This window comes from Nesoenas mayeri (assembly GCF_963082525.1).
Source record: "Nesoenas mayeri genome assembly, chromosome: 8".
NCBI lineage: Eukaryota > Metazoa > Chordata > Aves > Columbiformes > Columbidae > Nesoenas > Nesoenas mayeri.
Genome location: NC_137554.1, coordinates 13,638,439 through 13,700,921, shown reverse-complemented (window position 1 = coordinate 13,700,921; position 62,483 = coordinate 13,638,439). Strand labels below are relative to the sequence as shown.

Genomic DNA, 62,483 nt, shown 5'->3' with positions numbered 1-62,483 from the left:
TCTTCTTAGTTCAATTGAATTTCCTGTTCTGGAAAGATGAAAGATCTTTTCATTAATGAAGGAAACAATTACTGCAGTTTACCTAATGTCAATTCATGTTTTTTACCACAAAGCAGCATTACTGTGGAAGCTGCTGCCACTGAGTACCATTATATAGTGAAATCCATGTAGGAGTGCATTTAAATGGAACACCTTATTTTAGTCTCACAGAAGAGAGCAAAAGTGGATAATTTTCAAACATATAATTTTTTCCCATTTAAGTGGTATCATCAGAATTCTAGCAGGGACTGGTAGCACTCAGTAAAGATTAATACAGTTATACAAGATTGTAACAACTACCAAGTGTCATTTTTGTGCCCTAAATATAATACTCGTAAGAGATACTACATCTCTCTGTAAGTTATTTTGCTACTAATTTGTTTTATGTAGTCAAATCCTTTTAAGGAAGTGAGAATCAGTGGGCTTAGAATTCAGTGTATCAGCTCTATATCAATGCTGAACTTTCCATGGACAATTTAATGATGCATGGTGCCATAATTTTAAAGCAGAAATACATTTGCACTTCACTATAGAATTATGAATAATGAGATACTGACTACATAGAACTAAGATTTCAGCCTTAAACTGTTGTCATTATAACTTTTTCTGAAAGTAAACTTTAAAATCCAGTTTCTGTAGTGATTTAGACAGTGGCTTATTTTTATTTGTTCAAAGAGTTTATTGATTTCACATAAAGCCGTTGCACTTAAGGTGAAACAGGCTGATAAGTCTTTACAAGATTGGCTGTAATAGAAGATGAGATGTGCAGTGTTGTTTATGGTCCTGGCAGTTGGATTCCTACTGTACAAGAAAGTACTATGAACTGGAATAGAGGAGATGGTCTTCCATTAGAAATACGGAATCTGAACTTCATTCTATGGGAAACAGGTATGAAAACTGCACATGTAAAGAACCCTGTAACTGCTGTAGGGCTATTGTCTGGATAAGAAATGAAGGATCAGGCACTATATATAGATTTCTTTTTTCACTTTTGTGATGATGCAAAGCACTCTGGACATCAAATTAAAACTTCTAAATTATTTTTAATCCTTAAATTTTCAGAAGTTTTTAATTCCCAGCTTTCCACTTGTCATTAAGTCCTGTTAGTAAGTATGTCAAGTCTGTGCAACCATGTTGTATTGTACATAATAACTGATGAGCATGTAACTGTTCCAGATTTTAAACTCTTATTGAACAAAGCAAGTTAGATGCAGTTGGTGGTATACTGCTGAGCCGTGGTCTGTCCTTAGTAAGCAATGATGCAGTGTATCTAGCAGCTACATTTGTTTTGATGCCAGCAGATCTCTTGCCACATTTCTCAACAGGTTTTTCTTCATAACAATGGACCATTTATATAGTCTAATGCTGCTTAGTGGTACACTACTGCTACTGCCCAACTCACCATTCCTGCTAAAGATCCATTCTGTGAGCTTGACCCATCAATATGCTGCTCTCACGACTTCTGAAGTATTTCAGTTGTGTTAGTTCCATATCTAGTGTTTGATTAGCTACTCTTCTTCCTTGTTGTAATTTTCCAAATTTTCAGTCTTGAATCTCATTAAGTATTCATGCAGCTTTTGTATCACTTCACAGATTAAAAGAGCTCTCCTCATCAGTTCATTTAGTTCCTGACCCTTCCCAAAGAGCTTGGAAAGCTTTATAAACCAGGCACATTTTGTATCTTAACTATGGAGGAAATTAATTGTTTTACAGTGACCCAGCCTTTAATTATTTGATGAATATTTGAAGAAGGATGAAGAAAGCAGTGATTGTACTAATTATCTGCCTACTCTGCTTGATAAACTTAATGTACAAATTTCTAAATTATGATTTTGCACTTTAAGTGCAGTTTAATCTTCCCTTTTGGGAAGCACCTTAAACTTTCTCCTAACTTATTGTTAGAACTTTCTCGTGACTCATTTTCTTTTTTGGGGTAAGTTATAAGAGGTTTTTTTTTGCTAACTTGTATTTGAATTCTTCTGCTTGCATCATAAAAAAGGTCAGTGAAAGGAGGACTCTTACAAATCTCATTAAAAATAAAAGCATTTGAAGAAACCTCTTCCAATGTTCTTCCTTGGTTTAGCAGATTAGACAAGTCTGCAATCTGTTAGGCATACAGAGCTCACAACACTTTTGTTTTGTATTACCAAACAGAATGTGATAGATGAAGTCTTAGCTGTCCTGTTCATTTAAACCACATGCTTCTCTTCCATTCTCTGGTAGGAAAACAAGGCATTACTTTGGCATCAGACCCATGGTAGATCTCAGGAAGCTCAAGCCTAAAAGTGGCCAAAGCCTACAACTCTTCCCCTGCCAGATGGGCACACTCTTGATATTGGGAGATACAGGTTGCTGGAACCACTTCTGTGAAAACTCTCCTCTCTCATAAGAGTGAGGGTAGTTGTCTCAGGCTGTATGGAAAGACAAGAAATACTATAGCAGACTACAACTGACACCATGCAGAAGTTTCACCTAACATTTCCTTTGGGTCTGGGAACAGATCATGCTCTGATAAAAAGAATAAAAAAAGTATGCTTGGCACTCTGCTAAGTATCCACATCTCTTCTGGTCTAAAGCAAACAAGTACCAGGGTGACCGGCCCTTAGGGAGAATTACATAGCTCAGGGAATGAGTATCATGTGAATATGTCTCTGAAAGAACACAAGAACACATACTGAAGACTTCAATTAACAGGCTGTACTAATTAAAAAAAAAAAAAAAAAAAGCTAGTTTTAGGGAAAATTCAAAGGCAGCTATTGTTTGCAAAGCATTGATTATATTCTCATATACTTTACAGATGAATATGAGCAAAGCTATTGCTCCCTATTGTGTGATGTTATTCTCTTAGCAGAGGTTGCTGCCCTAGTTTTCTGGCCCCAGTACAGTATAGGAACAGACATTGTAATCAACAAGCTCAGTTTGAAGCAGGAACAGAATGAAATTCTGTTGATTACATTGCACAGAGATATGCTCCAGTCTCCTCTGACTGATTTGGTGGGAGAGCAGAGCTTTCCCTTATGCATCATTTAGTAGCTGCAGAGACTTGACAGATCCACAAATCCCTGTGATTCTCATCTCTCTCTCTGAGCATCACTGGAAAAGTAACACAGTTGGAAAAAGCTGAGTGACAGCTGGCCTTTGGAGGAAGGGAGATGGGGTGGGGGGGAAGGGGAGAACAAAAAAGGAAAGAAAAAAGAAAAAAAAAAAAGATGTGTGTGTTGCATGGGGGTGTTTTTTTTTCCTTTGTGTTTGTTTTTTATATGTGTGTGGGTTTTTTTGTTTTCTTTCTTTGTTGGTTTTAATTATTTTTCTCAAGCATAGGAAGTGCTTTCTAGGTCTGAGCAGACTTGCTTGAGTTAATGGAGGACTTACCGCCTTAGCTCTTTATTTCAGCAGGGCTATGCTGGTAAAGCCGTGGAATGGGCAAGTTTTCTATTACCCTTTATGTCAAACCACTGGAGGAACAGATTTCTTCTATGGGAGGTATAACCAAAAGATGTCTTAATGTATACTTGGAGTGCCTGAAGAGATTACTGCAGGCAAAGCAGAAAAATTTTAGAGACAGTTTTTGCAGCCTTGCCACAATTTGTTCCTTGATTTAAATTATCTGTTTAGCTTTCTCTTTTTAAAGCCTGTCTTGAACACATTAACTCTGTGATAAGTGTGTTTGTGTATGCAGATGTATGCAGCTGAAGTTCCCTTACTTTCATTTTCAATGTGCAATGTGGAAACACTTGTTAGTTTTTTTCCAGTGCTTGATGCACTTTGTGCTATAAGATTTGTGAAGAAATTTTATTCACAATTTTATGAACCAAGGTTGTAATGCCTTTAAAGTATTCCTGCCAAATCAGCTGTGCACTGCTCTGTCATATAAAAGGTCTTCATAAATCTATACCAAACTGATTATAGTACATTCTTGTCTTATGTGGCTTCTTATATCAAGACCTCTGAAGCTCTTTTAAAATCCAGCACAAAATAGATTTAAGTTTTGGTTTAATCATTCATACCTTTGAAAACTCCTTTGCATAATTAGATAGATTCATCAATCTGGATCACAGATCTCTTAATTTAGTGACAGTTGCTGTAACCAGAATGGTCTAAGAATAAGACAAGGTTTGCCAGTAGAGGTAATTTCTCACCTTAGATAAGTTTTATAACCTCTACATCACCTGATGACTCCTGCATCCTAACTTCTTCCCCTGGGGAGAGCCCTTCCTCTCAGGTTTGCTCCTGACAACTGCTCTGTTCTCATTCACAGATCCAAGGTGAGCCTTGCTGTGCCTGGCAGCTCTACCCAACACTGGAAAGGTGGTTTAGAGGCATTAGGGGCTTAGCAATGCAGCTGGTCCTGCAGAATGATCTAGCAGGCGTGTCCTCACATGGCCTAAAGTTCCCAATTCGCTTGTCTTTTTTTGTTTTTTTTTTGTACAATGTTTTTTAGATAGAGCTTGTTTGGACACTGCTCATACCTTACAGCTACACATGGTTTTGAGGTTTCCCACTGATGGCTGCTTTTATGTGTTATCAGATACCTAATACTGAAAAATAACTGGCACGGGAGGGCCGAGACTTTGCTTCACCACAGAGAGGAATGAACATCAATGAGGAATTTCATCTTTATTTTCATGATGTTAGCACAATAAACTCACACAATAGCATTGATCTGTACTTATTTAACAAAATACATTTATAGCAATTTACAAATTCTTTTCCATTTGAAAACATTGCATAACATTTTATTAAACACAATACTTTATATAGAGAATTCTCATTTAAAAACATATTTTATTTTTGAGTATTTTCTCAGTAAAGCACAGCCTAACAAAGAAATTCGTGCCTGTTAGCAAGTAAGAAAATCAGAACACTAAGAAGATGTCACCTGTCAATTTATTTGATTAATTTTAAATTAAGGTATCAGTGGAATGTAAACAAAGAGTAATTTTACAAAAGGCTCCTTATCAAATATACATGCAGAGGTCTGAGTTCCAATGTATATATTACATTTCTGCTCTCTTAACGTAATATAATTTGATAAGCCATTATTAAAAACAGTAGCCTTTGGCACTTGGAGTAAAAAAGAATATATCAATATTTATGTAAAGAACATAATTTCAATGATTACACAAGAGCTTTAAAATCTTTTGTTAAGAAATAGGAAACCTTAGGAAAAATATCACACTGCACTTGAAAGAGTGCAGCAAGTTTTAGAGTAATAAAAGCAACACATATGCCAATATACATCTGACTAAAACCAAGGAATAAAGAACAAACACTCCCACCAGGAATCCTGCTGTTTCCAAAACAGCTAAATTGCCAGAGGGAACATTTTCTAATCTTTGCTTTATTGCCATTATTCTCCATTTCAATTTTCCATTATTTCCAGGTTCATCTACTTATGTTCTTTTCCCCTGCACTTACAAACTAACAAATGATTGCATCTTATTTCCCTGCATTGATAAGCCAACAGTGATTGTGTCTTACTCATTCCTTTAAAGCTAATCCTACCTGCTTTATCTTGTACTTAGACTAAACTAAATCCAAAGGGTTTTGTTTATGACAATCCAAGTGTTTGTAATTCCTTGGAACCTTGTACAAAATTTGATATTAAATAGCAAGGACTGAAGATTTATTCTTTTAAAAAGAAAAAATAAATCCTGACTTGTAAATATTATAGTCTGAGAACATATTTCTAAAAAATTACTCTTTTCCCCCCACCCCCCAGCATCTATGATTATTTTTCCCAGCTAATGTGCCTTGAAGTGTGTCTTCAACATGCTGTGCCTTTCACATACACAGTATGATGCAACACTACTGATTGGCTCCTTACGTGTAACCTGCAGAATACTTCCCCCAGTCATCAAATGCACAATGTGGTCTTTTTCCATTACTAGCTGGGAAGCATGGTCATTTCCTTAAGGACCAACACTCTTCCACAGCGCTGGGTGATGGGCAGGTGAGGGAAGCATTGCTTGACAGGGTTGGCTGACAGCACTCAGCTGAGCCTGGAGCACCTGTGTAACTGGGAAGGTATATAAAGCTTTCCATTGACTCTGAATCCCTTCTATATTAACTAGCAAACACCATCCTCATACTTCTGAAATTACTTAGGATTGCGTTTAGGTTTGGGATTTATTTTGGTTTTGAGGTTTTTTTTTGGTCTGTGTGTGTTGTGCTATATATCTTCTTGGGTTGGGATGATTCTTCCTTTGTACCTCATTCTTGGCTTTTCCTCAGAGCTCTGTGGTGTAGGTTTTGTAGACAGGTTCTGACTATGTAGGATGTATCAGGTTCTCTGATACACTAAATCAGAAGAGAACTTAGAGCGAAACACTCCTCAAAAGAAGCCAGAGAACAGACCTGATCTGCTACTACTTAGTCAGGGAGGGGACTGCTAAACCATTCCCTCCTGCTCCTAGCCAGGGAGCTGGTGTGTGTGTGATAGTAGCTTTTTTTCAGGTGGAAATAATCTAGGAGAGTATGAGAAGCAGCACGAGGCTAGCACTTCATGGTTTAAATTTCATGGTTTAAAAGTTATTTAAGTAAGAGCCAGATGTAATGAGGCATTTCTGCTGGCATGCCCAGGACGTGTTATACTCATTCCTTTCAGAGCTTATCTTTTCAACGGTTGTTGGCAATGGAGATTTTTAGCAGGCAAGTTCTTTCATTATATTTGAAACTCAATTTACTAAAATAATCTGTGTTCTCTCAGGTGCAGAGACCCTCCATATTCTGAAGTGGCAGTGGTGGGAAAAAATATAATGCTTATGAAGGCTCTGGAGGGTGTCTCATGGGATGTGAATGGTAACAGTGGCACAATGCAACACTCATTCAGTGCTTCTGCAATATCAAGGCATTCCATTTTTAAAGCGAAGCATAAAGCCCCGGAAAGATGGTGACTGGGGTGAAAGTTGTGATTGTTCTTGTTGCATGCTAAGCAAGTGAGGTGAATGACTGCTTCTAATTGTGAGCTATGATATTAATTACTGTCTCCTTTGAAGCGTCTCAGGAAAGTGGCCATTTATTTACTCATGGCTCACCTTTCACATTTGCACATCTTGCAGTTATTGGTGTCCCACATTATATGGTTAAAAACTAACAGAGAAATATAAGGACAGAATAAGAGGTTTAAAAATGTAAAATCTGAATTACTTCTAGTACTTTAAAAGACCCCTTAAAAACATAATTTAAAACAGTTCTACAAGTTAGCTCACTAAGAAGCAGCCTCTTCATTAGTAGCACCTGTTCTTAAACAAAAGTTGAGCAGTAGCAGCAAAACTATTCAAAATAGTTATTCCATTCTAATGGAATGTCACCCACACATTTTTGTTGCAGTAGACATCTTAAAGAACTACACAAAACCTTTGCAATCTTTGAATGTGACAGATCCACTATAACAAAGCTGTAAATATTTCCTACACTAAATGAATGCAGCCAGCGTCATCATAGTATTAGCAATATTACTTTTAAAGTAACTGCACATCAATATGTCATGTGTTTTGCAGTCTAATAAGTATGCAATTTTTCAAAATATGTAAAGTTATCATCAGCACCATCCTGTATTAAAGATTTGGTGCAAATTCTGCAAAGGTGAATATATATCACTGATACAGCCTTTGCTGTGAAAAATTCAGTTGATTCTGGACACAAATATAAATAAAATAAAAAGTTGGCACATTCAGGAAATAAAGTGTCTTTGTTCAAGACCATTGTTTTGATTGACATCATCACCCTCATAAATGTTTTGAGTCTGAAGAAACAAGTTGCATTTCACATTAGTTAGGTTCTGGCGTTGTGCTTTTCCCCCCACCACATGCTTTCCACAGGCTCATGCACGTTGCACATCAGCACTGTTCAACAACAGTTGGGCTGCTGGTCAATAATTTGGCACATCAAAGATAAATATCAGCTCGAAAGAAAGGAGCAGAACCTGTGTCAAGACCTGTTTACTTTGTGGTGGTACGGACCAGCTGATATGTCTCCTGTCATTCCTTGTATGCTCGTGTGGGGGATGTGCCTTTATAGAAGATGTTTCTGGTGTTCTCTGGACTGCTCCCTCTCTCAGGGATTAAAATGATGTTACCTTTTCTTCGAAGTGTTGAGTCCCGGCTGGAAGAAATGGACAGAGTCTCTGAGCCAATCTCACTTCCCTCCACTGGTGTGACTCTTATTGTAGTGATTCCATGATGGTGATGCTCACTGTTATCTATGTTGCTCCTTTTCCTGTCACCTGACCCATAAGTGTCTTTTAAGGAGTCACAGCTTTCAGAGTCTCTGTTGAGATCATTTAGCTCATATGTCTGACGTAGGGTGACTTTTTCAGGACCTTTCCATTTCCATGACCCACTTCCTTCACCTTCCGATGGCATCTGAATTACAGGTCTGTTATTTTCTGGATGGGCCTCAACTCTGACAATGCTGCTTGGCTCATGATCTGTCAAGGTTTTATATCTGATGGCTCCTGTGCAGGTGACTGTGCTTCCCTCTGAACCTTTTGGACTGCCCTGAAGCACTCCTTGCTGCTTAGACATAGCTATTACTTGCATGATTCTTGGCTGGCTGTTGCTTCTACATGCAACGCTCTTCTCAGCAGCTTTCAGCCATTTAGCTCTAGCTGAACTACTTTTAGGTGATGTGTTCACGTTCTCTTGAGTCTCTTCAGGAATATGCACCAGTTGGGATGAGCCAGGACGTGACTGAATAGAGACCCTTGGCCCACCAGAAAGGCCTGAGTTGTTACAGCCTGGTACACTGCCAGGTTGAATTTTCAGGTATTGGCCTGTTGGGCCATGATGATCTCCGTTTACACCCACTCTGGAGGGTTCTGAGCTTGACCTCATTTCAATAGCCCTTGGTGGTGACTGGCCAGATTCAGTCTCTATTACTTGCAGTGACAACTTTCGACTTTCATTCTTGTTCTTCCACTGAGAAAGCAGCTGTTTGGAACGGGCAGAATCCATTGATGCGTGTATTGTTGCATTTCGTCTTGCTGGATCTTCTAAGGATGGTGTGTTGACTCTTGGCAAAGTGTTGCTGAAAGTAACCATATTTTCCTTTCCCATGGGGCTTCGTGGCGTTATTATTTCTACATCAGCATTTGCCCTCTTGATATTAGTCAGAGACCCCGTATCTCTGTGATTTCTATTCAGGATACTGTCTGCACGATGAGAGACAATGCCATCGCTGCTGCTACCATTTTTACCTGGCAGGATTCTGTTGGCATCTTGACTGAGATCTGTCAAAGACCTTAGAGGTTCTCTGTGAAAATTTGGGTGAAACACGTTCTCGTCACTTGGTAAGAAGTTTCCCACAGCATACAGGCCCTGATATTTGAACAGAAGCATCAACAATCAGTTATGAAAAAAAGCGACATAAAATGTCTGTATTTTAATTATATTATTCTGCTTTTAAATACATATTGAGAGATACAATTAGTCCAGTTTAACTGACATGGGTATGCTCACTTTCCTTACCAGCATATCCTTATTCCAAATTCTGTCCTAAATCTGGTGCATTTAGGCATGTATGAAATAGTCTCAGTAGGATAACTGTAGGAGACTATGAAATAGTCTCAGTAGGATAACTATTGCCATGTAGCTCATGGCAATAAATAGTTGAGGAAAAGATTTAGCTTCCTTCAGGTTTGTTTTGGGTTTTTGTTGTTTTTTGTTTGTTTGTTTGTTCTTGTTTTTGTTTTTTCCCATTTTATAAAGCAACAGATACAGCTGAAGAGCGTTGCGTTACGAAAATAGCAAAATTCATGTTTGCAGTCTTCTGGGCAGAGCTATGTTACAGCTACACTACTGTCTGCTCTGATTTACTGGATCTTGTTACAGCTTCAGTTTTCTCTGCTCTCTGATTCTGCCTTTTCTACTGCATAATAACTGTGTAATACAACATCTACATGGCAGAACAATTTATCAGCTTTAAATCAATTGCTTTCCAAGCTTCACAGAACTATAACAAGATTCAGTTACACAACACTTTCTTGTTCAGCAGACTCTGTAAAATGCTGTCATTTTAAAAAGACTCCACTGACTGATAATATTCCTTGGAAGGGTCAAATGCCTGACTCAGTCACTTGGGTTACTTGTTCTTTACTCTCCTTTCAGAGTTATCTGTAGTTTTACATTATTTCCCCTGCCCTTCCTCTTATTGGTGTGTAGTTTTCAGGGCAGATTTACCAATTACTGGGTATTCAGGACAATGTGCTCTCTGATGTAGGTTGTCATGCAATAGTATATGGAGAAGACCTAACAAAGAGCATACTTATTTGTGGCTTTCAAACACGGGAACACCAGCTCCATTTATGAGAGCCTGCAACAGCTTAATCATTTGAAATAATATTCTTAACAGAGTGCCTTTCAGCTCACAGTGCAATCACAGAAACTGACTTCAGTAGGTCATGGGGTTTCTATTATCCACCCTGGTTGCTGTTTCTTCTGCCACTGTGAAAGCTATTTTTTCCCCGGTCACCTTTGCAGACCATCTGCATGTACCTTAGATTATCTTACCACAGAAAATAGGGGATAGGATATGTACTTATTTTAGTAAGAGACTAAAATTCATCATTGATTTCTTGGGGGTCAAAACACATCCCACTGCTGTTAAGATTCTTCTGTTCACCTGATCTCACTAGAGCAAAACTGTTATCAGTAGCAGTTCCCGATTGCTCACAGGCACCTGGGCTGACACTGTGCTGGACAGCTGGGGCAGCAACAGTCCGGTTGGAGACATACGGAGAGCCGCAAGCAAAAGGAAACACTTGATGATCCTTCCTACTGACAGATACAAAAAGGCCTACCCTACATACTCCCTTACAGGACCCTTCCAAGGTGCTTCCTCTATTTCAACCCAGTACAGAGGAAAAGTATAGCAATAACCTGGCTTGAGCATCCTATTTCCCTTGCAAAACTTCCCCAGGAGCTCCAGAGAATCACAAGGGTGCAATATTGTCTTTGATTTCTTGCAGGTTCAGCAATTTACTCAGTTGAGTTGCTGCTTATTAATTCAGCCATCTTTCTTTTTTTTTTTTTTTTTAAAATAATAAAGCTAATGTTGGCAATATAAACTCAGGCTGGCAAGAAACACCAATTAATCCAATATTTTTCTTGCATGATGTTTTTAAGTGTGGGGTAGACAGATTAGTATCTTTAAGTATTTAATGAAGCATATAATGTTAGAGCTGTTTTTGTATACAGTGCCAGATGATTGTATACTGCTATGACCACTGTTATGGAACTTTAAATTGAAACACATATTTGCTTTTTCTTGTTTATATTTAAAGCAATTACCCCTAACATCATCAACATATTTTGACTATATTTTTAATTATGGCATGTGACCATGATGAAAGGTTTTCATAAAAAATACCCGTATTCTTATTACAGCCTCTAAAACTTAACTACATGAATATTGTATTTACCAAATAGAGAGCAATTCCTCCTCCTATGAGAAAGCCACAGTAAACGTCAACTGGATGATTCTTATACTGGGTGATACGAGTCAGACCACATATAATTCCACAGATGATAAAAGCAAAGACCAAGAGTGGTTTCAGCAGTTTTGAGGAGTCCGTTAATGTAGAATTGAAGTACATCTTGAAAAAAGAAAGAAATGAAGAAACTTAGATTTACTTAAGAGGATATAAATTTATCTTGCTCAATGTTTCCTTCACATACAGATCACTGTTACACAGTAATATTGCAAATAATCAGTTTAATTTTATTTCACAGCTCTGTTAAAATTTGCTCACTTACTGTAGGAAGATCTGAAATCACAAGGGATGGATTTCCAAAAACACAGGCAGTGTTGCTTATTGACATCAATAAGGATAAGGATGTTATGCCTAAATACTGTTCACAGTCAGAGCCTAAATATTCTGTAAATGTGACTAAGGAGCCACTGCTTGTGAAGTACAGAAGCCAGATGTCATGCCAGATGAAAGCAATAACCTGTTCTAACAACAGCTACCACCAGATGCTTTAGAGAGCCATTGCTCTGCTGGGGGACATGATGTCAAGGAGGTCACAAAAATTAAGTGGAGGTGGTTCATCAGCATTATTTCAAATTTTGGCCTTTCCCTGGGCAGAATAAACACTGGCAAGCTCCCAGTACATGCAGAATTCCATTATCTAACCTGGTTAACTGGTTGTTATTGCTATTTTTTTTCCTTTTTATAGCATGAGTGATGGAGTAACTGGTTTGGTGTTTTTTGTTACTTTTAAGTTCAAGTAAATGGTCACTTGCACAAACGTTGTAGCCCATACTGAAGAAATGTCATTGGTCAGATGTGGAAAATCAGCTGTGAATGCTGCAGCATATCCTTCAATTCCCTGCTAGTTACTGATGTTTGTTATTCCCTTGCTTTGCAGTGGCACTTTGTGGGCCTCTGGGAGTGATTGTGCCAATTCATCCATGCTGCAATTGTATGGAGGTCAAATGAAACTACACCACATAGATGTTTGTTTCTTAATGCCTCAAGTTTAAAGGCAGTGAGTCAAGTGATGACAGCAATCAAGAAAAGGCAGAACACATAAAGGTTAATTTGAATGGTAAGTTAAAATATCACCCTGTAAGACAGATAAGCACTGCATTTTATATGTGAATAATATGAAACATCAAATATACTTTAACATTACACTTTTTGTTGCTTTTAACAAAGGAAGTGAAGCAGTTCAATCTTTTTTGAATACTTCATAGAGCTGGTTTTGTTTTAGCTGTTAGTAGTTTTATTTCACTTTCTAACTGGCAGAATAAAAACTTACATCCATCCAGGATATCCAGGCAATACATCACTTTGCAATATACAGCAAATGACTTTCTAACTTCTTTCTTGTATAAATAAAGATGAACAGAATTGGTTACTCACCGAGATGTACACTGCTGCAAAAGCTGCCAGGGTGGCATGTTGAGAAGGGAATGACTTTCTGCCAAGGAAGGACACTCAAATTATGCTTCTAAGTTTAAATACACTGTGCTAGTGTTCACATGAAAAAAACATTGGGTGGTACAGTCACTTTCAGCTTACATTTCCTAAGCAATATTTGATCCATCAGTAACATTTAATTTCTAAATTTCTTTTCTATAATCTGAAGAAAGGGCCAATGTTAATGAAATGCCTTTGTTTTGAAGTAAATATTTAGCATATGTACTAAGAGAACAGTGGAAACGAGCTAAAGACTGAATCCTTGACTCAGAGAAATATCTATATATTTATTTCTATAAATAAATTTCCCTAATAAATTTTCACTAAGTACCTAATTACACAGCTTATTTAATGCATAAACCTTGATCTTATGATTATTCTTACTGACTTCACTGGGACTCTTTCCAAAGTAAGGACTCATACACTTTGATGATCAGGCCCTAACGTCAGCAACTGAATTAATCATCTTTGTGCCCCTGCTTTGTTGCTCTAATAATTTGGAAAGGACAGGGTGACAGTCTTCTAAGAGAGGGGCAAACCGTATCTTTATTTCCTATGTTTTCAGGTTTGTTTTTTAAATTTCAGCACTTTATCACATGATAGGAATGAACGGAGCACAAGAACATGGAGAGGGTATTTTAAGAGTTATTTGGCCTCTTCTTGAAGCGCAGAAGAAGAGGGCAAATTAAAATACAACCAAATTGTATTAGACAGTAGGCAAAATCAGGTATATTCTTGAAACTGCTGAGAGCCTTCTGCTCCCACTGAAAGCCTGGGGACTCAAATGATGTGGACTGGGTCTTGAGTCAGAAACCACAGATACGAAAATCAAAAGTGATAGCTTAGCTTCTACTTCTTTGACCAAGAAAAGGAGGTTTTGTCTAAGCAACAGCTACACAGAACCATCACATGAGGCCCTTTAACATTTTAATATTATCTTTCTTATAGACCCATTTCAATCCTCTAAAAACAAAAACGATGGGAACATGAGGGGTTTTTATGCAGTAAAGAGAAAAACTTAGCTGAGGATGGATTCAGTAATACCTGTTCTATGGTGGACATCTAGTTCATAGGTTGCAGAAGCCCTAAAAAACTTCTATAACCTTTGAGCTTCATAAGTGAGTAAGAAGCAGTGAATATGTGTAGTAGTTTGTATCTGTATGTTTATCTCCTTTAAATAGCATGGACACGTAATGTGGTGGCCATCTTTGTGAAGAAGGGTATGATTGTCTTACAGCCACAGCAGCCACTTTGACCTGCGAAAGCTCAGCTTGGGATAAAGACTCAAAAAATCCTTCAGCTTCACAGATGGGTCTTGCCCCCCTAACTGGCTCCATGCACAGCCATTTTCCTAGCAGCATCTGACTTAGGTATTTTAAAATAGCAAAGACTGAAATGTAGTTCTTTGCCTTTAGACAAAGACATTTTCCTGCAAAGCAGCAGAGTCTACTTTCTAAATTTCCTTCCTCTACATTTTGCCTTGTCTGTTCTAAATAATTCATTGGCAATTAAATATGTGCATGTAGTGCAGTGTGAATGCCACACTACTGACCTGAATTTGAGGCCACAGCTCCAGCAGGTTCATGACTCTGGCCAAGATGAATTCAGTATGATTCCTTTTCTGTTTCATAGACCTATTCTTTTTTTCTCTCCCCAACACCCCATTCCCCTCCCAATCAAACCTTTCACAAATAGTACCCCTGTGGAACAGGTTCAGGGTTGAGGACAGGAGGATAAAGACATGAAAAAAAAAATGTACATGTTTATAATGGCTAATCAACTCCTTTACCTTGTGCAGGTTTTAGTGGAAGCATAAATCTACTCACAGTCTCTGTGGAGCTAATGTATAGATTTGATTCTACAAACTTTAGTACCACTCAAATCTTAGGCTTAATTTGATGGCATTTTTATAGTATATAAGGTGTGTTACTATGCTACAGTCAATTTTCTCTTTATTCTATTTTCTATTCATATGCTTTCAAGGCAAGCACAGCATGTTACAGACTAAATGCACTCCGTGTACTCTCTAATGGTGACACTGCTTTTGTTCCTCTGTTTGTTACCTTTTCATCTAAAATGAAAATAATTCAAGCTAAAAATATGTAGCCTTTTTGTATGACTCTGTATTGAAAAGGTGAACAAAGGTCTTAAAGAAAACATGTCCTGAACTCAGATGACAGTTTATCACTCTAAATGCTCATGCATGAGGATGTGTAGAGGGGGAGCAACGATGAGAAAAAGTCATACTGAGTCAGAACATCAGAAATGATAGAGGATAGAGAACTCATTGGAGATCTGAATAGAAATGACTGAAAAGGGTCTTTGAAGATAAATAGAGAAAAAGATGAACAAAGGAAACCACTGGATATTTGGGGGATGTTGCAGAAAAGCACTTCCTACAATCAGCTGGACAATTATGTGGTGTTCTCTGTACTTTTCATAGGGGAGTCTAGAGGCAAATTTCTGGAGCTAAAGTTTCTGGGAAGTACAAATAAAAAATGAAGGCCATTAGCAATCTCATAAGAACCAGTCCCTTACAAGCTGAAATTATTAAAGTCAAATTAACCTCCTGGGCTGGAGAAGGTATACCGTAACTTCTATAATAGATGACTGAAGAAAGTATTGAGCCAATAGCAAGTGCTGATTGCTTTGGTAAAGTTGAGACAGGCATAAGGAAAAATGCAATAAAATGGATTTAAGAAGAAACTGAGGGTAGTGCCAGAATATTATAGATCACCAAACATATCCTCTATGATGGCAATAAATTTGAGATATCAATATATGGTCATCTTCCTACAGAAACACAGGAAACCTGATTGATTAGTCTTAATATATTACAACTAATTTCACTGGGTTTTGGAAGTGATGAAATTTAAACTTAGGAATGATCAGCATTTTTGGGATGGCTACAGGCAGTACATTCAGAGCAGCAGGCATGTTACTTGAGATGATAATGAGATGAATGAGATTCAATAATGATGGTTTTGTTTTTTCTGCCTGGCTCATGAGTAAAGCTACACCCATTTCCCTGGGACACCACAGAGGTGCTAGAAAGCATCAGGCTTCAATGGCAGTATCCCAGTAACAGCAAATGGTCATGGGAAAAAAGACAGTGAGGTTAAGGCTGATATAGTAATTCTGGTTATGCCTTTCAGCAAAAATATTTTCATCAAATTATCTGAGCCAAATAGAGCTACAGTTATTCATTTCAGCACCAGATCATGCCCACATATAATTGAAAAGATATGGCAAATTGATCTATGCTAACTGAGACATATTTAAGACCAAATAAATTAAATAACTGAGGATCTTTAAACATCAGTGAAATTGGTTTGTCCCAGTGAAAGGAAACAGACTGAGATTTGCTGGAAGATACTTACAAAGCAAATGATTGCATGATTTCCATGTGTGTTGACTATTGAAATAAATGGAAAAGCAAACAAACTGGGAGAGAGGTACACTAATATATAGACAGAACATTTTAGTAATACTGACATGAAAAAATGTAATTCCACGAGGCATAAAGTTAAAACAGAAGCTAGCATCTGCAGCTGCACACAGAACAAGAAAGGAGTGCAAAGCTTTAGTGAAGTGGATGTGACAGAAGTTTTATGACTGCTAATCAGGTACACAGAGAAATTATGCAGCTCAATCAAAGTCAGAAATTGTAGTTATTTCAAGTATTCTGTAGTTTTGCTGTAACTTTTTTTGGAGAGCAGGAGATTTTAAAAAGCACACAAATTTTGAATGATTGCAAAACATTCAAATGTTCAATGATTAACAGGCAAGAAAGGTTAACCTGGTGTGGAAGAGATACAGAAGATGACTACTGTATATAGTGAAGAGATTCATGATTTCTTAGTAGTGTAGTGCATATATTTAGGACACTTCATACTAATGAAGTTCTTGAAATAACAAGTAGCAGATGTATCCCAACACTAAAACTTACACCTTCAGATTCCTTGTTTAAATCTATGACCTGTCATCAGTAATTGAATTATCAGTATTTTATCACATGGAGCTTTTTAAAAAATACGATATATAGTCTGGGTTATATCTCAAGTTGACTGATATGCTATTATCAACAATATTAATTTCTTTTCTGGCTATCTGAAGCTAAAGACTAAATGATTAAGGTAGATAAAGCATCGGTTAGAAATACCATGAAAGAAATGGCATGTGTTTGGGAACACACAGATTTGCACTGTTGTGGTCTTTACTCTAACAAAGGGATTTTTTCAATGTTGTCAATATAAAAAAACTTAATCCACTAGACAAATAGGAAACAAATAAACCCCTCCAACAAATCCCAAAACCAAGCCTCACAAAGAAAGACCAAAATGCTGTAACAGTGATATACTCTAAACAGAGGGCTCAGATAAAGTAATTGAGTGTCTTCGTCCTCTGCCTGTTATGGGGGACTTACCCAGATCCCCCTGGGAAAAGCAGTAGAAGCTATACATATTAATAATTATATAGGAAATCGTATCATTTGAAAGAGGGAAAATAACTAGCTACTAATGACTATGCTTCAGAATCTGACAGTCCACAGCCCACTGTTGGCCTAATGTCTTTATACAGAAAACTGAACATCACTAAAAAGGTGCTTTTGCTCACACCTTTGTTATAAAATATTGACAAAACTCATTCAGACTTTAAGTAGAAAAAAAAAATCTGAAACTGGGACAGAAAAATAAATACTTAAATGTACACAATGAAGGATGGAACCAACCTTCCAGCATTGATGATATTGAGATCAGCTCCTGAGCAAATATCTTCCACAACATATGAATTCTCTGAGCAGGATACATTTAAGGATGTATAGTTAGGCTTGCAAACAGTCAGAAAATATGGTGCCTGATATCCTGTTGATAGCTGTATAATATCAGTAACAAGAGCAGTGGAACAAAGACCAAACACATGAACACCTAGGAAAGAAATCATTAGAGCTTGTTAACTTTATTATATGCATAAATCAGATTAATTCACTGTGAAAAAATGGAATTCTGGTGGCTTATGTCATTGGACTTGGAAGAATTTAACTGAAGAATAAGATGCATTTTTTTATGAAAGCTTATTGCAAATTTGAATTCTTTAATGTAAGAAATTATTTATGCTTGTTTTCCTCCTGTTGATACATTTCATTTTGATGGCATGATGACCTCCAACATCTTTTCATAAAAGTGAACTACACTGGAGCTCTTTCAGTTTGGGAAGCAGTTTTCTGAACTGACTAAAGGAGAGCCATCTATTGGAACTGAGCACATGTACTCAACGAGTCCTTGGACTTGCCCACTGAGATACAGGCTTTTGATAACATGGGCAGCTGTCTGTTAGATCCCTGCTCTGAGGACCTGTTCTCTTTTTTCCACCAGGGACTCATCAGTTGGCAATAACTCTGGCTGTCTTCACACCTCTGATATTTCTTGAGTACCAGGTCCTTGCCACAAGTCCAAATATTTAAGTCTTTCTGGTAAGTGATCAATGTTTCTATCTGGTTAATAATGTCAAATTCACAAAGCAGTTGAAGTAAATGCAATTGTTTTACTGAGCATTTTCAACTGGTTTTCCCCTAAAGATTTACCTCTAATTCCCCACTCATATTCATATGCATTTATTTTTAATATTAAAATTGAAGAATGCTAAAGTCATTAAAATAGGAAAGAAACTGCAAGTTCAGAGCATGAATCAAGAATGGAATTCATGCATCTTTGAGCTTGTGTTTTTTGGTGATGGAATGGGATGTCGTACAGAAGTGGAAACCACGGGGTGTCTTTACAGTCCTCCTTGCTGATGTTGTAACCTGTAAAACCCTTGGTTTTACTCCTCACTGCTGCCCTTAAGAGTCACAGACTCTATAATCTCTCCTGTCATTGCCTCCCTGCTTGCCACACTAAGAAACCTGGTGAACAGTCCTCCCACCAGGTTTTCAGTCCACTGTCCTGCAGCTTGTCTTTGCCTAGGCTGTCCTTTCTAATGACAGATTTCTGGAACAGAGAAAGCCTTTCCTCTAGCCACTCTTTGGCAGAGGAAATTAACTGTAAGAAAAGGAACAAAGTCCTGCTGCCTTTTCAAGTTCAGTTTTCGTAAATGAAAATTAAAACAAAGTAAAATAAAACAATTCAACATGTTCCTCTCTATCATTAGGTTGCCAGATTCCAGCCCTTTTTCAAGAGGCAGATAAACACATCCCAGAAAAATAATGTCAAATCTACTGACAGTTTCTGACAAGTTTTTACTGTCATGCTGAATACTATGTCAGGTGGGTTGAATCCTCATGATACACTGAAGACAGGCAGGGGAAACTATACACTGAAACCACTGCAAGGAAGCCAGCTCCAGGTGGGCAGAGAAGGAAAAGCAAATTATTCCTTTAGAAACACTGACAATAGTACAGGAAAGGAGAAGGAAAATGGATAGTGTAGATGCTGCATTACTGAGTATGGGACTGCTCTGTCGCTCTGTTTGACAGTTCCTTCCAGCATTTTTTGGCAGAAGGAGATCTATGCCAGGGGCAGCCCTGCCCTGTTCTGAAAGGCTGTTTCAGAGAAGGAAACCTGCATGGTGAGAACTGAATGTATATGGAAAGCTTTGCTTTGTGACTCATGTTGAAAACCCACCAACAAATCTGACAGCTCTTCTAAGAAATGAATTGAAGTTGCATCCTCCTGCATTAATATTGGCCTCTGTTCCAATCCCATTTCTTCTTTTGGACAGGCAACAGTAGAGAATTCCTTCTCCTATCATTATCTGCAATGACAAAGGAGCCATTAAATTAAAGGCAGCAGTTACTCAGAAGACACTGATTGAATTTAAAGGGCATAGTTATAATGCCAAAACCAATGTCATCCACTGACGTGTACTCGCCTTTAAAAGATTTGTATCAATACGTAAATGTTCAGTAATGCCCACTTAGCCTGAGTGAGGGCAGGCAAGAAGACGGCACTGAAATTAAGTGCAACTGGCATAAAGTTGGAAGGAGACCTTTTTTCATTTGTGTGTGTATACAGTGCTCAGTGGAATCCGCGTCTTGATCCACAGCTGAAATTTGATGCTTCTTCAACAAAAAAATAGTAATTAGAAAATCTCGCTTCTCAAATAATCCAGAGCCAACACAATATCTTTGTGCTCCTAAGGTAGTTTTAGCACTCTGTCTTGGCCTCAAGCCTAGCAATCCCTAGCAGCTTCTAATTATATGGCAGCCTGCTCTTCAGTAATTGTTTAATTTGGCTTGGGTTTTAACCAGATTAACAGCAGTAGGAAAAGTTCTTTCTGTCCTTGTGGACCCTCTGACCACACTAAGCAAAATGGATTATGACTGAAGCCCTAGACAAGAGTCTAGAATACAAATGAAGAGGTTAGATGGTTTTCCCTGTTAAAGAGTACAACAACTTGGAAATCTGTACAGGGCTTGTACAGAGTTCAGAATGAGGATTGGGCTGAAATATTGAAATTAATGAGGCAGTTCTCAGCACTAAGAGGAGATTCAACTTGTCTATCCACAGATGCATTGAAAACTACTATGTGCAATGCACAAAGCTTACAATACAATGAGGGCTCAAGCATCTGAATTATGCTGAATCTGCTGTAATTACTAGTGAAATTTGTGCATGCTCAGACCCTTCACCCTGGGAGAAGGGAGAAACAATGGACAAGCTTAGTCTAACTCTTTTTAGCTAAAGATTTAATAATTTGGTTTCCTTTCTTTGCCAGAAAAAAATGAAGTACTGAAGTCTCATTACATGGAAAAGTTAGTGGTAAGGGTTATTTAAGGAATTTTAATTAGATGAGAACTGTGGTCACTATTATCTGTCTTCATTTGATTAATTTAGAGCTAAAACTTTTCCCAGAGAAATCAGAAGTACTTCAAACATAAAATACAGAGAAACTCTAATAGTTTTTCAGTAAGCTCTAAGGAATGTCTGGCATGGGGAAAACCACCAGAGATGTGGATTAGCTTGTATGATACAAGAAAAAACAGGGAAACAGCAAGGCTTATGTCAAGGAAAATTCAGAAGCTTGTATTTCCAAGGAAATAAGCTCCAGCAGTAGAGGAGGCAGGAGGACTGAAACTGCCAGCAGTGGATTTCTCTCCTTGCAAATTGACTTCCCACATCAATGTGGTCTAATTTCCTGGTGACCTCTGTTAGAAAGCACATTGGTGTTAACTTTAGGTTTTTGGTCAGTGGCTGATAAGAGTTTGAACCTACACTGATGTAATTAAATAACTGGTCCTAACATTTTTGATTGAGCAACTAGAGAGAAAATATGTCAGAGAATCAGATTCAGAGTTTTTTGACGTAAATGGAAATGGTGTTGCAATTCAGGTACATCTATATCCCAGACAAAAAATATCCATGTTGGCAATTTTGTACAAGTCCAGTTGTTCCACACTGAAGTTTCCTGTCCTTTATGAATACATGTAGAAAATTTCATCTATGCCATAAGACATCTGTCAATAATACAGCTAGTAATTTTCTGTAGCACTTCAGGGCTGTGGAAGAGACCTTGTTAAAAGCAGTTGCTGGTCACTAATAATGAGCAAAAAAACCCCCTACCCAAATGAAAAAATCAACCCATAAAACCCCAAATCCACACAGGTCCTCCTGCAATAATGGCTTGGCAAAATAAATTACAAAATGCTAAATATGTTGTAAAAAAAAAAAATCCTATAAGGTGAATAGATATAATATGTTCTCCAGTCTTGGGAAAAAATGAGTATATCAACAAAAATAATTTAGGAGAACATTAAGTCTTATTCTAATATTTATACAAGACTTTAAGCAGGGATAGAGACTGCAATTAACTTGTCTTCTGCCCCCTGCTTTTTCATTATTTTTTTTTCTTATTTACACTCTTTGGTAATATTTAAAATGTGGCTTAATTGCACATGTATTTTATTGAGTCTTGATGAACTTCTGCCTCATACTGCAGTAAGTATCTGAACTGCAGACAGAGGTTACCATATGCTGTGTTACTGGAGATCCTCAATTCCTCACATAGCTCATGCTTGCTTTTCTATATTTTACAGGCTTTATAAAGTGTGTAATTCTTTGAAGTGTTAATGAAAACTAAATTATATAATTTAAACTCTTCAAGATGACAATGGCATAATTGTAATCTTTTTGTATTGAGTTTCATTGGCCTGTTTTTCCAAAGAAAATGCGAAGGTTTGGACAAAAATCCCTAGTTTTTTACTGCACAAGTGGTATTGAATAACAAAGAGCTGATGCTCTACACCATCTTCAGTGCCTTTTATTAAAGAAGGTTGTGTATTTTGCACTATTGGAGCCCATTCTCCAACTATTGGAAGCACCACATTTGTGCTCATACTTATACAAATGAACTACACCTTCAAAGGCTTGAAGCTTTAAAGCAGTTGTACTTTGAAGCTTCAGCATTTACTTTCTTTACCAATCTTATGTTTTATAGGCATGCTTAAGTGTGGGTCTGAGTTTCTCACATGGGGTGGTTTTGGTTAATTGTCTGTACTGCTGGTGGGAGACTGATTCAAGCAGGAATAATGTTTTATACTGCAAAATTTCATGCAATGCTGAAATAATTTAGCTGTAACCAAAGCCCTCAATAAACACTCTGTAATGAAATGGAGATCTTTCATCTCCAATAAAGGTGTTTGATATTACTGAGGCTTTACATAAACTCTCTGAAGTAAAAAATCAGCTTTTACCCCTCTACTGTGGCCCAAGTGACCCTATATAGATTCCTTCTATGGTTGTTTCAGGATAGACCACTTTGTTGTTATCAGAAACTGTCTGAATTTAAGAAACCCAGCCACTGCAATACCAACAAGTTTTGGTTTTATCACAGTATTTGGTGTTCACTGCAAGTGTCTGCACCAGGAATGCTGAGACTCTTAGCTCCCAGTTCCTAAACTAGTACAATTTTTAGCCTCATGGTTGTGTAAGATCGTTCAAAAATGGTTTCTAAAGCAACCAAAATCAAACATGGTAAGAACAGTTCAGTTTAAAAAAAGACAAATAAAAAACAAGCATCCTGGAAAGCAAAGAGAGAACAGCACTTCATGATTTTTATATGAGCATCATATTTTATAGAATTTGTAATTGCAAATTGGCTAGTATTATAAAAGGAATGAACTGGTTGAATTTAAGGGAATTCAGTGGAGCAGGCAGCAGAGATACATTTCCAGCTGGCTTTGGAGAAGTATTGAACCGAGATGTGCCGTCATTGCTGTCAGGGGAGAGAAGACCCTTTCAGAAGGCTGATTCAGCTTTTCAGGTGTATGGAATCACCCACTCAAGGTGAATTTCTCTTTATTTGCCAAACAGCAGTGGTGTGAGAATAAGGCTCCTATCTCAGCTGCCTAAAATCAGACACACTGAATTCCCTCTAGTATTTATATAAAGGTAAAGTCTTTAGATTTCATAGAATCTCAGAATCATTTTGGTTGGAAAAGACCTTTAAGATCATTGAGTCCAACCATTAAACCTAACACTGCCAGGTTCACTCCTAAACCATGTCCCTAAGAACCTCATCTGCATGTCTTTTAAACACCTCTAGGGATAGTGACTCAGCAACTTCCCTGGGCAGCCTGTTCCAGTGTTTTACAACCATTTTAGTGAAGAAATTTTTCCTAATATCCAATCTGAACCTCCCCTGGTACAACTTGAGGCCATTTCATCTTGTCCTATCACTTGCTACTTGGGAGAAGACACTAATACCCTCCATGCTACGAACTCCTTTCAGGTAGTTGTAGACAGCAATAAGGTCTCCCCTCAGCCTCCTTTGCTCCAGGCTGAACAGCCCCAGTTCCCTCAGCTGTTCCTGACCAGACTTGTGCTCCAGACCCCTCACCAGCTTCACCGTCCTCCTCTCAACGCTCTCTAGCACCTCAATGTCTTTCTTGTAATGAAGGGCACAAAACTGAACACAGGATAGTGGGAACAGATGAAGTGCTACAGGGAATGTTTTACAGGTGTGTCTCCTTCTGTTATGGAAGAATAGAAGATGAATTTAAAATCCTAGGGTAATTCGTCTGGATGACACTGCAGACTAAGTGAAAAGAAAGGAGCTATTTTCTTTATGACAACTGAAACTCTGTTCAAAATCTTTAATAAGTGACAGTGGCACCTCAAACTTACCGTAATTGATGGTCCAGCAAAAACCAGACTAAGCAACATCAAGAAGGGAACAGACTCTTGTGTAGGTTCAATGTATGGCATACTCAGACTCTTGTCATAGCAATTAAATCCAGAGTGAACTGGCTTGAAGACATCAGTAAGTTCAAGAAAATAGAGGCTAACAACAGAAGATGCCAATATGGGCAACTAGAAGAGAAGAAAGCAACAAATTACTACTTGGAAATGGATACCATTGCTTTTGCAAAGCTCGTTAAAACACCGGATCCAGCCTTCAGCTCACATAATTTAGCCTTTTCATCTATGAATCATTAATAGACAAACTTTGATTATTTTCTTTTTAAAGGAAGTACCAGGACTGCAGTCTCCCACATGGGGCCTCAGCATTCTGCTGTTCGTCATCACTCTTTTTGGTCCTTTAGCAACTCTCTGTCATGGATATGACAGTGTTTACATCAAAGCCAGCTTGCATTACATTTCAAAGTAAGAGTTAATGAAAAACAGTATCCAGTGCTTCCCTAGAATCTAAATATGTATTTTTTAAGGTGACTTAGTTTTTGTTTGCAAAGAACTCTTGAAATATCTGCAATGTCTTTTATCATTAACTATTTGAAAATCACACCTAATGACTTAGCCAGGGTCCAGATCCCACGGGGCAAAACATAACAGGACACAAACATATTCCAATGAGCTAAATGGACAAAACAGGCAAAGTGCCTATTGCCCTTCTTTTCAGAAATTATGCCCGTTTATGTAGATGTCCCCAGAGGTTCATTTCCTAGCATGGAAACAGAGAGTAGGCAGATCTTGCACTCTGAGTTTCATCTTCATTATGTATTTTTCTATTTCTCTCATGTCAAGAAAAGGAAAGCCTCTCCTTGAACAACAGGCTCTGCATTACCAGCAAGTCTGCCTCTCCATTGGTTATGGTATTCTTAGGCAGGCAACTGCTTTAAATGGCAATACTGAACAATCAAAAATAGGTAATATACAAGGTGATATTTTATAATGAGACAATAAATAACATAGGTGGATAACTTTTATTTTTTTTAAACTACTGTATGCAAGCTGTAATTTTATTGTTAATTACAAAGTCAAGGAATCATAGGAATTGCATTTTACTGTCTTATGACTTCGCTACAGGACTCCCATATTATTTCTGTCTGTAATTAGCCATTCTGCTAAAAGAAAAGAAATAATTCTAAAGGATTATGAATCTCCAATGTAACTGCTTACAATACTAATGAATAGGTTTATAGTCAGTTTGCTATATACAGTATGTCAGATCCCACAGGACATTTTTCTTCCTATCTTTTTAAAAATACAAATATAAAATCTGTCTTAAAAAAAGCAAACACTTCTAAAATCTTCTAAATAGTGTATCTGGCTATTTAATATATGAATATTTATGGAGTGTTCTGCTTAAGGCAGCAGTCATTCTGTAATTATAGACTTCAGCTCCCAACACCTTGAAAATGTCAAATATAATTAGATAGTAGAATGTGTATTGTTTTAATTACAAAATGGAATAGGAATTTTCCTCTTCCTAATTAGAATAATAAAACCCCCAACCTCAGTTCCCATATCTTGACTAGTAAGTCTTCATACTCTTACTTCCTTGGTTGGGTAGTGGAGAAAGATCCCTGGTAAGTTTGTAATTTAGACCTGTAAATGTAGAGTTTGACCCAAGTAGCCAACTCTAGCTTAGAATCTTTAAAGTCAGGACAATAATCAGCATAGCTGCTGAAAAGGCTTGATTTGGGGTTTATTTATAAAAAAACAAATGAACAAACACTGTTATTTACTTAAACTATAAGTTCCAAACATTGTTAAAGCCATAGAACTTAGCTATTAATAATAATTAATGTTATTAATATTTTAAAAGATTTTTCTGTATTGAGCTAGGCGTTGTCCAAGCATGAGAAAAAATGATCTCTCTTCCCAAGAGCCCAACAAGGATGTAAAGACCTAGAGATCTTGTAAGGAGGAAAATAATTGTTGAAAACCTCCAGTTTGTTAAGTAGCATGGGACAAACCAAAATAGCATTTGGTAGTACAATAACTTCTCTGAACTGATGGGATATGTAATAAATCTTCCTTCTGGTCAAGATCCACAAGACATATGTCACATACTGGAGAGAACTCAAAGAATAGATGGCTGTGAGAGGAGTTCTGAGGTGGGAGATAACAGTTCTTCAGACTGCCCATCACTCTTCTGTAGGACATGCCGTGATTGCTCCTGGGACTGTTTTGGGGTGCTCCTGGTTTACTTGTGAGGCTTAAGATTACCCAGGACCCACAGTGCCAGCACAATTTGTCACTGGTCATATGATATAGCCTATGCATGGAAGCCATGCTGGTCCTGGCCCAAAGTCCAGTCTTTCATCCACCAGTATCCACAAGTCCTTCTCCACAGGGCTCTCTCAGTCCCTTCAACCCCTAGCCTGTATTGATACCAGGGGTTCCCCCAAAACAGGTGCTTCATCTCTACTTGTCTAGCTGTGCCTGGAGCTTTGTTTTCATTTGGTTTAACTGTAACAGCAGTTTTTCTAATGACCTTAGATACCAGGCTATGCCTAATTTGTTTCACTTTCATCTACCTCTGTATGATACAAGTCTGCATGATTTTTAGATCCATATGTAGTAGTAACAAGTAGTTACTGTATTAAATGAGCTACTTATGACTCCAGTGTAGTGCATCCCAAATCATTTGTAAGGAGCAGTATGATGTTGATGGTGGTTCTTCTTCACCCTAGGAACCACTTTGGTGCTAATACACTTTTGCACTTGCTCTTTCTCTTTTAGTCTGTCTTTTCACATTACCTGGTTTACATATGTTGGATGCTTGTTCTTTGTACTGTTTGTTACCCCTAAAATCAGTTTTGCCAGCTGCAGTTCTGCACGTCTTTATGCAACCATTGGGCGAGTTGTTTATAGCCGTGATGTCTTCAGTACCAGCATATGCTTCATCTCTTATCCTGCACCTGTAACTCCTCCACATCACTCCCTCTGTAATGCAGGAATACAGGTCTGGTATGACAGCAGAGGTCTTGCAAATGGGGCAGTGGAAGGCCGAACCTTAGCAGGAGAATCTTACTGGAGTGTCGGGATCCCTAAACAGCACAAGGTTGTCCTCTGGACGGCTCAGTATCTGGGGCACCGACTTGTCTCTGGCCTTCCACCAGGCACACACCCTCTTGTTCCATATGAAACACTGAACTGCTTGGTCTTGAGTTAAAATGTAGGACCCTTAACTTTACTATTCCACAGGGTCCCTGCAGAGCCCTAGGTTTATAATTCAGGGTGCTCCCTCCCCTTGGAGAATTTCCACATAATCAAAGCTCCACTAAAACCACTTTCTATCTGCAAGCATTACAGACAAGTCAGTAGCCATCAGATATTGATGGTTTCCTAAATGACACCATGCAGATAGATAGTGAGGCTCAAGAAAAGCAACAAATTAGCACCCTCTCCTGCCCCAGTTTCTCTCTTACCTTGAAGAACATGCAATCGGATACAAACATAATTCAAAACTATCTGGGAATCAGTAGCTTCCATAAATTCTCTTTCTCTAAAACTGTAGTTATACATCTAATCCTTATATTTGCCAGCACTTAACTAAGCAAGGAGTCCATATTTATCTTCAGGAGAATATTATAACATCTTAAAATCCAGGGGCTTTGTGAGATTGCAACCATGGAGTGTCACATACCCAAATATCTGAATCCGTTTTGCAGGTTGCAGTTATGTGACCTCACTTTGCTTTGCTAAAATGCACTACAGGCAATATCTCTTATTGTGAACTCATATCCAGATGCTGTGGTGGTGGTGCATTGGGCTGCATTGGTGGCTACCAGCAGACACTTTTTAAATATGGGTTACAAAACTGATTAGCCTTGGCTATATTTCAGCCAGGCTAAGTGGGGTGAAAAATGAAATGCCTCTCTTATAATTGTAGCTGAATACTGAAGTCACTGCTCAGTGTGCTGGCCAGAATGACTTGAGTGATTTTCCTTGAGACTGGATGCAAATACAAGGGCTGTGGAACTGATTAGCTTTACCTGCCTGTATAGAAGATAGGCAGAAATGAGAGAAGGAATATGTATGTAGCTTTCAGAGGAAGTCAAGGCACAATCAGCTAGATGCAGAATAAAGGTAGTATGACTAGCTCACCTGTCAAAAAAGGTTAAGAGATGCCTGATGTGCTATTTGGATCTTTCGTATTTTTAGGCTTGGATGGCCAAGAAATTCTTAGATCATTCTGCAACTCTTTCACAGCAAACAAGCAATTCCTGAGCATGGGAGCTTCCTCTCAGTGTTTCTCTTGTTTTCTGGGAATCAGAGCATCTTTCTAAGCAACCAAGTAAATAAACAGGACTGCCTCAAAGAGTTAGCTAACGAATGCCATTGGTTTCTTCCCATGGAAAAAATAACAGCCAAATGCTTGGGAGAAGAATGGTCTATTTAATAACTATGTGCAAGGCTGTGGCATTGTGGAAGATTCTATTAAAATGTATCATAAATGTCAGTCCTTGTGCCAAAGAATTCATGGTCTAAATGACAAGGCACAACAGATGGATGAGACAAAAACCAGGGCTGCGGTGGGTTGGAGGAGACAAGGTGTTCCTATTCTTAGCCACCCACTAACAGAGATTGCAGCTTTCAACTGCCCTGGCCGTTGTCCTGTTATACTCTGCTGTGAGATTCACAAAAGACAGGAGAGAATGGAAGGAGGGCAGGCCTCTTTTATCCTGACAGGAATTAATACTGAGGCCATGACTATGACTGAATACCTTCCAGAAATAGGTCAGGAAGACAAAATGGTCAGCCCAAATTCTGACATTTTCTGTTGTTTTTAAGAACCTATGGGCTCCTCACCATGGCTCTTGCTTAGCTACACCAGTGCTGTATCTTCAGCCTCAGCCAGGCTGCTGTGCAGGGCTGGGATTAAGATCAAGCACAAGCTCAAATGCATTGCAGACTGGGCTGTCATGAGGACTTCTGGGAGATGGTGCTAAGCACAGCATGGCTGTAGAGCAGGGGACTTGCTTGACCTAAAAGTCAGGCTTGTAGATTTTTTTTTTTTGTAATGTTCTAAACTTAATTCTTAAATGCCTCAGGCTTTTAAGAGAAGGCATTCAGGCTTTTCAGAAGCCTAAAATTTATATCTGTATAAAGGCTTTTTGCTTTTATCTCTGGACTTCAGTTTCTGCTGCTTCTTGTTCCTTTCTTGGATGCTGGTTTTATGTGGCCCAAAACTGTAAGGAATTTGTCTTTTCTGTAAAGGATTTTTATCTCACCATTGTATAAGTTCTGTGGAAATTAATTGCGGAGACATGGGATGATGGTCAGTCTTCTCTTAGATTTAACACTGTTGGATTTAATTTCAACTCACAGTTTAATTTCAAATCCCAGGTGTCACTTAAATCTGTTATCATTAACATTTTGGAAAATTAAGTTATCCTTATTTCCAGTATTGATTTTAGAGTTTAATCAAATTGTTCTGTGACTGCCAGTTAAGAGTTTAGCTTTAGAAATACAACAGATATCTTAATGCAATTCCTCAAACCTCTTGATCCTTTGCCAAATCTTAAAAGAAAACCTCTCAGTATGTGTAAGACCAAAAATAGTACAGATACATCAGTGATAAAGTTCCTATTTCAGAAGTCTCAAAGTCAAACTGCATGCATGGTAATCCTAAAAGTGCTTTATTTTATTTTTTTTGATAAATGTAAGTGAAGCAGGCATTTTGACGTGGAAAAACCAACAGAATAAAAATTGTTTAAAAAAAATTCTCAACCAGGAATAATCTAAAACTACTTTTAAAATATTTCAATTTAATTAAGTATATATGCTTAAGTAGAGAGCAAATCCTTACACATAAATTTTACAACACAATAAACACCATTAATACTTTTCTTTCCAGTGTGACTTCAAAAGTAATTGATGAGTCTCTATATTAATTATTATTACAGTTAATTATGATTATTAATTAAATCAATAATTAGCTATAATCAATGAATAACTACAAACAGTGAGATTTAGGATATTGCATCTACTCTGGATTATGAAGCTTATGCTCCTGCTGCAAGGTTATGGCAAATCAAGAACAGCAACACTTCAAAAGAGGGTGGTTGGTTTTCGACCAGAGTGTCACCAAACTTCAGATAGAAATTTCCTCAAAAACCCCATCTCTATGGGCCAAAACTGCCAATCCCTACACAATACTACAATTTATTCTACTCTCTAAAACACATGGGTTTCCATACATACATTCAAAAAACTGTGTGGGTGCCAACCCTTCTCCAGGGCCTCACTCCCATGCTGTTTTGCCACTTCTGAACTCCTTTCCTACAAACTGACAAGATCATCAGTCAAGATAGAATGTTTGTAACAGCTCAGCATCTGTGTACCTAAGGTTCCACAATAGGCTGTCATTTATTAGTTTTGACTGCAGAGTAACAGATCTTTAAAAATGAGAGAAGAAAATCAGAGAGCTATAATTTTTTTTCTACTTTTGGAAAAGGTAATCATTTTGAAAAATTAATCTCCTTTACTTTCTCATGCATTCAAGCTTCCTTTTGCTACTGGGGTATTAGGTGAGGAGGATGGTCCAGGGTTGGAAAGGGCCTTGTTTCACTATGGACTACTCAAACTCTACACCTGCCAACTAAGTAGCCAAACACAGAGGGAGATCTAACATGTGGCATTTGCATTTTTTCTCCCACGACAGTCTTGGCACAGGCTTGACGCCTCCCTTTTTGTTCCCCTTTTCTGCTCATCTTTTGCTAAAAGCTGGTAGTATGCAGGCTGTATGTCTCTTCTATAAGCACAGAACTGATGTAGAGGATGCAAGGTTGATCACTCGGCCAAATAATTACACAGATGCTTTGAATGTGTAGCAGCCTCCTCAAGCCTCAGATAGCCCCTTAATATTTTGGGGATGCTTGTCTCTAGTGCACTGTTATAAATGAATCTGACATCTGCCCTCCGTGAGTCAGTCACACACCAAAGTCAGCTCAATGAGCAGACTGTTAAGTGTGTTTCTCCTTCTTCCTCTCCCCTCACACATGATTGACTCTTTTGAGAGAAAAATCTATGTATTTAGAAAGTATTATGCTACTTCCACAGGATGGGGACAATTTGATGTTCTACAGTTGGGGTTTTTTGTTGTTTCCCCCATTCCACAGCCTAATTTAAGCATAACAGAAAACCCATCTAGAGAGAAATGGGACTACAGTGTGGCTCCAAGACACAGCAGTGTAGTTTAACTCTTACAGTAGATCCAAACATCCTGGTCTTAGGAAGAAAGATATAGCCTTACAGCCTATTCTCCCACTACTTTTATTCTAATCACTTCTCTCCCTTGGCTTTTTGTGCCTTTTGCAGTCACTCCTATCCATGACTTGCAGGTGACAAAGTGCATAATTTAAATGTGGGGGTCATGCATGGCTGAATTGCTAAAAAAAAATTCCAGATCTGACTGAGAAGTGTCACCAAGGTATCAAGTGGTGTGTACAAACATTTGATGTTGCAAACCTAGCTCTGTTAGTGTATGTTAGAAACAAAATGAAATAAAGCATCTGGTGCTGAGATACGGTGAACATTCTCTACATGCACTTATTTCAGTGGAAACTGATGACCTCCTGTGTTTTGCAGCCTGGAGTACTACAATGACAACACAACTTTGATTTCTGCTGGTGAGAATTCCAGTTCCTTTGGGGAAGAAGAAATATAAGTGGTCTTCCAGTACTGAAAGAAGTGTTTCCAAACAACGCTGGTGTGATCACCTCCTGGCTGTGCTCTTGAAAATGTAGAAAAAGCAGCTATCTGTATGCATGCATCATACACAAGAGCCTAAAAGATGATGTAAGGAAAAAAATTAACCGTAACAAGGGATATTGTCTGAAATGTGTCTGATTTTAGACCCTGGAAGTTAAGCAACCACCAGATGAAGGTGGTGCCACAGGGACTCAATTCAGCTGGAGAATGTATGCATTGAGTCACTCAGATTGACAACACCTTGGCCTTTTGCTTTTCCACATCTGGGGCACGGGATGAAGCAACAGTGGCACAAAAGTCAAAGGAAAAAATCATAGCAACTTCTGTGAAAACAGGATTTAAACCAGAAGTTTCTGAAGTGGGATACCATGAGTGAAGACAGTCTTTCCTTCACCAAGAAGAAATGTATTTGTCTGTCCTGCCTCTGAAGTGTGACCATTCTGCCAGGAACAGAAACTACATAACCCTGGAAGTTTTCCAGATTCAAGGTAAAGGACATGTGTTTCTTCTGAAAGTGAATGTACACGATATACTCTGAATATGCTGAAAAGAAAGGCAGTTAACAAAAAAGCAAAACTTATTCCAGGAATACTCATTTTCAATACTTCCCAGAGGACTGTAGATTTTGTATCATGAAGATGAATTCCTACTAGACCAGTGGGACTATGAATTTTCATGGCAAGTTTTGTCTTTCTCAGATATGCAAATGAAGTTCAGATAACCCACAGTCTACAGAACCCTAAAATGCCACAAGCATAATTAGGAATAAAACATGCCAAACTGCCCTGCAGTGCTGATGACCACATGCTTCAGGTAAGCCTGATGCACAAGGCAATCTAGAACTATTCAGCTCTTAGGAGTGTGTTAAAATAACCTCTAAAACATTCTTATGATACATAGGATAAATCATCAAGTTATTTTACGAATCATGAAATGTGAAAATATGTAACTGAAAATGTGTTAAGAGTCACTTCATAATGCTCATTTTTGCCTCTATTGTTTTTAGAGAATGACCTATCCACATTTTTCAGAAGCTACATCTCTTAATTTTCTTCTATTTTCTTTTCACTTCTATGTCTAACAAAGCTCTAGCCCGATTCTCCTTTTGCTTTCCCTGTGTAAATGAAGAATAGTTCTAGTGGTAACAGTGATCTTGAGAGGGGCATATTAGTTTTATGTTTTAACTCTGTTGTTGGTAAAATCTGCTAGTTTGAATTATTCTTAGACTAAAACCAAAATAATGACCAGAGTATTTCTTTTGAAGTTAACATTAGTTGGCTTGCATACATTCTACATAATCATATTTTATCAAATCCTGAAAGCTGCTGCCACCAAACACATTTGTTTACAGGAGCTAGTCTCATTTATAAAACATTCTTGAGAATCTTCATAGCAGAAAACCCTCAGTGTCAGAACTGTATTTGTTTGCTGCTATTTCTGAAGACGAGGTCCTTCTGAAGCAGATAATCTATCTTTACTTGTTCTGCTCCCTGAAGTATATTAGTTATTACAGATTATTTTCATTTTTAACTGTATATTTTATTTCTATAATATAAATTAATCCCTTTCCTACCACTTCAGGAATTTGACTTCACCCTTGGCCCAACATCCTTTTCTCCAAGCCTTTCCTTTTGTCTAGCATTTAAGAGAAAAAAATTGCACTTTTTTGAACACTAATTTTCATGTTTGAAGGTGCAAACTTAATGTGTCATTTTTTTTTGTTGCAATTCAGGGTGGGGAAGGACTATCTGCCATAAATGGGACAGAGAAAGCAGAAGTGATGAGTGGCAGAAGAAAATATATTAAAGAATTGGCAGCGTTCAGAGAGAGGTTGAAAGCCTGTTTCCCATCATTAATTCAACCACTATTCATGAAACTAAAAGCTTTAAAAATCAGAGCGTCGTAATGAAATTGGGTAAGTTTTGTTTTTAAGTAGTTATCTGTTGTTGAATCCCATTAGGAATTCAGCCTCCTGTTTACAAAGGAAAACCATATTGTACAGTAAGGCCAGTCAGCCACACTGGGTAACTCCTCTATCCCTTACAGTTACAAACTTCTTATAGCAATTAAATTATCTTCGATTAATTCCCTTTTTATGAGGTACAACTCAATCTTTGGTTCTCCTTGAGCCCATCACAACAGAAGAATCTAAGCCATCACATACTTTTCCTGATTCTGTTGTAGTGCTAGCATTTGCTTGTGCTATAAAGCTCTAGAAAAGCATTCTCATTAGTCTCATTAGAACTAGTGCCCACGTGGGTGAATGCAGGGTGGCTGGACACAAGTAACACAAGGTGTTTCTTCCTAAATATCACATGAATTGTTGTCACCCTTTCAAGTGATTTGAGTAGTCAACTGAAATGTGGAAAATGGTTTCAAATCCTCTTGTTGTGTAATGGGAGAAGGCTGGTAACTCACCAAAGGGCTTCCTAATCAATGTTTAGGCTCAGGTATATTGCAGTCAGTTTTTTTACTCTTGATGTTCCTTTTACGTACCTACACGTTCATCAGTTGAAGAGGGGCCGTAAGTCTGTAGTTCAATAATTAGACCTTGCTCCTGGTGTCGAAGGGCTCATACAGCCTCTAGATTCTGCTCCTGTGACTGAATAACGTAGAAATCCTAAAAGTTCATTAGGAGACCATCCTCTTAAGTGAGGACTCTGACTCCCTCTGAGAACAGCTGGGTGTTAGATCTAGCTGTAAATGACTTGCTGAAGGTCTTAAGAGTCCACACCAGTCCAGACCAGACTCTGTACACAGAGCTTAGCCCAGGTTCTTCACTGCTCACAGAATCCTGTCTTATTCCTTGTAAGAGCTACATGGAGCTTCTGGGGGAACTGTAAGTATGCAATTAATATTATATAAGACAACTCTTTTGAGCAGCAGGCACACATTTTGTACTGCTGCTCTCTAACTCATCTTACTTCATGCCAAAGCACAGCCCACCAAACAGCACAGTGCACCTGTGTCTTGCAGGATCTCCACATCGTCTCCTGTAGTAGAGTTACGCCTAAGCTAAGGTCCAGCAATCTCCTTGCTCTTGGGAGTCCCAAAGCAATAAAGATAGCATAGAGGGTGAGAAAGCTCTCTTTTTTAGGGGCATCTCCACACTTGACCTTTCACTCCTATGCAAAGCTAATGTAAGATATACGTCCCAGTAAGTACCTTCCATCAAAGGGCTTTTCTTGAGCAGGCCTAATGACATTGATAGGCTGCATCTGATGCTTCCATATACCCAGCCTCTGCAAAGCTTTCCAGCTGGTACAGCTTACTTTGGGTCAGGCTTCTGACCATGTCTAGGTGCTTAGGGAGCATAGGGGACAGAGACACCACACTGTACCTAAATCCCTTTTCAACCTGACCCCGTCTGCCTCCCAGAGAACTTCCAAAGCCCTTCAAGTGCATCTGAAAGAACATTTTTGCTTTATATTTCAACCAATGTTTATATTTTAATATTTTATACATTAAGTATTGTATGTATTTTTATGTTTTTATCTAGATACCAGTTATAGTTAACTTACACCATTTTTTACCACCACATGTTATTTTAACAGTCTCTGAGGTACGTTACATGGTGCCTCAAAGTGCCTCTATCACCTCCCTGTGAACGGGGTCACCTGAAACACTTTGCTCAAGCCATAAAACATTTTTACCTCCCTCTTACTGCTATGCCATGAAGCACATTCACATAACACTGACTTCTTTAAGCTTAAACTGTGTCTACTGATGATCCTACAGAAGTATGTAAGTGACTGTACTTTCCAGGGGGTGCCAAATGCCTCCAAGTGACACCAGGCAGCGAGTGCCTCTGCAGCTTCACCTGCTACCAGCTGAGCAGCCATAGCAGGTTTTGCTCTTTAAGATGTGCTGAGAACCTCATTCCATTTTTCAAAACAGACATTTTTAGCTCTGCTAGAAGCAGCATGTAATCCAGGGGTCAGTAAAAACACACCACTGATTATCATTTTGAGAACATTTCTATTTTCCTAAGCATTCCCTTACAAATGTGATTTTTATTCTACCAAAGACATGTGAGCGGTGATCGCCTAGAAGCCAGCTCTTCTTGCAACATGTCTTCCTCCTGAGAGATTCCTGTGCATGTAGCAGGGTTTAGTTAAGCGACCCTTTCATTTTCTGAGTTATTCTTAGAAATAATTCCCACTCGAAAAGACTGCAAAAATGAGGTTAATTCATGCCTGCACTTTACGGGGGGCTTCGATGCTGATTTCAGTAGGGCGAAGCATCACAGAGGGATTTTGCATCAGGCAGTGCGGTACCAGTGCCGAGGCGAGCTCCCCCTCCGCGGGGAAGGCGAGAGGCTCCCGGCCGCGCCGCTCCCCGCGCCCGCCGCCAGCCCCCCGCGCCTGCCCCGCCGCCCCCGCGGCTGCTCCCCAGGGGCGCGCTCGGAGGGGGCGGCCACTCACCTCCACGAAGTAAAAGCAGGGCAGGAGGGTGACGCTGTCCTTGGTCACTGTGCCCTTTTGCCGCTCCTTCGCGGACATGCTGGCGGGGGCTGCGGGCGGCGGCCGCTCGCAGCCGCCCGCCGCGGGTCTCCTCCGCCCGCCGCCGCACAGAGCCCCGCGCCGCCCGCTAGCGCGTCCCTGCGCCGTGCGCGGGGCTGACGTCAGGCGGCTGCTGGGCGGCGGGGGCAGGGGCCCGGCCCGGCGGGGTGCGGGCGGCGGGGGGCTCGGCCGCCTTAACTCTTTCACGACGGCGCTCCGCGGAGCGTCGGAGCCGCCGGGATGCGGGCGAAGCCCCGCGGCGGTGCGCTCAGGTCGAGGGAAGCTTTGGCTGCAGCGAACGATCTGCAAATGAACGCGTACAGGCCTGGGATACCTGAACAGTATTCCTGCAGGCAGGAGGATGTACAGGATGGTCCACGGGGAATTTGAGGTTAATCGTGTTTCTGGGAAATCTTTCTCTGAAACAGAGCAATGGAATGGTCTTGGGAATACCGTTGGGTATTCCATACCGTACAGGCTAATGTTCTCTTGAAGGTGTACTCTTTTTGAGCTCAAATTGCTAGTTGACAGCTCACCCCAGCCTCAGTGCTGGTCAAGGGGGTGGTGTGACAGACTGGGCAAAACTGAGCTCTTCAACCCCATGTGCGATACTGAGGCATGTGATTTATCTAATCTGTGAAGTATCTGGTGCAGTTCCTGCTGCAATCTTAAAGGTAACAGAATTAAGCTGAACAATTGTTTCCATGGTGAAATGTGTTATTTTTAGATCCTATTTGTGGATCAAAGTTTGTAGCCTTTTCTTAGGCAAGGTCCTGTTGATATCAATGAGAGGTACCCTTGATAAGGCCTGCAGGGGTTCTCTGTACAGGACAGCATTTTCATTTTTTGTAGCACATTAGTAATGTCTGCAAAGGTTATCTTGTGCCTGTAAGCTTAGTCTTGCATTGTGGTGTTTAGCTTTAATGTTCGCGGAGAGAAGCGTGACTCAAGCAGTAATTGTTTATTTCCCATCCCACCTTTTCTGCGGGAACATGGGAAATAGCCTGCTGTTCTTGTTCAGATGGGTGCTAGTATTTTGGCTGCTGTAGCCATTGTGCTATGGCAATGGAAATGAAAATTCTCACTAGCTTCTTTTCTAGCACAGAGGATGTGCCAATCCGTGCTCTGCACTGAGCAGACAAGCAAAGAAGCATTGTAAGAGGGTAAAAGCAAAAACATGCTCCATGCCTGCAGGCAGGTATGGAAAGCAAATCTGTAGTCTGACTCCAAATCATTGAAAAAGACTTTTTCAGAGCTGCAACGGATTGCAAGTGTTGCCATACCAACACATAGTCTTGTCCTAACGCTGTTAGGAAAGATTTCCAGGTTTTCTGCTGATTCAGAGATACAGAGAACTCACTGGTACCACTATGAAAGGGAGGTCAGGGGGCTCCAGACAGCAGGAGTGGCCAGGAGGGTTTCTGGGAGTACAGGAGCTATGAGCAGAGGAGGTTTGTACCCAACTATCAGCACCCAATTCCAGGAAGTTATTTTGGACAGTGTGGGGATGTCTGGTAGTGGTTCCTACCCGTCAGTGATATAGCCTTTAAGTAAAAGAAATCCCTTTTTTTTAGCCTTGCTGGTGGGTTATTCTAAATAAAACAGCAAGAGTTGAGGACCTGTAGCAAGACTTTGCTACTGCCAAATATGTAACTATTATTGGGGAGAGTAGTTGGTGAGCAATGGCCACTTAGAGTTGCATTTATCGTATCAGCCCCACTTGTTCTGAAATGATGAATCTGTCTTGAAAATCATTAGTGCACACCATTAAAAACTACTCAAGAATGCTTCGTCTGCCTCTGTTTCATATGCATTTGCTTCATTCTGGAAGAGCAGGGGGATTAGGGTGTTTCTCTGGTAAAATGAATCGAGAAACTCAGGTCATGATGTAACTTCAGAAACTGACAAACCACCTACTATTAATTATGTTTTATTGTGGTACTGCCTAAAGGCCATTTAAGTGTGCAGCTCTGATAGGTACAGTAAAACACAGGGTAGTAACCAGGACCTATTCCACAAATTTTCACTATGAACAAATGTCTGGTGTGAAGAATGCAATGCAAGTCACTCAGTGTGACTCCTGTAGGGGCAGAAAGAGTTGTGTTAATTTTCTGGTTTTGTTTCTCACTATTTTGTGAAGGTACTGGTACAGGGAGTTAGGGGAGGGGTTATATGTAATTTAAGAATTAGGTTTTTTGGCAAGCCTTGACAAGAACTTCTGCCCTTTATTTAGTCAAATTGAGGAGAAAAAGGATCAACAATGCCTGGATCCCAGGTCTGCCTCCCACTAGTCTGAGGGTGATACTGATGTGCAAGTATGGACATGGCTGGGGTGCATTTCCCACCCTTCTCTCTGGGCTTTCACTTGTTCTTGGTGGAGACTCAGCAACCATTTTCGCAAGAGTAAGTAACCAAGGCACAGCTAAGGTGTCACTTGATCATTTCACGCTTGCTGTGCTGCCAGCAATACGTTCCCAGCCTCCCCTTTGCCTGCCTGAGGCTCAGCGGGCAGCACTTGATGGTCTCTGTGCACATATTCTGCATCACTCTTTGTCTGGCAGTACCAGAGAGGCCTGCAGTCATTTGGACCTTATGTCCTAACTAACATAACAGAGTAAGAATTTTACTTCTCTGATTCTCAAGACTGTATGTTATCTTTCAAGCCCATGAATATTGATGGAAAAAGGGAAAAATCCCTTGCTGGGTCTAATGATATGGCTTTTGGACTGAAGGGTTCATCTATATATTAACACCTGGAAATACACAAGTCCCCCCAGTATGTTGCATTCACCTCTTTTGACAGTTAGTTATTAGAAATTATGGGATTGATTCCCATTTACATGGAAGCTCATTGGATTGCTCTAGAAGTATAAGTACTTCAAATCAGTATAACATGCATTTATATCCTTATTAAATTCCCTTAACATTGATAGAACAATGTGAAATGGCTTTTATGTAAATGAATATCTCATCTATATGGTCTCCTAAAGGAAAACGTGTTGGTGGTAAAAAATTCAGAAAACGCATCCTGTCCATTTCAATCAAGACAGTCATACAAGAAAACGTGGTGATGCATGACTTATGAATGCCTATTATCTGTGTGCAGGATAGTCATAAATACAGGATCTGCACTAACACTGACAGCTTTTTGCCCACTTTCCAGCAATCTCTGTAACAGAAGAGTGTCATGGAAACATGTTAGCATGAAGCATAAAATGGTTTGTTTATGCCTTGCTTCAGCAAAACCAATTGAGTTAATGGAAAAATGTAAAGAAGAACTAGAAGATAAAATTCATAGATCTGGAGTAAAGGCCTCTTCTGACTCATCTGGAATAAGATTCTAAGAAGAGAGATTTATTCTTTCTTCAGCAAAAGAAAACTTGCCATCAGTGGGTGCCCCTGGTTATTCCAAGCTGATTTTTAAGAGGTCAGCTTGACACAAAATGTTGCCTCCCCCCAAGATGTATCCGTGGAGATTGTTTAGGTGAAGAAAGCACTATTCTTTCCACGTGTCAGGCAGACAGCAGCTGCCACAGTTATTAGAAACATAATTTGAAATACATTTCCAGTATAGTCTAGTGTATTGGCAAAGCTGCACTGTATAAAACATGACTGCAGGTCATTATCTTGTTATCCAGGTGCTTTCTTCCTTCTGCGGCAAAATCTGCCTTTATTCTCAGGCTTTGGCAAGGGCAGTGGCTGTGGTTTCACTGCTTCCATGGGAACAGAAAGCACACTGGATTAACAGGGACCGGTGCTGCATCACTGAAACCCCTTGCAAAAGCAAGATGAAACAATTTGGGAAGGAACTGGAATTGGCTGAGAGCTGGTGGGTCTGTGGCTGTGCAGAGCCACTCGTCAGACAATGGCATGGGGGGGTTGTAGGAAGCAGAAGTTTGGCCAGAGGCTGCAGCTGCAGTTACTGTTGCTTAGTAGCCTAAGGAAACCTGCTTTCTCCTGCTCACCACACAACTTCCATGCGCAAAGGTGTTTTCTTGGACTGTATGCAGTCCCAGGGTTAACTCAGAGAGATGGATTTTTTTAGTTCTGTTTTGTCCATTTAAAAGACTGTTTGGTCAAAAGACAGGTAAAGTTTTACAAATATTTAATGAACAGGCTTTCTCATCTTTGATGCAACTACTTTAATATAGTCTATTAGTTGAAGAAAGAAAAATGGTGGCTCCCTGGACAAAGTCCACATCAGACAACAAAGTAACATCTCTAGCATCCGAACAAGGTACTCTATATATAAATATAAATCTCATAAACATGATGAAAGGGAAAAATAAATGATAGGATGTAGCAAAACTGGATAGCTGAATTATGTCAAGGGCATCCCCTTAATAATTGACATTTGCATTAGCTTTTTGCAAGTGCAAGGTTGTTGTTTCCTTACTTTTTCATATTAGGGCAAAATTTTCCTCTTTAAGCCATCTGTAGCTCCCCTGTGAGCAACACATAGCACTCTTGGATAGATGGCATGTGACAGCCCTGGGAGATTCGTAGTGGAACACATTCAAAACACACAAAAGAGATCCACAGTGCAGATGGGAGAATTAAATTCTGCTTTGAAGTTGTAATTGCATCAAGCAATTGTTTCTCCACTATGTCTCATAATCTCCTGTTGCTGTAAAGCTCTGTCTTCTAATGTCCTGTCTTAGGCTACTAGATATAGGTCACAGCTTTAAAGTAGCAGATGACTCTGAATGATTCCTGGCTTTCCTCCTGCCTTTTACACTGCAGTGTTTGGACTAGAAAATGAATTTTGCATGTTTTGAATGAGTCATGCTAAGATCATTCTTCTGAATCCGTGTCTTTAAATACTACCTATAAACATGTCTACCTAGTATTTTTCAGACATCTGTTCCTGTGCTTTCTGGCCTTGGGTGAGTGTTGGCTTGCAAGTGACGTGGTTGCAGAAGCATCATGCTGGACTGTGCTCTGTACAGACTGCTTTGCCTTAAGTCTGATTTAGCACCGAGCTGAGTGATTATGTGATTTTAGTGAAACTGTCTTGTGGCTGGCTAATGTGGAACCTGGAAAAATGAGTTTATGTGTGGTATGCAGTATGCCAAATATGCTAATAATGGAATAATCTTGGTTACCTGCATATGTCTGAATTTAAGATCATAGTTACAGGCCTGAAAATGTCAGAATGTGAAAATCCCAGATTGTTTCTGGAATACCAATGGCTCTTTAAAACAGCTTTCTGTAGATATCAATAAGGCACAAAACTTTATTCTTATGTGGTGACCTGTCACAGATATTCTGCTTGAATCTCGGCAAGTTACTTATCACCAGCTAATTAAACATCAGCCATTTGGTGCATGAGCTGAGACAGAGGCTGAGTGAGAAACCACAATCATGGAATTAACAGTCATACCCATTTGTCTAAATGGAAATGCAGAAGTCCCAGCAGGAATCCTGTCTGCCCTGCAGGCTGAATGAAATACCATGTCAGAAAAAGGCTGACATGTATCTGACATTTTGAGTACTGCTACAATAGCCTGTTGATATTAATCCATCCTTTTCTAACTACTGCACATATTTGCATCTGAACTTACTTTTGCCATTTCCAAGATTCTGATGGCATGTTTTTCCGACTTAGGTCACCTCTTCCTATTTTTTTTTCTTTTAAAAGTAATATGCATAAATAAACACATTATTCAATACATTTTAATGAAAAATGCATGCTTCAAAATCTGTGAACAAGAAAAACTGTGTGCATGGCTTTGAGAAGGAAATTTAGGAACTGAATGGTAAAAACACAAGATGGTCACTTTTTCATAGGAGGTGTCAGGAAAAATGTCTAAAATACTAAAACATGTATTTTCAGAGTGTTCTTAGATGTTCCAAGTTCAGAACAGACAAAAATATTTTACTTCTGCAATATTGAATTGCAATGTTAGCTTTCCAACAAGAGCATCAGTTATTTTAGAAGTCTATAATCATAGTGCTGTTGGTTGTTAAATTAAGCAGCCTCAGGACTGATGAAAACTCCTGTCTCCCGTCATTAAATACTCATTTTCACTGTTAGTTAGTAAAACTGAGGCATAAGAACCTACCTTCTGTGTACATATGCACATAAATGTAGTTTTATGTACTTACGAGGTCTTAAGGCTTAGATGCCATGTGGCAATTGAATGAATGCATGTCAGCTAAAAATGACTGCAATTCTACAATAGCACCTAATATGTATCAACATTAACTATTTATACTGTATAGCACCAGAGAACTCTATCACTGAATTAACAAAAAAGGGAAAACCATGGAATGCATATTTTATTAGTTGTATAACATTTTCCTTGAAAAAATTCTACATCATCAGGCAACAGAAAAACTCATTATCAATAAATATTATGCAGAAATAGCACAGCACAAGAATCATTCTATCATCTTATTAGGTTAAAAATGAAAACACTGATCTGTGAATAAGTTGAGTAGATACAGCTTGATTGTAAAAACTGGTTGAATATTCATGAAGAGAATGTTCTTTATAAAATTAACACTTGGGCAAAAATATAAGAAGCTATACAATCATTTTGTGTCTTGGTTCTGTAACATGAGACTGAAGAGCTGTCAGGGCTTTCAGCCCCTTTGTGATCATGCTTAGAAAGCTGTTCAAGTCAACCATTGCTAAATTAGATGTGAAAAAGTTTGTTAAGAGTGGGAATGTAGATGCAGTCAACAGGTTTTCACCATAGAAAGGGAACAGTAACTAAGTAATGATTCCTTGATATAGCTAGAGATATAACTGTACAGTTTTGCAGTATCATTAGTAAAAATAACTGAGGATTTAGCACTTGATATTAAAGAATTGCCCCTAGTAATAGTGTCTGATTAGTAGAATTATGCCAAATAGGCATACTTCTTGGACATACCCTGATGCTCTTGATAGTTTCTAGAACAGAACATAGAATGCTAGTGGCAGAAATGGATATTTAGCTGTCCAAATAGTTAAAACTATAGTACTCAGTCTTCTTCCAAGGACATGAGAAGTCGCAGATTGCAATCCTTCTCTTGTCACACAATGGAATCTACTGTACGTGTATTTTACCATCTATCTGCACATGTTCAGTAGCTGCAGTGCTTCCCAGGAGTGTGGATTTATGACACACAGGGAGATCAGAAATACTGCTCATGCACAGTAGATGTAAGCTTATGGACCACAATTGTGCACACAGGTAACTGTATACACTCCAGGTTATAAACATTCCCAATGAATAAAGGCCTATGCAGTCAGGTAAATATACCAAATAATTTGGTTTTATGTGAGAAGTTCATTGTTGCTAGAAACTTCTGGACTTCTGTCTGACGATATATTGCTGAAGTTCGGAGTGCAAATTCTGAACAGGGTAGTTACACTCATGCATTTGTTGTTCCAAACACTGTGAGCCTGTATTTTCTGCCACCTTGTTTTCTCTAATACAGCTACTCCTGCCTTTGACACTGAAAGGAAGGTGTTTTTCAAGATGTAATTATTATTGCCTATCTTATAATTGATTGCTGATATTTGGGTTTCTGAAATAACTGAGCTTTTTTTTCTCCTGTATAAAGTTGCCCTTGTAGAACTATGGTTCTGCAGAGAAGCACATGACCTCATCACACACACACACACACACAGAGTTTATTCTTACATAAAATGTCTCTTCAGTGAAAATATTATACAGTTTACAATAATACAGGGTTGAAATTTTCTGCAATAGTATGATTACTTTCTCCCTACTGAAGTCAACTGGAAGTGAAATGCTTTAGTGCTAAGTATGCTGGGCTTGCTTTTGATCTGGGTGAGCAGAGAACTCTGGTATTTCATGTTCAGTATTGGGGTTATGATTAGTCATCTAAAATATTGATTTAGCTTATCACAGTAAATGAGCACCTCATAATTTTATATACTTATCCTCAAGTTATCCTTATCTTGTAACTGAGGAAATGAAAAATGAAAGACTGAGACCTTGTCAAGACCTCAGCTTTGCCAAAATAGCTCTTTGGTTAGATGTACCTGGCATAGTTAGACTAGTAGCAGCTCAGTATGGATTCAGTGATATTGACAGAAGAAGTCTCTGTGGCTTTTCACTTGGAGAATAGGAATACATTATCCTAGTTATGAGACTTACTTTGTTGCAGTATAAAATACAACTATCTTTAAGGCTTCTGAAGTAAAAAAGTCACACTTTACTCAATGTAGTTACACAATCAAATCTTGTAAGCTGTGCCATGGAAATTTTTTTGAATGAAAGATGAGAGCTGAACTAGTACCTTGAGTCTTGCCAGTGCCTTAAACCACCAGACCAAGTTTCCATTTCTTCCAGTGCCAAAAACCAAGGGCAAAGAATAATAAACCACAGACTGAATGAATTAACTTAATAACTGAAGGAAAAATAACATATGTAATGGCAACAGCAATAATGAGAAAATATCCATCATGTAAGGGGGTGATTTGTCTTGGTGCAATTCTTAATTTCCCCTGACTGGATTATCTTAAACACATTCAAGCCATTATGACTTTTCACTACGTTTTAAGGATTATAACTATTAGGCGTAACTTGCAGAAAAAATTGAGATGTTTGTTTGTAACTTGAGTGACGTGAGCCATATTCCGGTTACAGGCGTGCCTGTACAATGTGTGCTTGAGAGTTAAATGGATGGCATTTTCTATGATTGTACACATTCAATAACTCTTTTTGAAATTCAATTAATGATGATTAATGCGTGTAAGTAAATGGACTGCTTTAATAAATAGATATTTCTGCACACGCTTGGGAGCATATGCATATTAGGATATATAATTTCCAAGTTGTCAACTCCACATCTAATTTCAGTCTGTCTTCTGGTACATACCTACAAAAATCTGCAGATTTTTCAGATGGCATTTGGGAGTAGGCAGTTATTGCTGATGGTCCCAGATTCAGTCCCTGGATGAGTGTCCTGCAACAGCTTGTTATGTTTGTAGAACGTGTGGAAAATGTGAGATGATTTTGCAATAGGGCAAGCAGAAGTGGAAGCTGCGTATGTGCTTGAGCTGTGTGCAGCTCTCTGCATAGGGTGGCAGTAAGTTCTTGTTCTGGGTAGCTGCTTTAGTGAACAAAACAAGACATGGGGAAGAGCAGGGAATTAGACAAATCTGATGGCTTAATGAATGCATTTAGCTTCATGCTCTTCCATTTAGCACCTGGCTTTCCCTGGGTGGTTGTTCCTGCATTTGACACAAACTAGAAAGAACAAGGCTACATTTAAAATCAGGGGAAATTAGGGCTCAAAGTATTGCCTAAGATAAACTGAAGTAATTTAAGTCTCCCTCCACTTTGCTGCCTGCAACTATGCCCTGTGGAAGCATTCAGGAGTGCCCAATACTTGAAGTTCTCTGATAACCAGAGCTTCTGCAGGCTTCTCCTTGTGGATGGGCTGGTGGAGAGTTCTCCTGCTGGCCTTATGTCTCTGCAGCATGCCTCTCAGCCTACTGACATGTCTCCAGAGGGAAACCTGACATCTTTATGGCTTCTGTATAATCAGAAAACTGTAAGAAATGCCCAAATGAGGGACAAAAGCTTTGTAAAAAAGTTATTTCATCCAAACATTTTTAAACCCATGAAAAGCAAGGCATTCCTTCTTTGAAATATTACTTTAGAAAGCCCACAACATTTTACATAGTAGAATCTCAAATTAATATGCTACCAGAAATTATTTAAAATCTTTTGTCCCACTGTGGGCATATAGATGTCACCCTGCCCAATTTTCAGCAGTACCCTTGAATTGCACTGAAATAGAACTATTCATATCTTTAACTCAAATTAAAAAGGAAATGGTGGATTTTGAAAGAAGCAAAAGCCTTACGAATATTTTCTTAACCCCAAATTAATCCAAATATACAATTGTTTTCTTATCTCTCCCAAGAGTCCATTTGTGTTGATTGAGGGATTTATTTGTTTGGGATTTAAAAGGCTTTGATAACAGAACATCAATATAAGCGCTCATTTGGTAGAATGTAATTTTCATGTTTTTTTCATTATTATTGGTTGCCTTCCTGCCCCGGCAGAATGCTTTCTGGATACAAATTCTAATGATAAACAGGGAACTGTGACCGATGACAAATTAGATGTCTAAAAAGAGGGAAAATATATGAAGGAGGTGATATTTTTGTTACCGCTTAATACTTGATTTTACTGTTTTTTGAATAGGCTCATCTATCTCTCTAATGGAAATAATTTATTTCTACTATTTTTTTTTTGCATCTGATATGCCACTTCAGCAACAGAAAAGTTTACCATTTTGATCTAAAATTCTACATTTGATGGATAATAATTAAATAAGAGTATGAGAATATTTCCCTTCATTTGCACTGGAATTAAGTTCAGATAGTCTGACCTGCTGGTAGATCCTAATGGTTATGAATTTCGCTATAGTAGAAGAAGCAGGGACAGTCATCAGCAAAACTTTCCTATTTACATGCATGCCACTTGATGAGTATGCAGATTAACCATATCATCATCTTGGATACCAGATTGAAATTGTTTATGACTCTTAGATATGATCAGCTAGTTTATTTATGGTGCAAAAGCAAAATTAAAACCACTGACTGCACCTACCATCTTAATTAAACAGGCTAAAATGCTACATTTTTAATCACTGTGGTGTCAAGATTATGACCACTGTTTAGAGGACAGAAAGTACTAACACCTTTCCAGGAGTTAAAGTGTAATCAATAATCTGTTAATGGATTGGTGGTTGAACCAGTGAATATGGATTTGTCTTGGGATACAGATGTAAGGCTTGGAGATTTGAGGAAGGATGTGATGCTCCAAAAGCAGGTGTCGCTGCCTGTAATGTGGACTACATGTTTCTGTATGTTCTTGCTACACATCTCTTCTTCATGTCGCTTCCATAGCATTTCCCCATTTTCCGTGCTATTTCACCCTCCCAGTTCTATTGCTCCATCTTCTACACATATTTTCTTTCCTTTCTTCTATCTTCATGTCTTGTTCACTCCCTCTGACATAGTTTCTTACTTTTCTCTTCCCCCATCTTCCATTCCTTATCTTTTTCTCTCATCCAGTTCTTTCAGTCTCACATTTTAATCTTCTTGTGCTCTTTTGTTTATCTTTGCCATGTCTGTTTCACAGTGCTCCACTTCTTTGCTTTTCCCTGCCATGCTGTCTCCTGGGTATTGCCAGCCATCCAGCCTTGCTTAGGGCAACAGTTAATTTAGACAGTAAGCAGAAACCAGGTGACTAAGCCATGAAGAGAAGAGCAATATGACACCGTTTTCTTTACTTGTGTCTGTGCCCTGTGCCTACCGTGCCCCTCTAACTGTTCCCCATACTGAGATCATTGCTGCCAGCGTGACACCATCCCATTGTTGCAGGCTGAAGTGACGCTGAGGAGCTGTCCAAGGTATGGCTGCCGGTCCCTTCTCCCCCGTCCTGTCCTGTCTCATCTGTCATTTTGTCCTTCCATCTCTTTCCCCTTCAGTAGTTTAGCACTGAGCTTTTCAGGAAAGTGGCTGCTGATGTAACCAGGAAGCCTCTCTTTCTCTCATCCTAGTAACTCCACTGCAGTCAGTGGGGAGGTATCTGTTGCTCTGTGACCAGCTAATAGAATCCAGGATAGCAATCTTAAGGTGCTGGAGTCCATAGGATGTTGCAGTGCAGGCAGCTCAGACACCACTTTAGCTGAAGAAGATAAGGAACAGAGGGAAAAACAGTATCTCATGTTGCACTTTGGCGAAAAGAATGTGAGGTTTCTATTAATACATGGAGATGGAATTACAGACAGATCACCAGTGTCCTGCTTCCCTAATCACTTGCCTAGCTAGAGTTCTCAGATATGCACATATGCTGGTTTTTTTCTATATCCAATTCATACCGTCCTGTTTGATTATTTTCAAATGTTTGGGAAAATGCATTTAAAATGTGCTTCTATGTGTTGCTATCAATCTTATGAACTGACACCTAAGGGTACTTTTCCAGTCTATTGACCTAACCTTTCTTTTAGAATATATGTAATGGATATCTGGTATATCAAAGATGTGGTGAGAGACATTGACAGGTACAAAGGACCAACCTTTACCTCCCCTTGCTTCAAACAATACTTTGTTTTCATGGACATTCTCAATTAAGTAATCATATTTCTTGCCTAGAGTATTTTCATCATCTGTTTTAGGAAGTAACATCTCTACACAGAGGAGTGGAGAAGGTTTCTCTATTTATTAGTTTGCTTAATTTGTGCATCTGAGAACTCTTTGTGTGTAGTTAATTTGTTTCTCAGGTTTTCCCACTTTCTTGTGTCACTCTTTCCAAAAGTAATTGAAGAGGGACTATTCCTAAAACCCAGAAAAATGGGATTATAAAATCACTCTCCAAAAAGCAGAAGGGTGGCATTGGCTCAGTGCATAAAACTTTGGTTTTTTCTGTCATTAACTTTGTTACTTTTTTTTTGCATCTCTCATAAGCTCTCTGTGCTGATGTTTACGCTTTTGTAAAATGGGGACAATGTCCTTTTCAGTCTCAGGAGACGATATGAGGGTTGTGTGAACCATAATTAAATTCATTACTGTGAGATCATTAGAAGGGAGTTTCTTGTTGTTACTGTAACTCTAATCTTAAAAGAATTTTTGAGGAACTCCTAAAGATTTTGGAGACATAGAAAGAATACTTTTGATCTTTGACTCCCTACACATTTTGATTACAGACTGAGTCCTCTTCCCAGAGGAGCTATCGAGATGCTCTACTGTCCCTGTAATTTTTAGAATCAGATGTGGTAACAAGAGGTTCACCCCCCTACTCCATCTAACGTCTCAATTATGTTGTAACAATGGCAATACAGCAGTTGTTGGCTGCTTCTGTGTCTCCATAAGAATATCCATTTTATATATAAAGTTCCTCTAGGAGACAGAGAACCTGAGATTCTACCTTCAAATGGGTATTTTCCATGGCTATTCTCTTTTTTAATGCAATGACACTTTTCTAATGGCACAAAGGGATGACTTTTCATGTAGAAATTTCACAGAAAGCATGAATATGGGTTATTATTACTACTGTTCTATGAATTCTATATCACAGGTTTTCCTTTTAAATATATCACATAAGATTACTATATAGACGTAATAATTTATCATCTTTTACTATACTTGAATTCTTAAGTACTTTTTTTCTCATTTTTTTCTGGGTCTCCAAGGAGCGTTATACACTGTAAAATGGGAAATAAAAGAAATGAGTCTTGGAAAAGCATCACTGATTTTTTTTTTCAAATGCACTAGCTTTTTTTCCGATTTGTTCCTATTATGGAAATGTGGTGAAACAGTAGTATTAGTGGTGTAGTGATCAAACATCATGGAAATCAGTTCTCAGTAAGACCAGCTTTTGTATTTTGGAAAACTATATTGAACATGGGAGAAATGGAAACTGATTCTTATACAGTTTTGTAACAAAAATCATAATCACTCATGATTTCTAAAAACATACCTCTGGAATGTGCACGAGAGCAAAAAAGAAGCACATGTATTTGAAGAGAAGTTTGCCAGGTTAAGTGTAATATTCCTCTGTGGGTTTTTACTTCAGGAGTTGTGTGGGCTCTAGGGCTGGGAGGAAGAAGAATCACCACATGGCTCTGGAGATGGAAGTTGCATAGATTTTCAGGTCAGCCCTGCTACTGCAAGATCTATAGTGAACAGGTTACTTCATAAAAAAAGAAGAAGAGAGAGAGCATTTTCCTGATTTATTTGCTGCTAGCTAATCTATCCCTAGAACGAAGATACAGAGCAGAGAGGTGCGGATTATACCTGATATAACATGGCAGGCATTAATTTTGCATTGAATGCAAAAATTAAAAGCAAGTATTCATAGCTGTTCCTTATCCCTGCCCTCTCCCACCTCCTTCAAATAACCTGCTCAACCTCCTGGGAGTGAAATGCTACTGTAAGTGCCAGTTTTATCTGGAATGGATTTTACAGCAATCAGCATAGCAGGACAAGATCATACCCTTCAATAATTTCCCCATAAAAACTGTTGAAAACCAGCAGCAATCATGTCGCCCCACTTCCAGCCTGGAGCGCTCAGCCTTGGGTGAGAGAATCATGCTGAGTCCTTTCCTCCAATGAATCCTCACCTGCAATTAAAATCCTGTGGGTTGTATTAGTTACTTATACCTGGTAACATCAATGCCTTCAAATGATATGGAGCAGCCCCCTGCACTATGCTGTTTGGCTTCTGCTGCTTTGTGGACAGGTTATTGATTAGAGCTGGGCCCTCCCAACTCGCTCTGTGTGAGTGCCCAAGAGGTGGCTGTAGAAGCTGGTGACTGCCCAGCTGTGGCCTCTGCAGGGTCTGGCTTGTCTTGGCTCCCGGCTGCTCCGGCTCAGCGGGGCTACAACATGGCTAAATATTAATAGCTCTGGGAAGGCAAAAATCAAGCTTATGTACCTGTGTGTTCTGGCCTTGCTCCTTTGACCAGTTGCATTAAGTTGTCTTTGCTGAGATGGCAGAGGTTTCACTGAGATGCCTGAGAGAAACAGTCACATCTTCAGTCAGTGACCCCACCCCTAGAATTTTCATGTGCTTATGCTATATTTAGGGCCTGGGGACACTAATGGTATTTAGAAAAGCAGCCACAATCCCTTTGAAAATGTGTTGCTTGGTAAATGATTATGCTGATCAAGGAAAAAAAAAAAAGTGTGTTTGATTCCTTCATGTTTTCTTAGGAGTTAAAAAGAAGGAAATAGTTTTGTGACTATGGTCAAGAGAAGTTACCCAATATTTCAATGGAGGTGATCAACCATGTAAAAACTGACTATTTTAACATAAGTTGTTTTCAGATTAGTATTGCACTTAGGAGGGAAAAATCTGGGCCCAGTTGAAGTTCATGACTTCAGTCAAACTGTAATTGAAAGTATTTCATGATGACCTGCACTCCTTTGTCTGTCTAAGGGAATGACTTTCTGCAATGAGTCTATGTTGTTTGGTTTTTGTTTGTTTGGGGTTTTTTTGTTTGTTTTTAAGATGAAAAAAGGATACAAGGGAGGAAAAAAGTTAAATCATACATCCATAAAAGTCACATTTATTTGTTATATGCACAGAACAGTTTGGTCTAGAGTTCCCTGAGATTTTTTAAGGTATCTTTTAAATGTTCTTTCTGATATTTTGATTCATATTTAAAAGCATCAAATTTTGCTGTAATAATACTGACATTTCCTGCCTCACTGGTATGGCTTACATAATTTCAGTACCATATAATGTCGGATCATTACTACAAAACATATCTTTCTGAGCAGAAAGAAACAAAACCCTTAAGAGTGGCATGGCCAGGAGAAAATGATTCTGTCTGTCTGCATGAATGAAGGGAAATGTCATTGTATATCAGACATTATGCACCATACATGCATAATGTATGTGTTTTTTCCTCTCATTTTCTCTCAGTTACATCTGCTTATGAGGGGAAACTAAAAAAATAATGGACAACTGGAAATTGCTAGAATATGTTGCTATAGAATGCTTTGAATATTATTAAATGAATTAGTTATGCCATCAGAGGGAGAACAGCTGTGTTCTGAACCAGGAAATAGCCTGATTCTACCTTCATTTTTATTTTAAGCCAGTGAAACGTGCATATGACTGAAGTCAATGGATCTAATGAATCTTTCAAAATATCTTCCTGGTTGGAACTTCTCAGAACATAACCACCTTGTGTGCAAAAAACATTAGAACCAAATATTGCTTCCTGGTGTTTCAGAGTAGCTCCTTCCATTTTCAGTGAGATTTGGGAACATACTTTAGTGCTTTGTTTTTATGTCTGTCCAAACTATATATTACAGAAATAAAAGGTTATAAATTCAGCAAATTTGTAGAGCTCTGCTGAGTGAAGGAGCTGACTTTGTGTAGTTGTAATACAGAAAGTCCATTTGGAACACTTTGCAAGAACAAAATGCACATTCCATTACAATGTGTATTTTAGACATCTATTTACTGCGTATTTTAGGGAAAACTGAGACTGTTGGTCTGAAGATGCAGCACTAAAGGGAGTATGTACTTTGTAATATATGTAGTTGTCTTCATCTTCCTCTGTCAGGGTTTTCCCCCTCCTACTTGGAAAGGCAAGTCTATCTTAGCACCTATAATGCAAAAATCGTTGTTCTCAGGGATATGTGCTGTGGTGAAAATACATGAGGAGGCATGGAGAATAACTGCATTTTGTCATTATATAAAACTCTATTAATATGGCAAAGAAAAATTGCCATTACAGAGTGTTCTATGGTCAATTGATGATTTTTTCTGCTATCAGCCCAGTAATGCAGTGATCTGTGTTTAATGAAAAGAGCTGTATAAGGAAAAAAGGACTCATAGTGCAGCTATATGAAATGTCTTTCACAGAAGAAGAGAGGGGTAATTTTGCTGCCTCCTCAGTAAGCTGGGAAGTGAACTAGCTGCATTGTTCTTGAAAGCCTTGTGGGGACTGTGACCTGTCTGTTCTATCTTTCTTTGTATGACAATGCTCTTCCCTAGGGCTCCACGTTGTGTGGAGGCCACAGACACATGGGCCACATATTTGGGCACAGATTAATTCTGCCCAAGTTTAAGTGCTCAGTCCCCAGGTTTTCCTTACAGTTGATGGAGAGAGTGAGTGGGTTTTGTCAGAGAGAGACATCTGCAGAAGGTGATTAGAATTTTAGGAGGACCAGATATACTCCCTGAGGTTCTGCTGACTTTTGGTGTAGTTGAAAGCTTCTAGGTAAGGTACTTCAGTTAAATAACTAAATTTGGACTAATCCGGGCCTTGATATGTATTTCAACCCCCAGGCTGTGGCAGGGAAAATCCATTTCTTAGAGTGTCAGGATGAATTTGAAAAGAGTGCATCTTACATATGTAGCATTACACTAAGACCCACTGTGAGTTGCAATCTTTAGAATGTATCTTCAATTAATGTCATGCCAAATTATGTTTGTGGTGGAAACACACATGTATGAAATTTCATAGCAAATATAAAATCACAACCTCAATATTTCACACAGTGAAGCCCTCCTTGTCAGGACAGCTTGTGTTTTTGTACAGGGGTCTATCTGCACTCCAATTGCAAAAGCACACCAAGCAGGACTGATTTTATGGCTCAGCTGGCAGTCTTTGCTCCATCATGGTAATTAATAAATTTGGTTCAATGCAGAGACTTCTTCCTTTCTCCAAAATGGAGAATTTTGTTCCCCATAGACTTCACTGGGATTAAAGACCTCCTGATAAACATGTAGGGGTTAAGCTTCCTGTCCTTTCTTGGTAGGAGTTATTTTACTTGCACTCTAACATTAAACTCTTAGGTACTAAATCCTGCATTCTATGATGCAGGGTTTCAGTACAGAGCAACGTTTGCTCTGAAATACCTAATAAACTGTTACATTTCTTTTTCAGTAATAGGATAATGGACCCCTTGAATATTACTAACTTGGTCCTCATTATTTTCTATTATTTAAAAAGGAGAAGAAAAAATTGACTCCCATTATCACAGAAACAAAGCAAACCAAAGAGGGAAATCTGCATGATATTACACTGTGTGTTTTTAGCACCTCATGTCCTTAGCTCAAAAATTAACTCTAAAGTGCACATTTTCTATTTCAAATTGCTGGTAGTATAATTAAAATAGATTTTTTTTACTGCGATTACATAGCCTTTCTTTTTACAGTGCTAAGGTACTTCATCATATAACAGTCTATATCCTGAATGCACTACCTTGTAAAAAGCTGTTAGGACTATATTCACTCAAAATCTCATTTGTGCGTACATAACTCACTATATACCCTTTTCATGGCCTACTCTAGATCTCCCGTTTTGCTTAAGAAAAAACAGTCAGAAAAGGATAGGTGTGCACATTTTAAGAATGATGTGTTTCAAATCTTCCTGTTTTAATTTAAATAGATTTCCTGAAATAAATAGTACTTTCAGGCAAAAGAATAAGGAGTCCTTGTTTATACTAGGTTGCAAATATGCAAGACTTGCAGCATTCCCTTAACTTCACTCCCACCCCAAGGCTGCATTTTCCCCTTTTCTGAATTTTCTTCTTTCTGATCTTTCCAATTCAGCAGAGAAATAAACATACAATTGTCTTCCACCTGTAGTCCAAGAGGAAAAGAGTGATAACAATACCTCACATTGTGTGGATATGTGTATGGATTGCTGTCATGAGAAAGCCTGCTCATTCTGGCCTGTTCTGAACTGCATTTACCTGCAGTTACAGTTGTGAAATCAGGGCATCTCCTGTCTACATGTTCGTGCTTTATAGTACCACTAGTACAGTGGTCTGTCATATTACATGGGGCATTAGAGCAATTCTCTTTCCTTTTGAGTGTTTTTACCTAGTGAACAAATGAAATTGCCACATGTGTCACTGAACATCATGAGGAGTAAAATCTCAGTATTTTGGATAACATCTCTACCAGAGAAAACCATCATCTCCACGATACTAGTCATAAATTGAGAGTTTCTGAGTGTGATTTCAGCCTTGCTAGAATGTCTTTTGAGGGAAAGAGGGTTGTTTTCTGCAATATATACTGAGGAAAAAAACTCTTGTTGCTAATAGAAGATACCCCTTATGCAAAGTTCTTTAAATTTGAATAAAGCTGAAAACATTTATTGATCGAGTGGACAATCCTGTAGAGAAATGGCATAAAGATCTTACAGAATTGAAAAAGCAAAAATCATGTGAAATTCAGTAGGAATATCATTGCTGTCCTATAGTAAATACTACAAAACAGTACAAAACATGTTAGTATACATTAAATTCAGTGAGATTTTCCCGAGGGGGTTCAGCAGAGAATCAGAATCCTTGGGGTCTTTTTTAGGGTTATAGCTACAGACAGCTTTCAGCTCAGATAATGTCAGATGTCTGTAAGCACTGTAGCTCAGTTGTGCACACTGTATGTGAAGGTTGCCCATATCCATGTAAACTTGTAAACACAACCCTTTGTAACTTTGCCTTGTTTCGTGTGTTAGCAATGCATATGTATATTTATACACTCACAATTAGTCTGCTTGTTGGAGACCTGTGAATAAAAATATTGGTGTAGGGGGGGAAGGGAAGAGGAAGAAAGGGTGTACAGTTGTACATTTGTCCTTTATTATACAATTGTCCTCTGCTGTACAAGTAAGTACCACAATAATAACCAATGAATGCACCACTGAGTACTAGTACAGTGCTAAGTACAAAGAAATCTTGCACTCTTTTTTTGAACATTTAAATATGACTGTAATAAAAAAGAATTGTATTTGTATTACCCTCTAGATAGCATATATTGCAAAGCACTGTATAAAGGGTGGGGTAGGGATTCTGAATATTCTTGTGAAGAGGGCTAATTTAGAATGAGAGCTGATCTTCTTGCGGTGGCACACTTCAGCAGCAACTGTACTGCCATGAAGGGAGTAATCCCAGCACACACTCAAAATCAGGCCAGTCAAATTGCTTCTATATTTCATGCTAGGCTCAATTAAATAGCTGCTTCAAATATTTGCACTTTGTCGTGGCATTATCAACACCTGGAAAGGTAGTACTGCTCTTCTGTACTAAGGCTCTATTTTGTCTGTATTTGACTACTTCAGTGTTTTTTCTTTAGCCTAGAGAGCTCTCAGTAAACAAGAAGAAGGGAGCAGAGGCTGACATCCAGGCGTGTTTTGTAAGAAAATCTTTAATGAGAGGGAGAACAAGTATTTCATTGCGTTCACTTGAGCAGAACAATTTACTGTATGTCTCTAATACAGAGTGCACGGGCACATTCGCCAGGCATGCTTCCTGCTCTGCTGCCTGCTTTTTTCTGTGTGGCCGATGTTTCACAGAAACTAAAAGGACACAAACCATTTTATGTCAATCCGTGCAGCTCCTCAGTGCAGGAACATCATAGCTTTTTTTTTTTTTGTCTGCTGGGAATAATGATGATCTCCAGACAATGGTATGAACAGAAAACGAGAAGCCTATTTCTTCTCAAGTCAACAAATATCTTAGCCCTAATTTCAATATAGAGTTTTGTTTTTCCTGTGATTGGTCAAACTGTGCAATTTCGCTCTTGCGGGATGGCTGCCTGCAGCACCCCTGGGCGCGGGCAGCAGCGAGCAGCTGCCTGCGTGCGGGGCTGGAGCCCTCTGCCGAGCGCTGGGCTCTTGCAAGCATAATGACACATGGGGCTTTTTCTGTATCTGTCTGTGCATTTTTCATCATCTCAGGCTCTGCTCCTTTTCTCTCAGTTTCCTTTCATGGTACGAGAATGCGTCATTCGTATTTTTGCCCAGCTTCTCATCTGCTGTGTGCGGACCCGCGCGCAGGGCAGCTGGCCGGAGCAGGGCCGGGGCAGCGCTGCCGCCGGGCGGGGAGCCCAGCCTAGGGCCGCGGCGCCAGCGGCTGCGACCCCGCGCCAAGAGCCACGTCTGTATCTAGCCCTGGTGTCCCAACAGCCAAGCAGGACTGCTGTTATAGGAGACAGAAATATGTTGTCTTTTGAGCGTAATTGACCTGTGAAATCAATCAGCAGTGATTTGCATTGCTTCTTCCTTGGCTACAAGGGTCTGTCAGTCATGTGTGCATAACCGGGTTTCAGCTGGCACCCGCAATCCCTGTTGGGATTTTCCACTGCATCGACACAGTGCATTTTGGAATTCAGAAGTGAACGAGCATCAAACCTGCTCAGCTAAAAAAATCCCCAAACATTTGGGGTTTTTTTTTTTTAATCTTTTTCTCAGTGAGTCCATGTAATCCAGAAGCAGTCACATGCTGTTAGAGCTTTTCGGTTTTATCCCATTATTCTCTGGCTCCTTGCAGCATCTGTAAGCATGCAGCTGCACAGAGCAGTCTTTCCATGGGCTCGGGGCCGCCCTGCGGGCAAGCACTTGCTGCCAGCCACCCGGGCGCACCCCGGCCCAGCGCTGAGCCATGCCCTGACGCTTCCTTCAGTTACCTTTTAAAAACAAATTGGGTGCTACGTTTTTCAACAGAAGCATTTAGTTTCACTAAAGGCATGTAAGGTAGTTTGTTTACATAGATACCTAGTGCGTATGGGAACTTCCTAAAGACACTTGTTACTTTGCACCTGATCCTATTAATGTTGATTTAATAGGTGTAAAGAGTAACTAATGTAGCTAAGAATGATAGTAATGCATTTAAATATTTTAATTACCTAAAATTATCTATCCTCTGGAGTAAATGAACCAAAGAGATTGAAATATGCAGTGAAATGCTCTTTAATGCATTGAGGAATTTAATGTATTATAAGCAGTCACATAGATGAAATGCTGATTAGTATTTAGGAAGACTAATTATAGTTAAAGACTGCTCTACTGAGCATAGGCTGATATGCACCCTTGTTGTGCATCAGAAATCTTTAGAGTGTAGGACACAAAACAGACTTTACCTTTTCTGAAATCCGGTACATGTGTATTCATATGGCCTACAAAATGCTTTTTGTATGCAATGAGCGATGGATTGCTATGTAATGAGACAAAGCATCACACAGCTGTAGCAAAACTGAATACAACTCCCCTGGAAAAATGGAATCTGATTTCTAGGGGCATTCATCTAACAGAATGAATCTGTGCAAAGCTTGCAGGATGTAAACAGCAATGCTTTTGCTTGATGTCAAGGGCTTAATGAATGGGGAATAAATTGTACTGGAAGGCAATATATGGGATTTAAAAATCAAGTGTTCTGTACTTGCACATATTTTCCTAAAAGGTTTTTCTTCCAATATACAATTCCAAACTCACAAATGATTTGTGGATGTTGACAGAAGATATTTTCTTTGGTAGAGATGTTGAATTCAGTTTGTGAGGGATAGGGTGCTTTTCCATATTGAACTTTACCTACATTTGCTGGGGCATGCTTTGGATGTACTGCAACACCAAGAATGTTTAAGCTTTGGGGCATAAAATTATCAGCTACTCAGAATGGGAAGAAGTTCATCGTTCTATCAAACAGTGCATTGCTGGAGTTTAATGTTTTCTGGAGCAGTAGTGGTTGGTTAGAAAAGATATAAGCTAGATGAATCTTCCATCTTTTCCTATGTAGTGTTTCTAATGTTCCTAAATTGCTACGAACAGCTCAAATAGAAAGAAATTTTGCAAATTTTGGTCCACACAAAACTTCTTTCCTTTACACAAAACGTTCCACAGAAGGCAATTGGCTAAATCTCCGAAGTAGGATTTGGTGCAGAATGGCATTTTTTATACAACCAGAAAATATTAAATAGGTGTTCAGTAATTTCATCAGAAAAAAAGTTGAAACATATGTCATTCTCCAGCCACCAAAAAAGCCCTTGCACAAAAACTTTTTCTCTGAAAATGGAAAAGAAACAGCAATTCCATTAAATGCACCAGTGACCAGTGCATCTCTGCTGAGGCCCCTGATTTGTATTCCTATAGCACTAAACACCTATAATGCCTTTCTACCTAATGTGGTCTCCCTCTCCAAGCTAGGCACCCAGGATGGGACCTAATAAAATAGTTTAAAGAGGAAGAGCTTAAACTAGTGACGGATTTATTTTTTTTTCTGACTGAAATAGTGGTCAATAAAGTGACCCAAAGTAGGCTATATGGGCATATTCCTTGTAGTCAAGATAGAGAATAATTATTTTCATGGAAATAATGAGTTGTAAATCCAACACCACATGGATCATTACCGTAGTCCTAGAGTGAACAGAATCTACCACTTCCCAAATTATGACAGCAGGTAAGGTGAGGATTTTATTTGTGTCTTGGATGTTAAGAGAACTACTTTTCTAACAGTTAAAACTCTCATTAGAAACTGGACTGAGAGGTCTTAGAAGGAGTGACTTCCCCTAAATAGATGTATCACATTACTTAAATTTTACTCTAAGCTGAATTCACATATAGTCCAATTCCTGTCACACAAGCTGCCTGTCTGCCCACTAACACTGAAAATTTTTGCAGACTATGCAGCAGATAGGAATGGACACAACGGACTGTAGTTTGTCATGGTGGTACTTACACATGTCCGTGTAGGTGCTTCTAATTTAATTATTTTTTTTAAAAAGTGCCCCTGACATTGAGTGCTGTAGTCAAGCAGATATCTTCCTCTCCACTCTACTGTTTTTTCTTAAGCTTATACTTGCACTGTACATAAAAAAATCATTTCAGGTGCTATCAGTTTATCTAGTGACTCTGTAGTGTTGATATTTTAAACCTGACATCATTTACATGATAAATATATTTTGGTTTTTAAATTATATGACAGAAAACGTAATGATTTTGTATTACACTTTTTGGAATATTTTGTAAAGGCATTCAAAGAGAGACAGTAACATGACTTACATTGTTTCAAATCTCAAAAATATCTCAGGCAAGTTAATATGACTTTTACCTGCATAGTTCTCATCTGTTTTCTTTTGTCTCCTATACTGTCATCATCACCAGAGAATCTGGAAGCCTCTCAGGAGATTTGTGGGCTATGAAATTAATTTTTTTTCAGAACCCATGACATCATTCTATCTCATTCTTTTCTTTAGGTGTGAACTCTATGAGATAGGCATTATACAAGGAAGGCAGAGAGCCTATACATGCTCGTGCTGTCCTAGATTTATCCTGGAGCTGGCAGTCCTCCTGCTGAACTTGGAGCAGGGGGTAGTGAGGCTGGTGATGGATGAGCATTCCCATGGTAGTTCTTTCATAGCCTTTAACTTGACTGAGGAGGAACTCTAGTTCCTCAGTGAAAATCTGTAGATGGTAGAAAAGTCCATTGTGTCCCTGTTGTTATCCCCAGACTTACAGCAGACTTTCACAGTTTTGACCAATGTGTTTAACAGTTTGAGGGTGAAAGCTGAGACCCAGAACATGACTCAGTGCATTTAGAGAGACAGCATGAAGCTTTGAAGCTTTGCTTTAGTCCATGTTGACAACACTAAGTTAGACCTCTGTAAAGACTGAGAGTCATGTGTCCAAGTCTAAGATGATGAGAATATCTATGCTCTGTGAATTGACAGAAGCAGATGTACAGGTAGACCATGAAAGTATTGCAGGAATCAAGTCTTCCTTTGGTTATCTTGCAAACATGCTTTAAAATTCACTATTTATATAAATAACAAGCAGGTGTCCAGGACGCCTTAAGGTAGCATTGCACTAACTAGTAAGTCTGGGTGACACCAGTGTTAGCAGCTTCAAAGGCAATTTTTTGAAAGGTATGAGTTGTATCTCAAGAAATTGTATCATCAAGTATTCGATATTATGCAGTAAAGTATACAAAGTGATATCCCCAAAGTAAAGGCACAAACCTGTTCAGAAAATAGCAGGTTGCTGAGATCCGTTTTTCTGCACATTAAGGCCAGAAGTCCAATTCATTTCAACAGGAAAAGGAAAGATCATTAGTCTTTTCTTTTTCTCTCTCTATTTTTTTTTTTTATTTTTTTTCTTTTGAGCTTGAAAAGAACTGGCAAATAGCAAAAATAAATCCTTATCAAAAACCATTAAGTTCCTTCCAGAATATTTCAAAAATCACAATTCAAATTATCCTTCAAATGTCAGTGTCTGATTCCAGTGTCAGGTAGTCACTGCCTGTTCTATTATTACTAGTGCTGTGTACCTTGGAAGAAGCCTATTTACAATACATTCTTTTCAAAGATATGCAGCAGGATGTTAATCTGTCCTTCCATCTATCTCTTGTACTGCTTTCATTGAAATAGCATCCAGGCCTCAGGAACAGACACTATAATAACCTTAGTTAAAAGAAAAACCTAGAAAAAATTTGTATCTGTCTGAGACAGCAGGAGGCATTTGCACCCTTTTTTGCTATGTGGTGTTTACCATTTATGCATTTCTTTCAAGGAAGCCTAGTAGAAATACAAATCATAACTGTAGCTAAACTGAAGATGGATCATGGCTATATACATAGTTAAAAACTTTTTAAAAGGTCAGTTTTCAATACAGCATGTGCTAAATTATGAACTGTGTACTTAATTGCGCAGAAGTCATTTTAGGTTGCATCACTCTTTGCCCACAAGTTGTTCTTCCGGAGTATGCTAAAATTTTCAGTGGTTCCTTCAAATGAATGTAGGTCATTGCATGTTTTCAAGTTCTGCCATTGTCCCAGTCATCTTTTTTAGCTAACGTAAATACTTTTAAAAATATTTCAGCTGAATATTTTTCCTTGTAAGTGTGGACAGTATGGTAATCTGAGCCTACACAGTTGTTTTTTCCTTATTCATTGTTACTAATTTTAAATTGCAAGCCAATTACAGCAGTGACTATCTGCCTGGACAGCAGCTAATACATTTGGAGTATTATTGAAACTTTAAAGAATATTACTAGTCATGCAACTTCTTTACAAACTTCAACAGAGCCCCAGGTCACTGCAATATTCATTATCACAAAGCAACTCACATAGTGCATAAGTCATTTGCAAGATGCTTTCCAACAGGTCTCAACCAGCTGAAACATGTTTGACCTAAATCCTTGTAAGTCTGTTTACTGTGAAGGAAAAACACACAGTTATTCAAAAAGGAGAAGTGAGGCGTCTTAATGACATTAAGATGTTCTAGTAGCAATGGTTTAATTTCCTTTTGATCTGTCTTAGATTATTTGACAGTGGTGGTAGGCAAAAGAACCTGGTTTTGATATCAAGAGAGCCTTACTCCTCATATGTACAGTATAAGCTTCATGTAGGAAAAGATGGCTTCATATAGTAAATTGTACAGCAATTAAAAATATGTAGCAATCTTCTCATAAACAGAAAGAAACATACTGCTGGTGAAATAAAATGTTAATTGATAATTGTTAGAAAGAGGCTTTTCTCAGAATATCTTTTACAGAAAATGAAAGAGAGCCAGTCTAAATAGTAGGTTATCATTACTTTTTTCCAGAACACATGAACTTTATTTTTCATTTGCTTTTCGAATCACATATATATTCTAGGATGTCCCTTTAGACTGCACTGTCACTTCATGCAGTAAATTCCTGCAAGTAGCCATGGATGAGGCTATAACTTCCAGACAGCTTCCCAAATCTTGTCTTCTTTTCTCCAAGAGTGTGGAGTTGAAGGTCATTATGCCAGTATCACATTAAGCCCTCTGTCCCTCTGTCTGCAAAAGGGTTATGGAATAAAGGCTCATATCCATGCTCCATAGCATAAAGAAATCAAACAATCAGTAATAGGGA

General features: G+C 38.8%; 1 protein-coding gene across 1 annotated transcript; it reads right to left on the bottom strand.

The window, feature by feature from the left end:
• Window positions 1-8,021: 8,021 nt before the first annotated feature.
• PLPPR4 (phospholipid phosphatase related 4) lies at window positions 8,022-36,365 on the bottom strand (the record flags this gene model as incomplete). The annotated part of the gene is made up of 7 exons (XM_080348388.1): window positions 8,022-9,359; window positions 11,462-11,635; window positions 12,908-12,965; window positions 17,697-17,892; window positions 19,585-19,714; window positions 24,085-24,270; window positions 36,288-36,365. The coding sequence occupies 7 exons, from the start codon at window positions 36,363-36,365 to the stop codon at window positions 8,022-8,024; spliced, it is 2,160 nt and encodes a 719-aa protein (XP_080204514.1).
• Window positions 36,366-62,483: the final 26,118 nt, after the last annotated feature.